The following is a 72,089-nucleotide window of genomic DNA, read 5'->3' as shown; positions in this document are numbered from 1 at the left end:
ACTGTATCTGATCCGCACTGTAACCAACTCACACTGCATCCAACACTATAGCTGACCTGCACTGCATCCAACCCACTATGTATACCGCACTGTTTCCGACCCGCACTATATTCAACCCACATTGTATCTGACCTGCACTATAAACTGCACTGTATATGACCCACACTGTAACCGACTTACACTGTACCCTGCACTGTATCTGACCTGCAGTGTATCCAATCCACACTGTGTCCCGCACTGTGTGCCTGATTCAGCAAGGACCGCAATTTGCAAAGCTGCATGCAGGCTATAGATATGATGTATGCACGCAGGCTATAGATATGATTTATGCACTCAGGCTATAGATAGGATGTATGCACTCAGGCTATAGATAGGATGTATGCACACAGGCAGCTTTGCAACTGTGATCCTTGCAATTATGGTAATGCAGCAGGAGGCATCATGCCTCCTGCTGCATTACGTATCCGAGCTGCGTGACCCATGGGCCGATGGAGATCCTGGCCTCTTCCCTCCCCCCCAATGGTAGCGTCACACCTCCATTTCGGGAAACGGATGGCATCGCCGCCCCATGCCCCCCCCCAAATGGCAGCACTGTATCCGACCTGCAGTGTATCCAATCCACACTGTGTCCCACACTGTATCCCGCACTGTAACTGACTCACACTGTATCCAACCCACTCTGTATCCTGCACTGTATCTAACCTGTACTGTATCCAACCCACACTGTATTTGTCCTACACTGTATCTGACCTGCATTGTATGCGACCTGCACTGTTTCTGACTCGCATGTAGGGACAAGGGTATAGCATGTGGCCATGGCGCCCGATGCATGTGTGTGCTAACGTGCCCCCACCACCCAAGTGTGCCAAGTAGGGGACGTATCCAGCATGTAGGGGCAAATTAAAGGGAAATAAAAAAAAACATTAGGGGCAGTATCAAACTGGGACATGGAGGGCTATATATATTCCAACCCACTAAAAAAATTCCACCAATTAAACATATACCACACAGTAGTGCCCCTTATTTACATTACGCCACACAGTAGTGTCTTTTATTCATGTTATGCCACTTTAGTGCCCCTTATTCACTTATGTTACAAAATAATGGCCACAGTGCATGCTATGCAACACATTAGTGTTCATTAATTCGCGTTATGCCACAGTATTAGCTGTTTTTTCACATTATGCTACACAGTAGTCCCCACAGTTCATATTATGCCACAGTAATGTCCATAGTTCACATTATGCCACAGTAGTGCCCCTTATTCACATTATGCCTAACAATAGTGCCCCATATTTAAGTTATGCCACAGTAGTGTCCCTTTTACACATTATGCCACAGTAGTGCCCCTTATACACATGCCATAGTAGTGGCGCTTATTGACAAATGGTGTCAGAGCAGACAGGTGTGACTTCATCAGAACCACTCAGGCTTCTCCCAGTCATGGGTGCCGTGACCCAGGCTCTCAGCAGAAGCACCCGGGTCGGGCCTCACCTCAGCAGTAGGGACACAGCCGCCATTCTCTCTTCCATGTAAACTGAACAGGCTGACATTAGGGAAAGGGTGGTAGGTGGGACCCACCTTAGAAGAGGAGAGAGAAGCCAGGTGTGATGATAGGAGGGGACAGCCTCCTCCTTCCTCTTTGATATTGCCAGTGACTTCACCCTTCCTCCCTTCTGTTTAGTCCCAGAGGCGGATTAAGATACCACAGGACCCTACGCAAAATACTGCCTCAGGTCTCCATATTAAGGTATATATATATACATAAAGTGTATACATTTCTCACACAGCTCTTCCCACTCACTCAGATCTTCTGCCTTCTTACACATATCTCCTCCCTTCAAACACACACAGCAATCCCCCCTCATTCAGACCCTGCCACAGCACTCCCCCTTACACGGCTCACCTCCCCTCACACATACAGTGCTCCCCCTCACTCAGATCCCCCCCTTCACACACGTGCCGGAGATCAGCCATTTGACTGGGGGGGGGGAGAAGGATCACCTGCTGATGAGCTGAGCCTGAAGCACATAAAGAGATCAGTGTGCCCATACTGGGGGCGTTGTGTGGGCCACAAGCAATGCTCTGTCCACTCCATGCCCCCTGTGTGGAGGCACTGATCTATGTATGTGTTTCATGCTCAGCGCAGCAGGGTCTCTGCCCTTCGTTGGATGGCTGATCTCCAGCACCCTGGCCGGAGCAGGCGCCTGGAGCCATCCGAGCTACACCCCTGAGTAGGGAGCACTGTTTTTATGGTCGGGGAGATTTTGGGGAACTGCTCAACGAAAAAGACTGATTAATCGGGGCTTTACATGGGCACAGAGTGAAAGTCATCGGTGGGTCTGTGCCCCCAGGAGAAAAATACAGACTGGGCAGTGAGAATAGGCAGGTGCTGTTGCTATTTACACATGGTGTAGGGGTTTTCTTGTTTGCTGCATGTTAACTAATTGTTTTGAGCAAGGATATTTCACGTAAGGTTTTTAGTAAATTTCTGTGTTGTATTGTTTTCTATTGAACAGAGTTATGGGTTAGTTTGATTGGTTATTGCTAATACATTACTAAAGTAATTTGGAAAACATTAGTAAACAGAAATAACTGCTGTGTGTTTGTGCCGCTGCTGTTGGTTGCTTAGTTTAGCCAGCCGGCCTTAGGCCTATGTTGGTGAACAATATTGTGTGAGGGGGTCAAAATTGAGTGGAAATGATGGAAATCATATGGGGTTAATAATACTGTAGGAACAAAATAAAACACAGAATTATGTGATTTCAGCTGTTTGTATGATTCTTTTTACAAAAAATACAGATCCAAAACCAAAACACAGATGAAAAACCTTGAAGAAGATACAGATCCAAAACCAAAATACAGATCCAAAACCAAAACACGGGGGTCCGGGGTTGACTCCCAAGAGACTGTGGGGCCTATTCATCATCGGAGGCCGTATGATTAAGTATTGATCTCGCTGCAAGGAATACTTAAGTATCCAACTGGCAACGGGGGATAGTTTACACTGGAGCAATTCATCATTGCTTCGGCGCGGGGACAGCTACTCCAAAAAGCAGCTGTCCCCTCGGTTAGTATAGCAGCTACAGAAGTAGCTGCGTTACTTACCTCCTCCCCGTCTGAAGATGACGCTTGCTCACATGAGCAAACTCCGAAAAAAACTTTCAGTTTTTGGAGTTTGCTGAATATCAGGGGGACCTGACGGACCTTTGATGAACTAAAATATGCTTAAACTAGTGTTTCCAGATGGTCACCGGGCCATTTATCAATGATGAATAGGTCCCTGAGTGCACTGATATGAGAATTTATGCCCAAAATGGATTCAGCAGTATCTTGTTTGTACGCATTGTATGATTTAGGGTGCAGGAACAGGGGACAAACACATTAGGGTGCAGGAACAGGGGACACATACAGTAGGGTGCAGGAACTGGACACACACGCACATTAAGGTGTGGAACTGCGGACACAGACATTAGGGTGCAGCAACTAGGGATGAGCAGATCCTGCTTGACTCAGATCTGAAAACGAGGCAAAACGTCATCATCCCGCTGTCGTATTCTCGCGGGTTTTGGATTCTATAAAAGGTCCCACGATTGCCGCCATTTTCAATTCCGGCTGTGGAGCATGAAGAGGGAGGGAGCTGGAAGCTGTTGCTGATGCTGACCATAAGGGCTGGCTGGCTACTGTTGTCCATATAGGGGCTGGCTACTGTTGTCCATATAGGGGCTGGCTACTGTTGTCCATATAGGGGCTGGCTACTGTTGTCCTTTCCATAAGGGCTGGCTGTTGTCTAGAGGGGCTGGCTGTCGTCCTGTCCATAGGGGCTGGCTGGCTGTAGTGCTGTGTTGTCCAGGGGGTGCTCTGAGTCTTCACCCACCCCCAGTGTCAATTTTTTTTTATGTGTACGTGTTAGCCACACCTGTCGTCGGCGTAGCTGCTCAGGGGTGCTGTGCTGCTGTCTGTCAAGGGCTGCTGTCCAAAAAAATAAAACCAACAATTTTTTATGTGTGCGTGCTAGCCAAACCTGACTGTCACTGTCATCTGCGTAGCTGCACAGGGGTGCTGTGCTGCTGTCTATCAAGGGCTGCTGCCCAAAAAATAAAACCAATAATTTTTTTTGTGTGCGTGTTAGCCACACCTGACTGTCACTGTCATCGGCATAGCTGCACAAGGATGCTGTGCTGCTGTCTGTCAAGGGCTGCAGCCCCCCCAAAAAAAAAAAATTTTTGTGGGCGTGTTAGCCACACCTGTCATCAGCGTAGGTGTGCAAGGGTGCTATGCTCCTGTCTGTCAAAGGGCTGCTGCCCAAAAAATAAATTAGCAATTTTTTTGTGTGCGTGTTAGCCACACCTGTCATTGGTGTAGCTGCGCAGGGGTGCTGTGCTGCTCCTGTCTGTCAAGGGGCTGCTGCCCAAAAAGTAACTAAACAATTTTTTTTGTGCATGGTTGTGTGCATAGTGAGTGTGGAGGACAGTCACATGACCGGAGAGCAGGATCCACGTACCAGTCTTGTAGCTGCTGGCAGCAGTCATGATGACAATGCAAGGCCGTCAACGTCATCTATGAAGGCCGATGTACCAGGGCTTAAGTCAGACCAAAAAGTCAGGCTAAAAAAAAAATCAACTTTTACACTGTTAAAGCAAAAAAAATTGAAAGCTAATGCAGCTTTAGAGAAACAAAAAATTGGCAATATGCCATTCACTACACGTAGTGGCAAGGAAAGGGTAAGGCATTGGCCTGTATTTATGATGACTGATGGTTCTATTGATAATTTAAGCCCCTTTGCTTGTAGGAGAGGTACTAAAAAATTTAAATTGTTAAGATGAGTAAGACACCGGAACCAACTGTGTGATCTGAAAAATCACAAATCCCAGAGGAGAGTCCAAGTGTGTCCGCTGTTGCAATGTGTGAGCCTGACCTTTCTTTTAATACTGTTCTTGAAGAGGATCCTCCTTCCACCATTTGTGTGCCTTATGACATAGAAATCGAGGATGCTTCTGTGGAATTGCAGGAGCAGGATGAGGAGGATATTTATCTAGTTGGCGATAACAACAAGGATGATGAGGATGTTATTGATGATGATGAGGATGTTGATGGCGAGGATGTTTGTGTAAAAACTGTAAATCAGGCAACAGTTGTTGCCCATGGTGGAAAAAATCCCTTTCTTGCCATGCCTGGGCAAAGGACCAAAAAATCCACTTCCATTGCGTGGAATTATTTTTACCCAAATCCGGACAACCTTTGCCAAGCCATTTGTAACCATTGCCAAGTAACAGTGAGTAGAGGTAAGGACCTTAACCATATTGGAACCTAGTCCTTATTACGTCACATGCAGTGCATTCTTCAAATTGGAAAGGGTACTTCAAATTCTAAAACTTTGGGGACAAAAAAACAAACAACAATCAGTCCAGTGTCACCTAGCTACTCCCTTTTATCTGGATCCAAGGGCCTGCAATCTCCAACACCGGCATCATCATCAACATCCTCATTCGTGATCGGAAGTAGTCCTGCATCCAATTTCATAAGCATGACTGACTCCTCTCCTATCCGTGATTCCTCAGAAGGATTATTGAGTGCTATGCCTGTTGCTGCTGCTGGGGGTGGATCTTCATCCCAGAAAGGGACCAAGAAGACTACTACTATAATTCAAAAACACAATTGACTATTAAACAGTCCTTTGATAGAGGAAGTAAGTATAACAGCTGTCACCCAGTTTCACAGCGGATCACTGACGCCATGATGGCTGTACTAGTATTAGATGGTGAAATAATAAAAATGAGGATGATAGTGTGGAGGAAATGCAAAAGGAGGATGAGGGCGAAGGGCTATTAATTACATAGTGTGTCTCTTCATTTTAAGGAGTCACATAATTGTAAGATCAGTAGTCTAAAAGGTTTCTGCGGTATTAAAATTTGCAAAGGGAACTGGAGAACGGAGAATAGAGATGAATCATTGGCTTTACTAGAAATGAAAACCATCTATCAGCTAAAAACTGTAACCCTACAAGGTCTAAACATGGATTTCGAAACCAAATGGTTTTAATAAACAACCTCCCCTCTAAAATCTTTTTAAAAGATATGTGTGTTTTTATTTATGTTGGCTTACATTATTGTCCATGAAATTATATATCATTCACAGCTTTTTTCCCTTTCTAGAATGTCTAAAATATTTCTCTAATACTATTTTTTACTCTCTTTCCACCCTTCCGGCTGGGTGAGCTATAACATTATTTCATTATATTATGATGTGACAATCCACTTTTATTCTATTTATTGATCTCCCTTTTTTTAAACATTGTATTTTTCGTCATTGCATATTGTATTTTTTATTATGTTTTGAATATATATTAAAATTTCTGTCATGCACTAGATTTTATGGTCAAGTAACACTCCACTGTGTGATATATGTATATGCTAGGTTTGCACACAAGTGTTTTTCGTTTATATATAATGAGCTTGAGCCGGCCAGGTAATACAGGTGTCAGTCGATTGGTTAAAGCCTAACAGATGACCTGAATCTATCCTGTATAAAGCCGCTCATCAAGAACTTCACGGCACTTCTTGAAAAAGGGGACATTGCTCCCTGAAATGCGTTGAAGCTGGTTGCCATTATTGGAGTCTCACCGGTGAGATCGGAGCACACGGACCAAGATCAGACGGGGCACCCGCCCAGTGAACTGCAGCACATCGGTGCACTCTGCCTTATTTACCCTTTTTGTGTCCATGCCTCCTGGTGAGACTCTGTATAATTAAAAGTCTATTCCCGGATACTTAGTCTACGGAGATCACATTCTTCAAACTGCTTCCAGCCAAAGAAACCTTTGTGGGAATGCGGGGCAGAATACAAATGTAAGTTCTTTTCCTTATTGGTATTTGCATCGATGCTTAGAAGTGTGATTGAGGAATTATAAAGAAAACTTTTTATGCACACGGGTGAGAATGTCAATGTAAATTATACAGCCACTCCTGAATTTAAATGAAAAGGATAAAGATGCCTTTTATGTGTATGTGGGTGAGAATCTCCATGTACGTTTTTTAAAGAAACACCTCACTAAGAACCCACCGCTGGAGGAACTGTCCCCTGCAGTGTATACAAATTACAACAGAGGAAGTGCTGGTTTAGTGAATCCTGTTTTATATTTCTGTGATTCATATATAGAGTGGAAGGTGCACTCTATTTCACTTGTACCGGCAGCTGCACCTCTCAATAGCGCGGCGGTCAAAGATCATTTTGCGCATATAGGATGCGGGGGAAATTTGTGTCCTATCTGACGCTAATGTGGATGTTGATGATGAGGATGTGGTTTGCGTAAATCAGCCACCTGTGGCAGCAGTTCTTGCTCATGATAAAAAGAAAGCCAGAAAAGCCACGTCTTGGGTGTGGAATTATTTAAATCTTAATTCTGACAACAGTTGTGAAGGCATCTGTTCCATTTGTAAAGCCAAAGTTAGCAGAGGAAGGGACGTTAACCATCGAGGCACCTCTTCCCTGTTACGTCATTTGCAGCGAGTTCATGCAATTTGTTTAACAAAATTATAATAATTTGTAATTAATAACAAGCAGTCCAGTATCAGCTACCAGCAGATTGGACCAGCACATGCAATCTCCACCACTAATTGAAGGTAGTCCTTCCAAAAAATATTTTGTGGGGGCCCATACAAACCAAGGAGTTTAGCCACGAAAGTGTCAGTCCTAGTGTCTAAAGTGCTTGGTTTGTTAAACTGTGCATGTCCTTTTTAATATCCCACATAAGAGTGGGTGGGAGGGACAATTCCATCTTGCACCTCTTTTCTTTACATTTTGCACAATTTGGGGCATTGCCAGCTGACATTATTATAGTTTATTAAACTGCCATCCTGTCTGCCACTGCTGTGTGGAATGTTCCGTGCGTTTGTGCCGCTGCTCTGTTGATTACTTTAGCCAGCCAGCTCGCTGCAGCCTTTGGCCTATATTGGTGAAAAATAGTGAAATCAATATTGTGAGCTGTGAGGTGGTTAAAAATGCATGGAAATGCTTGAATTTTTTTTTTTAAGGTTAATAACACTGTAGGAACAAAAACAGGCCCAAATTATGTGGTTTTAGCTGTTTATATAATTTTTGGGAAAAAATGCAGATCCAAAAACCGAAAAACAAAACACCAAGGAAAAAGATCCAAAACCAGATCCAGATCCAAAACCAGAGGAGATCCAAAACCAAAACACCGGGGTCGGCGCACATCTCTAACAGCAACTGCGGACACAGACATTAGGGTGCAGGAACTGCGGACACAGACATTAGGGTGCAGGAACTGGGGACACAGACATTAGGGTGCAGGAACTGGGGACACAGACATTAGGGTGCAGGAACTGGGGACAAAGACATGAGGGTGCTGGGGAGGGCTCAAAGGGGCAATTGTTGGTGTTTCAGTGTGTATAATATTGGGAGATGAGGTCTTCTGGGGTAATGTCTGTGGTTTCTATTTCAGCATGCATTACAGAGGAGTACTGCAAGGCCACGCTCCTCCTTGGAAGACCACACCCTTTAAAAAGGGGGGAACCGATTATCTTTCTGGCACAGGGCACCAAAATGTCTAGTTATGTCTCTGTTTGCTAATTTGTAAGGCGCTGTAGAATCTTTGGGCGCAATAACAATAAAGGATAATAATAATAATAAGAGATGTGCGCCAACCCCGTGTTTTGGTTTTGGTGATCTGTATCTTCTTGTCTTTTGGATCTGGATGTGGTCTTGTCAAAACCAATCTTTTGCGTGTTTTGGTTTTGGATCTGTATTTTTTTCTAAAAAATCATAAAACCAGATGAAATCACATAATTTGGGCCTGTTTTTGTTCCTACAGTATTATTAACCTCAATAACTTTTATTTCTAGTAATTTCGAGTCAATTTTGACCACCTCACAGCTCACAATACTGACTTATATACATTCCAAAACCGACAAGAATCCGTCGCTGGATTGAAGTTTTGGAAGTTTTGTCTCGTTTTTGGATCCAAGTCAGGCGGGAAAAGCAGAGCCGACTCTGAATAGCAATGTTTGGGCGGGTCTGGTTTTCTGAGAACCGGACCCGCTCATCTCTAATAATAATGAGCCCTAATATGTCCAAGTACTGAATAATGTGCTACAGCCAATTTGTGTAGCTATTAATGGATACAGCCTATTGGGATGGAGGTCACAGTCAGTCGGAATGTGGAAGTGACTGTTAGGCCACACAGAGAGTCTTTAGCCAGGATGCTGGGTTTATTAATACAGCAGGGTAACAGGTAACTACGGTAACACAGCAGTAACAGAGGTTAGCAGAATAGCGGTATTGCAGCTTATGTATTATATAGGTGTCTCACCTCAGGAGCTAATGACTGTGCATCCGCACAGTACTGTAACACTCTGCACCAGCTGCACAAGAACAATAGGCCAGGACAAAAGACATCATGTTGGAGGTTGATCCTCCCTGTGACTCTGGGTCCAGTAGGAGACAGTGCCAGAGTGCACTACTCTCTAACACAGTTATGTTAGTACTGTAGGTCTCAGTCCACTAACAGCAAACCCCTGATACAGTATGTTACCAGCTCCATTCGCTCATTGAGACGGTTCTATTATTTTACCTGAACTAGCTTTTGTGATCAACTACAGGTATTTGTGTTGCTTGCTATTATTTTTATATTATAACATTTATATATTAATCATTTAAGCCTCCTCCCCCTCGGGCTAGTATTTGTAGTAGGGGTGAGCGGGTTCGGATTTCTGAAATCCGAACCCCCCCGATCCCCCCGGATCCGAGGCAGATCCGAGTCAGGCTCGACTTTTCCCGCCTGACTCGGATCTGAAATCGAGGCAAAACGTCATCATCCCGCCTTCCGAGTCTCGCGGGTTTTGGATTCTATATAAGGTACCCGCATCGGCACCATTTTCTCACTCGGCTGTGGACAGTGAAGAGGGAGGGTGGGAGTTATGGCTGGCTGGGCTGTGTAGTGTAGTGTAGTGTAGTGCAGAGAAGTATTGTACTGTGCTGTGCTGCGCTGTGCTGCTGTTGTTAATAGGGGATGTGTCCACTACTTCAAAGTCCATAGGGGCGGGCTGGACTGTGTTGTGCAGTCAGTTCTCCATAGGGGCTGTGTCCACTCCAAAGTCCTGTGCAGTGTCCCAGTCCTAAAGGGGTGCTGTAGTGTTGTCCAGGGGGTGCTCTGTCCATCAGGGGTGCTCCCCCCAAGTGCTAAAAAAATAATATTTTTTCTGTGTTTGTGAATTGTGTGCGCAGTAGCCGCACTTGCATCAACAAAGTAGTGCCAAGCGTGCGCCTGTGTCATAAGTAAAGGGCCGGCTGGCTTGACCGTTAAAGGGTGCTGTAACCCCCAAAGTACACTCCAGTCCAAACCAAAAAAAAAAATATTTTCTGTGTTTGTGAATTGTGTGCGCAGTAGCCGCACGTGCATCAACAAAGTAGTGCCAAGTGTGCGCCTGTGTCATAAGTAAAGGGCCGGCTGGCTTGACCGTTAAAGGGTGCTGCAACCCCCAAACTACACTCCAGTCCAAACCAAAAAAAAAAATATTTTCTGTGTTTGTGAATTGTGTGCGCAGTAGCCGCACGTGCATCAACAAAGTAGTGCCAAGCGTGCGCCTGTGTCATAAGTAAAGGGCCGGCAGGCTTGACCGTTAAAGGGTACTGTAACCCCCAAAGTACACTCCAGTCCAAAACAAACAAAAATTTTTTTTCTGTGTTTGTGAATTGTGTGCGCAGTAGCCGCACGTGCTTCAACAAAGTAGTGCCAAGCGTGCGCCTGTGTCATAAGTAAAGGGCCGGCTGGCTTGACTGTTAAAGGGTGCTGTAACCCCCAAAGTACACTCCAAACCAAATAACAAAATATTTTCTGTGTTTGTGAATTGTGTGCGCAGTAGCCGCACGTGCATCAACAAAGTAGTGCCAAGCGTGCGCCTGTGTCATAAGTAAAGGGCCGGCTGGCTTGACCGTTAAAGGGTGCTGTAACCCCCAAAGTACACTCCAGTCCAAACCAAAAAAAAAATATTTTCTGTGTTTGTGAATTGTGTGCGCAGTAGCCGCACGTGCATCAACAAAGTAGTGCCAAGCGTGCGCCTGTGTCATAAGTAAAGGGCCGGCTGGCTTGACCGTTAAAGGGTGCTGTAACCCCCAAAGTACACTCCAAACCAAATAACAAAATATTTTTTCTGTATTTGTGAATTGTGTGCGCAGTAGCCGCACGTGCATCAACAAAGTAGTGCCAAGCGTGCGCCTGTGTCATAAGTAAAGGGCCGGCTGGCTTGACCGTTAAAGGGTGCTGTAACCCCCAAAGTACACTCCAGTCCAAACCAAAAAAAAAATAATTTCTGTGTTTGTGAATTGTGTGTGCAGTAGCCGCACGTCCATCAACAAAGTAGTGCCAAGCGTGCGCCTGTGTCATAAGTAAAGGGCCGGCTGGCTTGACCATTAAAGGGTGCTGTAACCCCCAAAGTACACTCCAGTCCAAACCAAAAAAAAAAATATTTTCTGTGTTTGTGAATTGTGTGCGCAGTAGCCGCACGTGCATCAACAAAGTAGTGCCAAGCGTGAGCCTGTGTCATAAGCAAAGGGCCGGCTGGCTTGACCGTTAAAGGGTGCTGTAACCCCCAAAGTACACTCCAAACCAAATAACAAAATATTTTTTCTGTGTTTGTGAATTGTGTGCGCAGTAGCCGCACGTACATCAACAAAGTAGTGCCAAGCGTGCGCCTGTGTCATAAGTAAAGGGCCGGCTGGCTTGACCGTTAAAGGGTGCTGGAACTCCCAAAGTACACTCCAGTCCAAACCAAGAAAAAAAATATTTTCTGTGTTTGTGAATTGTGTGCGCTGTAGCCGCACGTGCATCAACAAAGTAGTGCCAAGCGTGCGCCTGTGTCATAAGTAAAGGGCCAGCTGGCTTGACCGTTAAAGGGTGCTGTAACCCCCAAAGTACACTCCAAACCAAATAACAAAATATTTTTTCTGTATTTGTGAATTGTGTGCGCAGTAGCCGCACGTGCATCAACAAAGTAGTGCCAAGCGTGCGCCTGTGTCATAAGTAAAGGGCCAGCTGGCTTGACCGTTAAAGGGTGCTGTAACCCCCAAAGTACACTCCAAACCAAATAACAAAATATTTTTTCTGTGTTTGTGAATTGTGTGCGCAGTAGCAGCACGTGCATCAACAAAGTAGTGCCAAGCGTGAGCCTGTGTCATAAGTAAAGGGCCCGCTGCCTTGACCAATAAAGGGCGCTGTAACCCCCAAAGTACACTCCAGTCCAAAACAAAACAAAAAATATTTTCTGTGTTTGTGAATTGTGTGCGCAGTAGCAGCACGTGCATCAACAAAGTAGTGCCAAGCGTGAGCCTGTGTCATAAGTAAAGGGCCCGCTGCCTTGACCGTTAAAGGGTGCTGTAACCCCCAAAGTACACTACAAACCAAATAACAAAATATTTTTCTGTGTTTGTGAATTGTGTGCGCAGTAGCAGCACGTGCATCAACAAAGTAGTGCCAAGTGTGCGCCTGTGTCATAAGTAAAGGGCCGGCTGGCTTGACCGTTAAAGGGTGCTGTAACCCCCAAAGTACACTCCAAACCAAATAACAAAATATTTTTTCTGTGTTTGTGAATTGTGTGCGCAGTAGCCGCACGTGCATCAACAAAGTAGTGCCAAGCGTGCACCTGTGTCATAAGTAAAGGGCCAGCTGGCTTGACCGTTAAAGGGTGCTGTAACCCCCAAAGTACACTCCACTCCAAACCAAAAAAAAATATATTTTCTGTGTTTGTGAATTGTGTGCGCAGTAGCCGCACGTGCATCAACAAAGTAGTGCCAAGCGTGCGCCTGTGTCATAAGTAAAGGGCCGGCTGGCTTGACCATTAAAGGGTTCTGTAACCCCCAAAGTACACTCCAAACCAAATAACAAAATATTTTTTCTGTGTTTGTGAATTGTGTGCGCAGTAGCCGCACGTGCATCAACAAAGTAGTGCCAAGCGTGCGCCTGTGTCATAAGTAAAGGGCCGGCTGGCTTGACCGTTAAAGGGTGCTGTAACCCCCAAAGTACACTACAAACCAAATAACAAAATATTTTTTCAGTGTTTGTGAATTGTGTGCGCAGTAGCCGCACGTGCATCAACAAAGTAGTGGCAAGCGTGCGCCTGTGTCATAAGTAAAGGGCCGGCTGGCTTGACCGTTAAAGGGTGCTGTAACCCCCAAAGTACACTCCAAACCAAATAACAAAATATTTTTTCTGTGTTTGTGAATTGTGTGCGCAGTAGCCGCACGTGCATCAACAAAGTAGTGCCAAGCGTGCGCCTGTGTCATAAGTAAAGGGCCGGCTGGCTTGACCGTTAAAGGGTGCTGTAACCCCCAAAGTACACTACAAACCAAATAACAAAATATTTTTCTGTGTTTGTGAATTGTGTGCGCAGTAGCCGCACGTGCATCAACAAAGTAGTGCCAAGCGTGCGCCTGTGTCATAAGTAAAGGGCCGGCTGGCTTGACCGTTAAAGGGTGCTGTAACCCCCAAAGTACACTCCAAACCAAATAACAAAATATTTTTTCTGTGTTTGTGAATTGTGTGCGCAGTAGCCGCACGAGCATCAACAAAGTAGTGCCAAGCGTGCGCCTGTGTCATAAGTAAAGGGCCGGCTGGCTTGACCGTTAAAGGGTGCTGTAACCCCCAAAGTACACTACAAACCAAATAACAAAATATTTTTCTGTGTTTGTGAATTCTGTGCGCAGTAGCCGCACGTGCATCAACAAAGTAGTGCCAAGCGTGCGCCTGTGTCATAAGTAAAGGGCCGGCTGGCTTGACCATTAAAGGGTGCTGTAACCCCCAAAGTACACTCCAGTCCAAACCAAAAAAATATATATTTTCTGTGTTTGTGAATTGTGTGCGCAGTAGCCGCACGTCATCAACAAAGTAGTGCCAATCGTGCGCCTGTGTCATAAGTAAAGGGCCAGCTGGCTTGACCGTTAAAGGGTGCTGTAACCCCCAAAGTACACTCCAGTCCAAACCAAAAAAAAAAATATTTTCTGTGTTTGTGAATTCTGTGCGCAGTAGCCGCACGTGCATCAACAAAGTAGTGCCAAGCGTGCGCCTGTGTCATAAGTAAAGGGCCGGCAGGCTATACCGTTAAAGGGTGCTGTAACCCCCAAAGTACACTCCAGTCCAAACCAAAAAAAAAAATATTTTCTGTGTTTGTGAATTGTGTGCGCAGTAGCAGCACGTGCATCAACAAAGTAGTGCCAAGCGTGAGCCTGTGTCATAAGTAAAGGGCCCGCTGCCTTGACCGTTAAAGGGTGCTGTAACCCCCAAAGTACACTACAAACCAAATAACAAAATATTTTTCTGTGTTTGTGAATTGTGTGCGCAGTAGCAGCACGTGCATCAACAAAGTAGTGCCAAGTGTGCGCCTGTGTCATAAGTAAAGGGCCGGCTGGCTTGACCGTTAAAGGGTGCTGTAACCCCCAAAGTACACTCCAAACCAAATAACAAAATATTTTTTCTGTGTTTGTGAATTGTGTGCGCAGTAGCCGCACGTGCATCAACAAAGTAGTGCCAAGCGTGCACCTGTGTCATAAGTAAAGGGCCAGCTGGCTTGACCGTTAAAGGGTGCTGTAACCCCCAAAGTACACTCCACTCCAAACCAAAAAAAAATATATTTTCTGTGTTTGTGAATTGTGTGCGCAGTAGCCGCACGTGCATCAACAAAGTAGTGCCAAGCGTGCGCCTGTGTCATAAGTAAAGGGCCGGCTGGCTTGACCATTAAAGGGTTCTGTAACCCCCAAAGTACACTCCAAACCAAATAACAAAATATTTTTTCTGTGTTTGTGAATTGTGTGCGCAGTAGCCGCACGTGCATCAACAAAGTAGTGCCAAGCGTGCGCCTGTGTCATAAGTAAAGGGCCGGCTGGCTTGACCGTTAAAGGGTGCTGTAACCCCCAAAGTACACTACAAACCAAATAACAAAATATTTTTTCAGTGTTTGTGAATTGTGTGCGCAGTAGCCGCACGTGCATCAACAAAGTAGTGGCAAGCGTGCGCCTGTGTCATAAGTAAAGGGCCGGCTGGCTTGACCGTTAAAGGGTGCTGTAACCCCCAAAGTACACTCCAAACCAAATAACAAAATATTTTTTCTGTGTTTGTGAATTGTGTGCGCAGTAGCCGCACGTGCATCAACAAAGTAGTGCCAAGCGTGCGCCTGTGTCATAAGTAAAGGGCCGGCTGGCTTGACCGTTAAAGGGTGCTGTAACCCCCAAAGTACACTACAAACCAAATAACAAAATATTTTTCTGTGTTTGTGAATTGTGTGCGCAGTAGCCGCACGTGCATCAACAAAGTAGTGCCAAGCGTGCGCCTGTGTCATAAGTAAAGGGCCGGCTGGCTTGACCGTTAAAGGGTGCTGTAACCCCCAAAGTACACTCCAAACCAAATAACAAAATATTTTTTCTGTGTTTGTGAATTGTGTGCGCAGTAGCCGCACGTGCATCAACAAAGTAGTGCCAAGCGTGCGCCTGTGTCATAAGTAAAGGGCCGGCTGGCTTGACCGTTAAAGGGTGCTGTAACCCCCAAAGTACACTACAAACCAAATAACAAAATATTTTTCTGTGTTTGTGAATTCTGTGCGCAGTAGCCGCACGTGCATCAACAAAGTAGTGCCAAGCGTGCGCCTGTGTCATAAGTAAAGGGCCGGCTGGCTTGACCATTAAAGGGTGCTGTAACCCCCAAAGTACACTCCAGTCCAAACCAAAAAAATATATATTTTCTGTGTTTGTGAATTGTGTGCGCAGTAGCCGCACGTCATCAACAAAGTAGTGCCAATCGTGCGCCTGTGTCATAAGTAAAGGGCCAGCTGGCTTGACCGTTAAAGGGTGCTGTAACCCCCAAAGTACACTCCAGTCCAAACCAAAAAAAAAAATATTTTCTGTGTTTGTGAATTCTGTGCGCAGTAGCCGCACGTGCATCAACAAAGTAGTGCCAAGCGTGCGCCTGTGTCATAAGTAAAGGGCCGGCAGGCTTTACCGTTAAAGGGTGCTGTAACCCCCAAAGTACACTCCAGTCCAAACCAAAAAAAAAAATATTTTCTGTGTTTGTGAATTGTGTGCGCAGTAGCCGCACGTGCTTCAACAAAGTAGTGCCAAGCGTGCGCCTGTGTCATAAGTAAAGGGCCGGCTGGCTTGACCGTTAAAGGGTGCTGTAACCCCCAAAGTACACTCCAAACCAAATAACAAAATATTTTTTCTGTGTTTGTGAATTGTGTGCGCAGTAGCCCCACGTGCATCAACAAAGTAGTGCCAAGCGTGCGCCTGTGTCATAAGTAAAGGGCCGGCTGGCTTGACCGTTAAAGGGTGCTGTAACCCCCAAAGTACACTCCAGTCCAAACCAAAAAAAAAATATTTTCTGTTTTTGTGAATTGTGTGCGCAGTAGCCGCACGTGCATCAACAAAGTAGTGCCAAGCGTGAGCCTGTGTCATAAGCAAAGGGCCAGCTGGATTGACCGTTAAAGGGTGCTGTAACCCCCAAAGTACACTCCAAACCAAATAACAAAATATTTCTTCTGTGATTGTGAATTGTGTGCGCAGTAGCCGCACGTGCATCAACAAAGTAGTGCCAAGCGTGCGCCTGTGTCATAAGTAAAGGGCCGGCTGGCTTGACCGTTAAAGGGTGCTGTAACTCCCAAAGTACACTCCAGTCCAAACCAAGAAAAAAAATATTTTCTGTGTTTGTGAATTGTGTGCGCTGTAGCCGCACGTGCATCAACAAAGTAGTGCCAAGCGTGCGCCTGTGTCATAAGTAAAGGGCCAGCTGGCTTGACCGTTAAAGGGTGCTGTAACCCCCAAAGTACACTCCAAACCAAATAACAAAATATTTTTTCTGTGTTTGTGAATTGTGTGTGCAGTAGCCGCACGTGCATCAACAAAGTAGTGCCAAGCGTGCACCTGTGTCATAAGTAAAGGGCCAGCTGGCTTGACCGTTAAAGGGTGCTGTAACCCCCAAAGTACACTCCAGTCCAAAACAAAAAAAAAATATTTTCTGTGTTTGTGAATTGTGTGCGCAGTAGCTGCACGTGCATCAACAAAGTAGTGCCAAGCGTGCGCCTGTGTCATAAGTAAAGGGCCGGCTGGCTTGACCGCTAAAGGGTGTTGTAACCCCCAAAGTATACTCCAAACCAAATAACAAAATATTTTTTCTGTGTTTGTGAATTGTGTGTGCAGTAGCCGCACGTGCATCAACAAAGTAGTGCCAAGCGTGCGCCTGTGTCATAAGTAAAGGGCCGGCTGGCTTGACCGTTAAAGGGTGCTGTAACCCCCAAAGTACACTACAAACCAAATAACAAAATATTTTTTCTGTGTTTGTGAATTGTGTGCGCAGTAGCCGCACGTGCATTAACAAAGTGGTGCCAAGCGTGCGCCTGTGTCATAAGTAAAGGGCCGGCTGGCTTGACCATTAAAGGGCGCTGTAACCCCCAAAGTACACTCCAGTCCAAACCAAAAAAAAAAATATTTTCTGTGTTTGTGAATTGTGTGCGCAGTAGCAGCACGTGCATCAACAAAGTAGTGCCAAGCGTGAGCCTGTGTCATAAGTAAAGGACCGGCTGCCTTGACCTTTAAAGGGTGCTGTAACCCCCAAAGTACACTCCAAACCAAATAACAAAATATTTTTTCTGTGTTTGTGAATTGTGTGCGCAGTAGCAGCACGTGCATTAACAAAGTAGTGCCAAGCGTGCGCCTGTGTCATAAGTAAAGGGCCGGCTGGCTTGACCGTTAAAGGGTGCTGTAACCCCCAAAGTACACTCCAGTCCAAACCAAAAAAATATATATTTTCTGTGTTTGTGAATTGTGTGCGCAGTAGCCGCACGTGCATCAACAAAGTAGTGCCAAGCGTGCGCCTGTGTCATAAGTAAAGGGCCGGCTGGCTTGACCATTAAAGGGTTCTGTAACCCCCAAAGTACACTCCAAACCAAATAACAAAATATTTTTTCTGTGTTTGTGAATTGTGTGCGCAGTATCCGCACGTGCATCAACAAAGTAGTGCCAAGCGTGCGCCTGTGTCATAAGTAAAGGGCCGGCTGGCTTGACCGTTAAAGGGTGCTGTAACCCCCAAAGTACACTCCAAACCAAATAACAAAATATTTTTTCTGTGTTTGTGAATTGTGTGCGCAGTAGCCGCACGTGCATCAACAAAGTAGTGCCAAGCGTGCGCCTGTGTCATAAGTAAAGGGCCGGCTGGCTTGACCGTTAAAGGGTGCTGTAACCCCCAAAGTACACTACAAACCAAATAACAAAATATTTTTCTGTGTTTGTGAATTGTGTGCGCAGTAGCCGCACGTGCATCAACAAAGTAGTGCCAAGTGTGCGCCTGTGTCATAAGTAAAGGGCCGGCTGGCTTGACCGTTAAAGGGTGCTGTAACCCCCAAAGTACACTACAAACCAAATAACAAAATATTTTTCTGTGTTTGTGAATTCTGTGCGCAGTAGCCGCACGTGCATCAACAAAGTAGTGCCAAGCGTGCGCCTGTGTCATAAGTAAAGGGCCGGCTGGCTTGACCATTAAAGGGTGCTGTAACCCCCAAAGTACACTCCAGTCCAAACCAAAAAAATATATATTTTCTGTGTTTGTGAATTGTGTGCGCAGTAGCCGCACGTCATCAACAAAGTAGTGCCAATCGTGCGCCTGTGTCATAAGTAAAGGGCCGGCTGGCTTGACCGTTAAAGGGTGCTGTAACCCCCAAAGTACACTCCAGTCCAAACCAAAAAAAAATATATTTTCTGTGTTTGTGAATTGTGTGCGCAGTAGCCGCACGTGCATCAACAAAGTAGTGCCAAGCGTGTGCCTGTGTCATAAGTAAAGGGCCAGCTGGCTTGACCGTTAAAGGGTGCTGCAACCCCCAAACTACACTCCAGTCCAAACCAAAAAAAAAAATATTTTCTGTGTGTGTGAATTGTGTGCGCAGTAGCCACACGTGCATCAACAAAGTAGTGCCAAGCGTGCGCCTGTTTCATAAGTAAAGGGCCGGCTGGCTTGACCGTTAAAGGGTGCTGTAACCCCCAAAGTACACTCCAGTCCAAACCAAAAATATATATATTTTCTGTGTTTGTGAATTGTGTGCGCAGTAGCCGCACGTGCATCAACAAAGTAGTGCCAAGCGTGCGCCTGTGTCATAAGTAAAGGGCCGGCTGGCTTGACCGTTAAAGGGTGCTGTAACCCCCAAAGTACACTCCAGTCCAAACCAAAAAAAAAAATATTTTCTGTGTTTGTGAATTGTGTGCGCAGTAGCCGCACGTGCATCAACAAAGTAGTGCCAAGCGTGCGCCTGTGTCATAAGTAAAGGGCCGGCTGGCTTGACCGTTAAAGGGTGCTGTAACCCCCAAAGTACACTCCAGTCCAAACCAAAAAAAAAAATATTTTCTGTGTTTGTGAATTGTGTGCGCAGTAGCCGCACGTGCATCAACAAAGTAGTGCCAAGCGTGCGCCTGTGTCATAAGTAAAGGGCCGGCTGGCTTGACCGTTAAAGGGTGCTGTAACCCCCAAAGTACACTCCAGTCCAAACCAAAAAAAAATATATTTTCTGTGTTTGTGAATTGTGTGCGCAGTAGCCGCACGTGCATCAACAAAGTAGTGCCAAGCGTGCGCCTGTGTCATAAGTAAAGGGCCGGCTGGCTTGACCATTAAAGGGTTCTGTAACCCCCAAAGTACACTCCAAACCAAATAACAAAATATTTTTTCTGTGTTTGTGAATTGTGTGCGCAGTAGCCGCACGTGCATCAACAAAGTAGTGCCAAGCGTGCGCCTGTGTCATAAGTAAAGGGCCAGCTGGCTTGACCGTTAAAGGGTGCTGTAACCCCCAAAGTACACTCCAGTCCAAACCAAAAAAAAAAATATTTTCCGTGTTTGTGAATTGTGTGCGCAGTAGCCGCACGTGCATCAACAAAGTAGTGCCAAGCGTGCGCCTGTGTCATAAGTAAAGGGCCGGCTGGCTTGACCGTTAAAGGGTGCTGTAACCCCCAAAGTACACTCCAAACCAAATAACAAAATATTTTTTCAGTGTTTGTGAATTGTGTGCGCAGTAGCCGCACGTGCATCAACAAAGTAGTGGCAAGCGTGCACCTGTGTCATAAGTAAAGGGCCGGCTGGCTTGACCGTTAAAGGGTGCTGTAACCCCCAAAGTACACTCCAAACCAAATAACAAAATATTTTTTCTGTGTTTGTGAATTGTGTGCGCAGTAGCCGCACGTGCATCAACAAAGTAGTGCCAAGCGTGCGCCTGTGTCATAAGTAAAGGGCCGGCTGGCTTGACCGTTAAAGGGTGCTGTAACCCCCAAAGTACACTACAAACCAAATAACAAAATATTTTTCTGTGTTTGTGAATTGTGTGCGCAGTAGCCGCACGTGCATCAACAAAGTAGTGCCAAGTGTGCGCCTGTGTCATAAGTAAAGGGCCGGCTGGCTTGACCGTTAAAGGGTGCTGTAACCCCCAAAGTACACTCCAAACCAAATAACAAAATATTTTTTCTGTGTTTGTGAATTGTGTGCGCAGTAGCCGCACGTGCATCAACAAAGTAGTGCCAAGCGTGCGCCTGTGTCATAAGTAAAGGGCCGGCTGGCTTGACCGTTAAAGGGTGCTGTAACCCCCAAAGTACACTACAAACCAAATAACAAAATATTTTTCTGTGTTTGTGAATTCTGTGCGCAGTAGCCGCACGTGCATCAACAAAGTAGTGCCAAGCGTGCGCCTGTGTCATAAGTAAAGGGCCGGCTGGCTTGACCATTAAAGGGTGCTGTAACCCCCAAAGTACACTCCAGTCCAAACCAAAAAAATATATATTTTCTGTGTTTGTGAATTGTGTGCGCAGTAGCCGCACGTCATCAACAAAGTAGTGCCAATCGTGCGCCTGTGTCATAAGTAAAGGGCCGGCTGGCTTGACCGTTAAAGGGTGCTGTAACCCCCAAAGTACACTCCAGTCCAAACCAAAAAAAAAAATATTTTCTGTGTTTGTGAATTGTGTGCGCAGTAGCCGCACGTGCATCAACAAAGTAGTGCCAAGCGTGTGCCTGTGTCATAAGTAAAGGGCCAGCTGGCTTGACCGTTAAAGGGTGCTGCAACCCCCAAACTACACTCCAGTCCAAACCAAAAAAAAAAATATTTTCTGTGTGTGTGAATTGTGTGCGCAGTAGCCACACGTGCATCAACAAAGTAGTGCCAAGCGTGCGCCTGTTTCATAAGTAAAGGGCCGGCTGGCTTGACCGTTAAAGGGTGCTGTAACCCCCAAAGTACACTCCAGTCCAAACCAAAAATATATATATTTTCTGTGTTTGTGAATTGTGTGCGCAGTAGCCGCACGTGCATCAACAAAGTAGTGCCAAGCGTGCGCCTGTGTCATAAGTAAAGGGCCGGCTGGCTTGACCGTTAAAGGGTGCTGTAACCCCCAAAGTACACTCCAGTCCAAACCAAAAAAAAAAATATTTTCTGTGTTTGTGAATTGTGTGCGCAGTAGCCGCACGTGCATCAACAAAGTAGTGCCAAGCGTGCGCCTGTGTCATAAGTAAAGGGCCGGCTGGCTTGACCGTTAAAGGGTGCTGTAACCCCCAAAGTACACTCCAGTCCAAACCAAAAAAAAAAATATTTTCTGTGTTTGTGAATTGTGTGCGCAGTAGCCGCACGTGCATCAACAAAGTAGTGCCAAGCGTGCGCCTGTGTCATAAGTAAAGGGCCGGCTGGCTTGACCGTTAAAGGGTGCTGTAACCCCCAAAGTACACTCCAGTCCAAACCAAAAAAAAAAATATTTTCTGTGTTTGTGAATTGTGTGCGCAGTAGCCGCACGTGCATCAACAAAGGAGCAGCGCCAAGCGTGCGCCTGTGTCATAAGTAAAGGGCCAGCTGGCTTGACCGTTAAAGGGTGCTGTAACCCCCAAAGTACACTCCAAACCAAATAAAAAAATATTTTCTGTGTTTGTGAATTGTGTGCGCAGTAGCCGCATGTGCATCAACAAAGGAGCAGCGCCAAGCGTGCGTCTGTGTCCCATAAGTAAAGGGCCGGCAGGCTCATTTCTTAAAGGGTAGTGTAACCCACAAAGTGCACTACTCTCCAGCAAAAATAAAAAAATATTTTCTGTGTTTGTGTGCGCCTTAGCCGCACGTATATATCAAATCGATATAACATAAATGGAGGACCAAACTTTCTCCGATAAAAATAAAATAGAGAAAGATCAAGAACCACTTCCTCCTAGTGCTGAAGCTGCTCCCACTAGTCATGACATAGACGATAACATGCCATCAACGTCGTCTGCCAAGGCCGATGCCCAATGTCATAGTAGAAGCCACATACAATCCCAAATGACAAAGTTCAGGAAAATGAACTTAAAAAAAACATTTAAATCATCTGAAGAGAAACGTAAACTTGCCAATATGCCATTTATGACACGGAGTGGCAAGGAACGGCTAAGATCTTTCCCTATGACTAGTGTGTGTCATACTAGTATGACTAGTATGTTCATGACTAGTGGTTCAGCTTCACATGACGATGGAAGCCCTCCTCCTGCTAAAAAAATCGAACGAGTTAAGCTGGCAAAAGCACAGCAAAGAACTGTGCGTTCTAAGAAGATATCACAAATCCCCAAGGAGAGTCCAAGTGTGGTGGTGGTTGCGATGCCTGACCTTCCCAGCACTGGACGGGAAGAGGTGGCTCTTTCCACCATTTGCACGCCCCCTGCAAGTGCTGAAAGGAGCACCCACAGTCCACTTGCTGATATGCAAATTGAAGATGTCACTGTTGAAGTACAACAGGATGAGGATACTGGTGTAGCTGGCGCTGAGGAGGAAGTTGGCGAGGAGGATTCTGATGGTGATGTGGTTTGTTTAAATCAGGCTCCGGGGGAGACAGTTGTTGTCTGTGGGATGAAAAAGCCCATCACGGTCATGCCTGGGCAGAAGACCAAACATTCCACCTCTTTGGTCTGGCAATATTTCTATCCAAATCCGGACAACAACTGTCTTGCCATATGTACCATATGTAAAGGTGAAATAAGTAGGGGTAGGGACGTTAACCACCTAGGAACATCCTCCCTTATACGGCACCTGCAGCGCGTTCATAATAAGTTACTGTCAAGTTCAGAAACTTTGGCTAAGACCGTAAGCAGTCCAGGGACACCTAAATCCCGTTGTCCTGTTGTATCCAAGCGCCTGCAAACCACACCGTCAACTCCCTCCTCGTCAATTTCCTCCTTAGTCAGGATCGGAAGTAGTCCTGCAGGCCATGTCACTGGCATGACTGACTCTCCTATCCGGGATTCCTCCGGAGGATCCTGCATTGCTACGCCTCCTGCTGCCGCTGCTGCTGTTGCTGCTGCTGGGAGTCGTTCATCATCCCAGAGAGGAAGTAGGAACACCACTACTTTTACTAAACAATTGACCCTCCAACAGTCCTTTAAGTACGACAGCAGTCATCCTGAAGCAAAATGTATAACTGAGGCCTTGACTGCTATGTTGGTGTTAGACGTGCGTCCGGTATCCGCCATTAGTGCAGTGGGATTTAGACAATTGATGGAGGTAGTGTGTCCCCGGTTCCAAATCCCGTCTAGATTCCACTTCACTAGGCAGGCGATACCGAGACTGTACAGAAACGTCAACAAAAGTGTCCTCAGTGTCCTGAAAAATGCGGTTGTACCCAATGTCCACTTAACCACGGACATGTGGACAGGTGGAACAGAGCAGACTAAGGACTATATGACTGTGACAGCCCACTGGGTAGATGTATCACCTTACGCAGCAACAGCAGCAGCGTCACCAGTAGCAGCATCTCAGAAACGCCAGCTCGTTCCAAGGCAGGCTACGCTGTGTATCACCGGTTTCAGTAAGAGGCACACCGCCGACAACCTCTTAGAGAAACTGAGGGAAATCATCGCCCAGTGGCTTACCCCACTTAGACTCTCATGGGGATTTGTGATATCTGACAACGCCACCAATATTGTGCGGGCATTACATCTGGGCAAATTCCAGCATGTCCCATGTTTTGCTCACACAATAAACTTGGTGGTGCAGAATTTTCTGAAAAGCGACAGGGACGTGCAGGAGACGCTTTGGGTGGCCCGAAAAATTTCTGCCCACTTTCGCCATTCAGCGACTGCGTGCCGAAGACTGGAGCGCCAGCAAACACTCTTGAACCTGCCCCGCCATCATCTGAAGCAAGAGGTTGTGACGCGGTGGAACTCAACCCTCTATATGCTTCAGAGGATGGAGGAGCAGCAAAAGGCCATTCAAGCCTATACATCCACCTATGACATAGGCAAAGGAGGGGGTATGCACCTGACTCAAGCACAGTGGAGAATGATTTCCGTATTGTGCAAGGTTCTCCGGCCCTTCGAACTTGCCACACGTGAAGTCAGTTCAGACACTGCCAGCTTGAGTCAGGTCATTCCCCTCATCAGGCTTTTGCAGAAGCAGCTGGAGAAAGTGAAGGAGGAGCTAAGACAGAGCGATTCCGCTCGGCATGTGGGACTTGTGGATGAAGCCCTTCTTTCGCTTTGCCAGGATTCCAGGGTGGTCAATCTGTTGAAATCAGACCACTACATTTTGGCCACCGTGCTCGATCCTAGGTTTAAAGCCTATGTTGTGTCTCTCTTTCCGGCCGACACAAGCCTGCAGAGGTGCAAAGACCTGCTGGTGAAAACACTGTCAGCTGAAGCGGAACGTGACACGTCAACAGCTCCTTCTTCATTTTCTTCCGCAACTGGGGCTGCCAGGAAAAAACTTAGGTATCCTAAGCAACCCGCTGGCGGTGATGCAGGGCAGGCAGGACCAAGTTTGGACATCTGGTCCGGACTGAAGGACCTGGCAACAATTTCTGACATGTCTACTGTCACTGCATATGATACTGTCACCATTGACAGAATGGTGGAGGATTACATCGGTGACAGCATCCAAGTAGGCATGTCAGACAGTCCGTACCTGTACTGGCAGGAAAAAGAGGCAATTTGGAGGCCCCTGTACAAACTGGCTCTATTTTACCTGAGTTGCCCCCCCTCCAGTGTGTACTCCGAAAGAGTGTTTAGTGCAGCCGGGAACCTTGTCAGCGAAAGGCGTAGGAGGTTGCTTCCACAAAATGTGGAGAAGATGATGTTCATAAAAATGAATTATCAACTCTTCCAGGGAGACCAGCCTCCAGAACGTACAGAGGGACCTGTGGTGGTGGATTCCAGTGGGGACGAGTTAATACTCTGTGAGGATGAGGATGTACACAACACTGAAGAGGGTGAGGAATCGGTGGATGAGGATGAGGACGACATCTTGCCTCCATAGAGCCAGTTTGTGCAGATTAATTGCCAGCTTGTTTTGTGGGGGCCCAAACGAACCAATCATTTCAGCCACAGTCATGTGGCAGACCCTGGCGCTGAAATGATTGGTTTGTTAAAGTGTGCATGTCCTGTTTATACAACATAAGGGTGGGTGGGAGGGCCCAAGGACAATTCCATCTTGCACCTCTTTTTTTTTTGAATTATGTACTGTTTGGGGCCTAGTTTTTCAAACTGCCATCCTGTCTGCCACTGCAGTGTCACTCCTAGATGGGCCACGTGTTTGTGCCGCCCACTCGTGTCGCTTAGCATAGTCATCCATCTACCTCGGTGCAACCTTTTGGACATAAAAACACTATTGTGAGGTGTGAGGTGTTCAGAATAGACTGGAAATGAGTGGAAATTAAGGTTTTTGAGGTTAGTAATAGCATAGGAGCAGAAAAATCAACACATTCTGTGATTTTAGCTGTTTTTATGCTTTTTTAAAAAAAAATACAGATCCAAAACACAAAACCCAGAACCCAAAACACCGAAGGGTGGTTTTGGCAAAACCAATCCAGATCCAAAACACGAAGAAAGATCCAGATCCAAAACCAAAACACGAAAAGTGACCAGTGCACACCCCTAATTTGTAGTGCTACAGTGATGAGAAATAGTATTAGCCATTTATTTCCATGTAACTATGCTTGTTTAAAATAAAGACAAGATAAACACCAAGTTACATGGACTTCTTCACATTTTTGTGATACCTGTTAATATGGAAGATGCTGCTTCTTTACAGGTGGGAAAAGATAAACAAGAATAATAAATACAGGAAACACTAATTATACACTTCAATCTTTTACAGAAATAGGCAACCTGTGGCTGCCCAAAACAGCTGTAAAGTCATAGGGTATCCAAGCCTGTTCGACTCAATAAACTAAATGACACAAAATACTTTGTCATTGCAGCCACTCTGAGGAGACCTGACAGACATCTGAACTTTTTTGTTTGAACTTGGCCAAGTTTACAATCTATATACATGTGCAAACAATCACATTTAAAAGTCGCACATCAGAGTAGCACAATAGGTAAACCCAGGGACAGACTGGGGCTGCTGAGCAGCCCTGGCAGTCCCCCTGCATGCGTGCCCGCAAAAGGGGCATGGTTATGTCTCACGGGGGCATGCCGCGAGTCACATGGAGGCGGAGCTGCTCGGCCAGCGTTTGTCACCGGACCAGCCCATTTGGCCATTGGCCCCTCTGGCATCTAAAATCATGTAACTTGGACCTGTTTTTGTTCCTATAATATTATTAACATCAATAACATTCATTCAATTATGACCAGTTTTGGCTACTGAAATCATGAAGATGGGGCTTACATGCTATCAATACCATGTAAAATCTTGCGGGAAGACCCGAGCCGGGACTCAGTTCGACTCTAGTTTCATACCATATAGTTGAGCCGCATAAGTACTTCCAGATGTGTCCCTGCACCAACGCAGACAGCAATAATACTTTCACTAGTTTTAAAGAAGCGTTTGGTGTTTTTTTTTTTTAGAGAGACAGTAATGTGACAAGAATTACAGCTGGTCCATCCTCATTATGTGAAACAGTCTTTCTTTTAAATAAGTTTAATTATGAAGATATTGAATGGATCTACGTGTGTAGGACACTACTTCTAAAAGCTGTTGGAATTGCCATGGCTATTTTCCTACCATCCATCAAAAATTAACTTTAAAAGAGCGTTACTCTAAAGATGTCAACACACTTATACAATCTGCATTCAATCCGACCACCAACCTGCCAGTTGGTGCGACATTGGAAGTGTGTGTACACCTGACCTTTACTTTCACCTAAACCTTATCATCTGGACAGGTCAAAAGGTTTTTAAAAAAATCAGGAGACTCTAACCTGTAGTCCATCTGTGAAGAAAAATTAAAATGAGACAGGACATTTATTGAAAAAACACGCCCCACACAGCACTTGCTCAATTTAATACTCACAAAATCCTTGGTACAAGTCTTCTTAGATCCATGTAGGGATCCATGAGTTCTTGGCAAAATAATAATAATACTAAGGACTGACTACTTGCACAGCCACAACAAAAATGACAGGTCACTTGAGGACTGTCCATGGAAATGAATGGTGAAGCACTGATTGGCAGAAGGCAGTGCTCTTATGCTGTCAGCCAATCAGAACTTTCCTATTCAAAAGGTGATGGTTGGTTACAGGTCTGAATCAGGGGCAGGAGGCTAAAGAAATCATCATAATACAAACCTGAGGTTAGGGCAAGTGGCTATCAGAATCGTAATAAACAATGGAGAGGTCAGGACAGGCATTGGACAAAAGTCAAGGCAAACAAGAATAGCCACATCATAGCATTTCATTAAGAAAGGATGGCAGGTAAAATAGTCAAATAAGCAATGATAATAGACAATGTCAGAGTAAACCAGATATATAAGTACTGTTACCGGCAATGACAGTGCGGTTGAGAGACTTTTAAACTCATCTGAGATCAATCCTAATGAGTCAGTCAGCTCAACTCTTGCTGCATTCAGGAAATGAATGTTAGCACTTGGAACATCTGGATGTAATCAAATGCATCAATGTAACCAATACAATCTATAGAGAACTGAGATGCAGTGAATTGAGCAAGGCTGTCATTGTTTTTTGTTTTGGAATTTGGCACTACTCCTGACAGCGAGGGGAATTTCTGTCACTGTCGACATGGTCATATTGTCAACATTGACCATGTCGACAGTCATCATATTGAGCAGACAGTAATGAAATGTTCGTCATATTAGAATGACGGCATTTTGTCCCGGTGGCCCAGTGGTGACTTACCTGGTCCTGGCGGCTACTGTATCTTCAGCGGCATCTTCCTTGGTCCCAGTGCTCGAGTGACTGTCACTTCCAGGTCAGAGCTCCAATCCTCCCACGTTCCTGTAGGTATGTCTCTGCTTTCCCTTACCCTAATCCATAACCATAACCATCCTTTTAGTGCCTAACTTTAACCTTCCCCCTTTGCAGCTTATCCCTAACCTCCCCCACAGCCTAACCCTAACCTTCCCCCCACAGCCTTACCCTAACCCTCCCATCCTGCCCGCAGCCTATCCCTTATGTTGACATTCTGAGATTGCTCGAATATGTAATAATGCCGACATCTCAACAGTTGGCACATTATGATGGTCGACCTGTCACTGTCGATCCCATAATAAGCCTTCCAATTGATTGATAGATTTAGAACTCAGGTAATTATTGTTTCTTACACTTTATATCCAGTACAATGCAGAGGAGGGAAATCAAAGCTACTGTGCCATCTGTAAAACTGCATGTGATGCTCCCAGCTGAGGAAGTTTAATATGAAAAACACAAAGAGTTATTGCAATGAATGGGGAACATTTTACTTTGTTTCACGGACGCGTTTCCTGAAGACAATAGAGAAATTATAAATGAGAGATTTTCCAAAGCCGTAACTCACACTCTCATTCTGGGAGAGGGGGAGAATGCAGATGAATGTTTTTTAAAAATACATAAATTATGTTAAAAATTGATAAGGCTGAGAAAGAAAGAGAAAACATAATAAGAGCTGTGTAAAATTACATTTATGCTGGCGATAGATACGAGAGTAGTTTCTAATAGAACAGCAATCACCATTACATTTACAGACGTCAACTGGGAAAGAAATAAAATTCATTTGATTAATAATTTAGAGACTGGTTAAACAGCTGAAGAATCCATAGCAATGCTGAATTGTATATAGGCTCAAACACTGCAGGAGCCGACTTGAAAAAGAGAAAGTTTTAAGATCAAATACTTCTTAATCCTATAGAGTGCAATTTTATTTTCTGCTCTAAGAGATAAAGTAAAGGAAAATCTAAAAGAAAAAAATAATCTTTATTATAGCAGCTATATGACAGTCGTACAGTGGTCTAGTTTGTGTTACTTGGGTTAGCAGTTCTCTTTTAGGTTAATTGACTTGTACTGTATATCCACTCACTAAATGAAAAAACTTGTTTTACTAAGATATAAACTTTGTGACATGTACTTTAAAAACCGACAGTCAGAATCCTGGTGGGGTTAGGGGAAGGGTTAGTGGTTATGGTTAGGCAATAGGGGGAGGGTTAGGCATCGGGGGGGAGGGTTAGGGTTAGGCACTGGAGGGGCTAGACTTTAGGGGGGAGCGTTAGGTTTAGGCACTAGGGGAGAGGGTTAGGGTTAGTGGTTATGGTTAGGCAATAGGGGGAGGGTTAGGCACTGAGGGGGAGGGTTAGGCACTGGAGGGGCTAGGCACTAGGGGGGAGCGTTAGGTTTAGGCACTAGGGGGAGGGTTAGGGTTAGGCACTAGGGGGAGGGTTAGGTTTAGGCACTAGGGGGTGGGTTAGGGTTAGGCAATGGGTGGAGGGTTACTCACTAAGGGGGGTTAGGTTTAGGCACTAGGGAGTTAGGTTTAGAATGGAGGGTTACTCACTAGGGGGGGTTAGGTTTAGGCACTAGGGAGTTAGGTTTAGAATGCAGGGAGAGAGGGCTAGGTGTACAGGTAGGTCCGCAGAGGTCCTGACGTGCAAATCGGTATAGGGGCGAAAGACTAATCGAGCCATCTAGTAGCTGGTTCCCTCCGAAGTTCCCCTCAGGATAGCTGAGACAGGTGTCAGTACCATAACATTGTCGGGATACTGGCATCAGGATTTTGACCGCCGGGATCCCAAGTGCCGGCCTCCCGTACACAACCCAAACTATTTATTTAATTTGTTGGCCTCTTGATTTTTTTTTGTTATGTCAAAGAGTTTTTATTAATGTCTTTTACAATGCAAGGAAATTCAAGGCGTTTTGAACATGATCGATGTAAAAAATAAAAGAACAGCGCTAGTGGGTTCCAGCGGAATTAATATATGCGACTTGGTATTCAACAAATACATGTATTATACATTAAACAAATTAAAATAAAATGAATTGGTATATAATACCCATAAAACCAAATTTCATGCACCCATTAAGCTTACTGTAGACCAGCTGATCAATATCAACATGAACATTTGATAGCTAATAGATATATAGCTGATCAATGGAAATCCAGTTAAAATGGGACAAAGTCCTTAAATAATAGTAAGACCATCAGCACCAATGTGTGGTATTGAGGTGCATGAATAGTTTTAAGGTTCAAGTTAATATCCAGTGTAGGTGGGTAAATTACCCTGCTGGTGTAGGGCTGATCCGTGTAGACCTTGTTAGCAAGTAGTCCTTGCAATTAGAAGTCTGGTCAGCATAGGGATAAAGTGCACACATCCACCTTAGAACACTGATGCCACACCATTGCCAGATTGGATGTGTGGGCAATGGTGTCCCGATTAAACTGCTCAACGCATTTCTGTGTGGAAAGGGCCCGCAAAAATCCTCAGGAGCATGTCGATGTAAGACAGCATATAAATGAAGAAACTGGGAACAACATAAAACAAAGGCGAGAAGGGAAGGCAAATCAAAGTTGATCTACTAGACATGCCTACTGAAAGTTTTCTTAAGTTAGGGGAAGCCAGCCTACATTTAGACTGGAACATGCGTTCCCTGGCGAGTCTACGACACTTTCTATTCCAAATAAAAGATTTTAAAAAATAGCCTTCGTAAACTAGTTTTATAGAGGCAATGTACAGTAGAGAATGCAGCTATAAAAGATAAAAGCTTTTGGGGATAAGCATCATTATTATGGTAGCAAATTAATCCATTTTAAAGTGATTCTTTAAAAAAAATTGTAAAAGAAGGTAAAGGGATAAGCCAGTTTTGAATCGCTGAAATTTGGAGTATTTTAAATGTTGCCAAAAAGATTCTTGGAAATGTAACCAGTCATATTTTTGTAAAGAAAAAGTGCCAAAATACAGCTCTGCATGTAGTTTCAAATCAACCTTCAATCGGATGTGGTTTTAAAATGCTAACCGCTCTATTTAATAGTTGCAGGTCTGCGTAAAGTTGCATCCAATGTGCGGCAGTCTTCAGAGATGCTCATCGGATGCAGATTATTGTAAACTGCTCTTCAGGAAACCGAACCCCATGCAGAGTCTGCTACTGCCTCTTGTCAGTTTTTTCCCATCATTTGAGCTGACCGTATGGTGTCCTTGCTGGGCCTTTCGCTTAGAGGCATTGATGTGTGAGAGCAGTGCGGTAAGGTCATGCAGACACAAGTTGGGCACACTTTTTTGAGATGCCTCAGATTTTGTCTTAGACTTGTGTACAGGTGTATTTTTGTTGCTAATCTAGGGCCTGATTCAAAGGTGGATGCAAGAAGGATTGGTGCAGTATCTTCGGTCACAGTGGTTCTGAGAACATTAACTAATGCTGCAGGAGCCATCTTTTGTAAAAAAGCGCCTACTGCCAGCTTCTCAGATCTACAGACTGCATCCAAGAGCATTGTGCAAACCATTGGACATGTCCTCCACAACTAAGCTGATGAGGTCAAAGAATCATCATAAGACACAGTTACTGGCTTCAGCACGCCCTCCAAATTGTAACAACCTCAGTTTTTTTCGACACTCCCCGTCATCAGCCCCAAACACCGACAGGCTGTTAATCAAGCTGCATCTAGAGCTGCTCATGGTTCTCCTACTACAGTAACTCTCCACCACCCCTTCATTTCCTGTCCCTGCAGGTGTCCTCCCTTAGAAATATCATCAGCTTATTTTGCCTCCAATACTGCTAATGACACTGAAATCTACCTCTCCCCCCCCTGTCCTCGCTTGCATCTCTGAATGCTTTCCTGCCATCTTCTCCTGAGACTTAACATAACTAAGACCAACTCAATGTCCCTCCCATCCGGACTCCCTCCCATTCTCTCATGGTTGACAACATCATGCTCTCTTTCGCCATTTTTGTCCACTGCCTCTGTGTCGTTCTTGAGTCAGGCCATCTCTCAATCCTGATACTTCCATTGTGTAACATCTCCAGGTCATCTCTCAATCATGATAATTGCATTGTGTAACATCTCCAGGCCATCTCTCAATCATGATATTTCCATTGTGTTACATCTCCAGGCCATCTCTCAATCCTGATAAATCGATTGTATAACATCTCCAGGCCATCTCTCAATCATGATAATTGCCACATCTCCAGGCCATCTCTCAGTCCTGATACTTCCATTGTGTAACATCTCCAGGCCATCTCTCAATCATGATAATTGCATTGTGTAACATCTCCAGGTCAACTCTCAATCCTGATAATTCCATTGTGTAACATCTCCAGGCCATCTCTCAATCCTGATAAATCGATTGTATAACATCTCCAGGCCATCTCTCAATCATGATAATTGCCACATCTCCAGGCCATCTCTCAGTCCTGATACTTCCATTGTGTAACATCTCCAGGCCATCTCTCAATCATGATAATTGCATTGTGTAACATCTCTAGGTCAACTCTCAATCCTGATAATTCCATTGTGTAACATCTCCAGGCCATCTCTCAATCCTGATAAATCGATTGTATAACATCTCCAGGCCATCTCTCAATCATGATAATTGCCACATCTCCAGGCCATCTCTCAGTCCTGATACTTCCATTGTGTAACATCTTCAGGCCATATCTCAGTCCTGATGCTTCCATTGTGTAACAACTCCAGGTTCTAGTCCTTCGTGATCCCCTGCCTTGATTTCTGTTATATACTCCTTTCTGGCATCCCCCTCCCTCACCTCCTCCCACTTAAATCTATTTTCAATGCTGCTGCTTTCCTCTCTCATAGTACAGCTGGTTTTCCCAAACTTTATCCTAAAGGTACCCAGACAGTCCAGGTTTTAAGGATATCCATGCTTGTGCATAGATGGCATAATCAAACTGACTGAGCTGCTACAGTAATTAAGTCACCAATGTTTAAACATGGATATTCTTAGGGTGCCTTGAGGACCAAGCTTGCTAACCACTGCCGTATGATGTCTGTCACCCCCCTCTGGAACCTCATGTCAGTGGTAATAAATGTAATAATACAATTCAGCAAACTGTCAAATTATCAATTCAAGAAAGGTGTTTTAAAGGTTATGATGTTTTTCCAAAAAGATGTTGAAGAGCCAGTATCAAAAATTGCATACAATAAGTAGTGGTCGCAACAGAATTGTCTTATAGTATTGGATTTCCATATAAAACATTGAGATAACTTGGTAGAGGAAAGATGTGTCCACAATTAAACGCTTTTTTGCCCATATTGTTAAAAGTGTTTTGCTGCTGGCAAGATTCACATGAACAATAAATTAACTATGGGGCTAATCTAGCATTGCACCTATGTGCAATGCTGAACGCAGATTCATGATTATTGGGAATTTGTGCGCGCGCAACACCCGTTCTGTGAATGTGCAGGACAGGTTCTGCACGATCGCATGCAGCCCCTGCTATGCCTCCTCCTGACAGGCAGAGGCATTTATGGGGCGGTGCAGGGGTGGTGACGTACAGTATTCCGAGAAACGTGATGTGTCAGCCCAATTTTCCGGGAGTGGCAAGGCCAGCTGCTATGGACGCAGTTTCCTGGCCTCGCAAGCCGGCCAGCCTAAGAAAGCTGAGGCTTACTCAGCTGGATGGTGGCCCGTTGCAGTGCTGGGATCATAAATGCAGCAGGGGGTGTTAAACACCTCCTGCTGCATTTGCATATTAGCAAGGACAGATTTGCAAAGCTGCTGCATGCAGCTTTGCAATAACGTCCTAAGGTTGCGGCTTAGGACTGGCCGTTACTCACCTCAGCACCGGCATTCTCTGACCTCTCCAGCGTTCAAAGGCCAGGTGTGGCGGCGAGTGACACGCCTGGGGTCCACTAGGACATCAATGTGTTGCTCCGTGACTTGGTTTATGCGGATGCCATCGTAGACGCAGCCATGACAGTCTACATCTCCTGATTAGCCCTTCACACAATGGTAGCATTGGTTGCTGTCAGCTGACACTGTCCTCCAATGGACCGCTACCTTAGGGTATTTAGCCAGGCTCTGGATAACAGGAAGTTGTCTGTACAACGTTGCTACTTCCAGTGAATACTTGCTGTTGCAGCATTCCAGGTTCCATGCTCCTATCTTCTAACGATTCATTCCTAGGGTTATCGTCAGTGAGTGTACTCAGTACGTCATCCGAGTACAATCTCCTAAGTGTCATCTTCCTGTGCCAGTTCTGCATCTGGAGCCACAGTGTGTGTACTCAGTACTTCAACCGAGTACAATCTCCTAAGTGTCATCTTCCTGTGCCAGTTCTGCATCTGGAGCCACAATGTGTGTACTCAGTACATCATCCGAGTACAATCTCCTAAGTGTCATCTTCCTGTGCCAGTTCTGCATCTGGAGCCACAGTGTGTGTACTCAGTACTCTATCCGAGTACAATCTCCTAAGTGTCATCTTCCTGTGCCAGTTCTGCATCTGGAGCCACAGTGAGTGTACTCAGTACGTCATCCAAGTACAATGTCCTAAGTGTCATCTTCCTGTACCAGTTCTGCATCTGGAGCCACAGTGTGTGTACTCAGTACGTCATCCGAGTACAATTCCTAAGTGACATTCTCCTGTACCAGCTCTGCGTCTTGATCAACAGATCATCATCCAAGTACTGACTCCTAGTGCCTTTCTCCAGTGCTTTACCTGAACTGTTTTCCTCTGTTTTCCACTTGTGCTGGATACCTGACAAAAGAGCTGTGACCTGCTTACCGGGTGCAGCTTAAACCCAAATCCCGCTTGGAGGGGTCACTGGTGAACACCACCCAGTAGGTTAGACTCTGTGCCTTTGGTCAGGTCTCGCCAACATCCGGTACTTGTGGATGAGGAGGACATACATCCAGGCCCCTTTTCTCCAGTTCCTTTCCCAACCTGGGACCTCGACTTCTAATCTCTCAGCACAAGAACTCCATAGCCCAAACATGACACCCCCTATTTCCTTCTACAGACTTGTGCAAAATGCAATTTTATCAGATACAGGCACGGGTAGGGTGGACTTTTCATAATAATCCTTGGATCACAGAATATGTAAGTTTCACGTGGAACAGTGCTAATATAATTTCCTTGTTTGTGGACATGTCAATTCCAATAATATCTGACAGCCTAATTCGGAGTCGCCTGAATGCAATGCGGTGAATAGAATACAATTGGAATGCTAATACGACTACAGGCCCATATTCTGAGACTAACTGTTGCCCATGTGCCCAGTTGTCAGACGATTGCCACTCAATAATGCCCATTCAGTCATCACAAGAGAAAAGGCTGAAACGCTTGCAGGTTTGCAAAGTTGCGTATAACCCTGCAATGCATGCGGTTTGATACAAATAACTAGCCGCTTTCAGACTTGCATGCGATTCAGAATGAGCCCCCCAGTCTCCAAGGAGGGCCTCAGGCGGCTGCAGGATAAGCACATTACGTTACACATGCTGCAGTTGCAATAAGTCACAAAAATGAGTTAAAACCGAGTGTACTCTGAATGTTTGTATAATGGTGCGCAGGTCATTAAATCCCACACAAATAGCACAATTTGCATAATTAGCATTCAGATTATGTTAAGCTTATTAAAAAGTGAGAGGAACAGAACCATTAAAATCACCTTGACTACAGCAAAGGTCTTAAAATTGAAGAGCAAGAAAACAAATTTGTTTTTAGTCATTTGAACTGATTAATTTTATTTAAGCGGATATTCAGGTATTAACTGTTGACCTTATATAGACACAGCCATACGCAGAGGTTTATGCAAAGATGCATGTTACAGGGCATCTATATATGCAATATGACATTGCTTCTATAGTCCACACTTAGGGCCTGATTCAGAGGCGCTCGCTATTTGCGAGCGCTCGCTCTGAATCAGGGTGTGATTTTTTTTTCTTTTTTCGGCCTTCAGGCCGCTCTCTAAGCTGTTGGTGACCACCCACAGATTTTGCGGGCGGCCTGGTGATGGTCGCAATTATCGCGACCATCGAGCTTGCGACGAGACCCTTGTGCTAGGGTTTCAGCTCTCGCAAGCCCGAGTGGACTTCCTGCTCTAATAGAGCAGGAAGTCCACTACTGACATCACGAGTGATGTCAGTAGGGCCGCCCACAAATGCCAGGTGTTCCTAAGGGAACACCTGCGTTTGTGAAGCCTCCCCCCCTCCCCGCCTACAAAACGGGGCGAGCTGTCAATCAACATCGACAGCCGCCCCGTCTAGTAGCGAGACCCGTTGCGACGGAGCTGCCCTAGCAGTACGGGTCTCGCACATTCGCACGCCGGAGGCGGCGCATGCGCAGTCGGGGACCATCGACCCGCTTGCGAGCGCTGTGCGCTCGCGTGCGTGGTCTGAATCAGGCCCTTAGGTATGATTACACCCACACTGTGCATCCGATGGGTGTGATATATAGTTTTAAAAATGTGGAATTCAACTGAGGCATCCCATATGCAACATAGTATGCCATCCCTCTGCTCTACATTTGCCCGATGCGTCTGACACCATTCATCAATGTTTCATAGCACCTCTGTCAGTAAGGTGGGATATTATTTAGCGTGAGAAAAAACAGCTATTTTATTTTCTTCTATACACTGTATTACACCACATATATATGAGGAGATGTGCATGGGCCCCTGTGTTTTCGTTTTGGCAATACTAGGGATCTGATTTTTAGCAGAGATGAGTGGTTTGGAATTTGCTGAAAACTAAAAACACCTGAACTTTGGCGTTCCGAGTCGAACCAAGCCCAAGGCTCGCTGCCGCAGGCAGCTCGCAGGGTCTGTGGGCATTTATTTTTTTGTCTCCAGGCTGCTCGCAAAGCTGTGGGCATCTGGTGGTGGTGCTAGTGCCTGGCGGGGAGCATTGGCTGTGCGTGGTCCTGTATGGGCATATTGTCACTCTGTGCTGGGTAGGCCTGGCAGTGTTTCCGTTCCACTCCGGCATGAGCGCCGCCATCTTGCTTTCGGCCATGTGACCTAGTTCCCCAATCCTGGCGAGTCACATGTTCACTCTCTGACCACTCACGGCTGGGCGCTGGGTATAAAAGGGAGTTCAGAACTCCCTTGCGTTGCCAGTGCAACATGTTTCTTAGTGCAAGCTGAGAGAGAGTTCCTGAGCTTGTCCGCCTGCCTGTTTTATCTCTGCCTAAGCCTGCTTCACCTAACCTGCTCCTTACCGTTCTGATCTTCCACTGCCTCCTCCCACTGCCTTCTCTTTTGCCTTCCCCATTGCCTGAGTACCTGCGTCAGCTGTTACCCTGCACCTTGCCTCCACTTGCACCTTCCACTGGACATTATTTCTTCAGCCACAATTCATTTCAGCCTCACAAGACCTGGAATACTGGACTGCCTTCTGTTTTCACTACCTGGACTTTTTCCCATTGCCTCACTACAGTTCCCAAGTGCACTTTAGTGCTATACCCGGATTTTCTGTTTTACTACATTCATGTCTGTTAAGCCACTCATTAAAAACTCCACGTTTATTTTTAAATCTGCTTCAGTGTCTGCTCCTGTTACCACCCCGGGCCCACAACAAAACCAGAACCTCACAGTTTGCACTGGCCCAATGGACTTGGCCACTGGACAGGAGTCTGTAGTGGATTTATTCCAGTGCATTGCAGGCCGTTTGGAAAACCTGGAAGCTATGCAGCACCAAATGGCCCAGTTCCTGCAAAAAAATGACTAAACGACAGGATAACATGCAAACCTCTCTGCCCTCCCCTAATGTAACTGTAGTTATACCCGTTTCTGTGTCTGAAAATATGGGGTACAGGACATCCCCTCGGTTACATCTTCCTATGCCAAGTAAATTTGATGGCAACACCAAGATTTGTTGGGGGTTCCTGAATCAGTGTGATATACATTTTACCCTACAGCCTGATAATTTTCCTACTGCAAGAACTAAAGTGGCCTACATCGTGTCTCTGTTGTCTGGCTCAGCCTTGGATTGGGCTTCCCCACTCTGGGAGCGTTCAGATTCTTTGCTGGACAACTATATCAACTTTGTGTCATCATTCAGGAGGATTTTCGATGAGCTTGGGCGTACCGTATTGGCTTCATCCATTATCATGACACTGAAACAAGGAACCCATCTTGTCAGCCAGTATGCCGTACAGTTTCAGATTTTAGCATCAGAGCTCAAGTGGAATGTGGAAGCCCTCACCTCAGCTTTTTGGCATGGGCTTTCTGATGCTAATGAAAGATGATCTAGTCACCCAAGAACTACCCACTAATCTGGACAATATGATTTCTCTCTGTAACAAGATCGATCTACGCTTTAGAGAACATCAAGCTGAAAAGCATAGAACTGATCAGCAAAGGTCATTTACCCCTCCCGCTACTACCTGTCCATCCCCTCCTTCTACAGATGAAGAGCCTATGCAGGTGAATCATACCCATCTCTCCAAAGAGGAATGCCAGAGAAGAATATTAAAAAACCTCTGCCTATACTGTGGAGACGCGGGTCACCTGGTGGCCTCCTGTTCCTGTAAATCAGGTAACGCCCATTCCTAGCTGACCCTGGGGACATCAAGTTAGGAGTAATGAGTCCGTTTTCATATTAAACCTAGCCTTAGATTTCAAGTTGAAACCTGTCTTTATTGCTGCATTATTAGAATCTGGAGCAGCCAGAAATTTCATGACTTCCAGTTTGGTTGACAAACTACAGATTCCTTGTACTCTCCTCGACCACTCAATTTCCTTGACTGCTGTAGATGGACATCCTCTGAATAATGGTATCGTTACCAAGGAAACTCAGCCAGTATTGGTCCGCATAGGAGCACTGCATTCTGAGTCTCTGAGATTCCTAGTGATTCCTGAAGCCTCCCAAGACATCATTTTAGGGCTACCCTGGTTACGCCAGCGCACAATCCCAGGATAGATTGGTGCTCAATGCAAATCCTTTCATGGGGAGCTGACTGTCAGAAATCCTGTCTTCCTAAGATACGACATGTAAGGAAAACAGTCTCATTAAAACCATCAGCAATTCCCAAAGAGTATCAAATGTTTAATGGTACAAAAAGATATCACCACAACAGCCTGCACTCCTGGACTGCAGCCCTAGTCCACTCTAAGGCGCACTACACCTTGGCACATACAAACAACAAAAATGAATGGTCCAATGAGCTCTGTCCTTATCTTTAGGTCCAAGATGTAATATGGAGTCTTCCTCTCAACAAAGAGAAAGGAAACAAAAACAAAGTCTGTATATTAATCCAATGTATTGTAAATGTGGTTGGAATAAACTGGTGATTAGCTCACCTATCCTAGGTGAGATGCATTCATCAAAAGGTATCTTTAACTTTTCCTCCTTAATCTAAATGCACAGGTGTCATATACAGTCTTCCGTTCTGGAGCTCTTAATCAAAAAGCAGAAGCTTTATCAAGGTCCCTCTTCTGTAATAATAATTCTGAAATTCTACGCAGCACTTCTGTGCAACCACCTACTGGGAAAACCTTTGTGGCCCCGGAGTTAAGAAGCAGCTTCTCACCTGGGCACACTCCTCACACTTTGCAGGCCATTCTGGTACTCGGAAGACTCTGGAGCTTTTGAAGAGAGCCTATTGGAGGCCATCGATGAAAACTGATGTATTGGAGTTCATCTCATCATGTACCTCATGTGCCCAGCACAAATCCTCGCATCAAGCCCTAGCTGGTGAGTTGTTACCCCTGCCTATCCCATTGCGTCCATGGATGCATCTCTCCATGGACTTTGTGACTGATTTGCCAAGTTCCCAGGAATATACTACCATCTGGGTCGTGGTAGACCGATTTTCAAAAATGGTCCATTATGTCCCCTTAAAGAAACTTCCTACTGCCTCGAATTTGGCTCATCTGTTCGTCCAAAATATATTCCGTCTCCACGGTCTTCCTACAGAAATAGTCTCTGATCATGGAGCTCAATTCGTGGCAAGGTTCTGGAGAGCTCTGTGTTCCGTTCTACAAGTTAAATTGAATTTCTCCACAGCTTACCACCTGAAAAGTAATGGATCTACAGAAAGGGTTAATCAAGACCTTGAGACCTTCCTAAGGATCTTCATGTCATCCTCTCAAGAAAATTGGTCGGAATTATTGCCCTGGGCTGAATTTGCACACAATGCCTCATATCATTCTTCCACAAATCAAACCCCATTCCAGATTGTATACGGTCTCCATCCCCGAGTCCCTGAGTTCCAAAGCCTACCTGTCTTTGATGTTCCAGCCGTGGATGATACTGTACGGAGGTTTGCATCAAATTGGGCTCAGGTACATGCTGATTTGGAGAAGGCGTCCTCTCGTTACAAACTTCAGGCAGACAAGAAACGGAGAAAGGTGCCCTGTATGCAAGTTGGAGATCAGGTATGGTTGTCTACTCAGAACCTATGGCTCAGAGTACCCTCAATGAAATTTGCTCCACGTTTCATCGGACCCTTCTCTATTATTGAAATAATCAATCCTGTGGCGTTTCGCCTTCAGCTGCCTTCATATTTGAAAGTCCCAAATTCTTTCCATATTTCCCTACTTAAACTTCAGATCCTGAACAAGTTCTGTAAGATTCTCCCTGTTCCTCCTCATGTCCAAACTGAAAGAGGCGTGGAATTTGAGGTCTCCCTGGTCCTGGATTCCCATGTCAATAGGGGTTCGTTTGCAATACCTCCTGGATTATAGGGGTTACGGCCTAGAAGAACGCTGCTGGACGATGCCTGGGACATCAATGCTCCCACACTCATCAGGAAATTCCATGCTGCTCATCCTTAAAAGCCTGGTGAGTGTCCTGGGGCCACCCATAAAGGGGGGGGGTACTGTCACGACCAGGGTTTCTCAGCATGGTGGTTGGGCTGTGTTACCTGTGTGGATGTTATGGCGGGGGGCGTCTGGTGGTGGTGCTGGTGCCTGGCAGGGAGCATTGGATGTGTGCAGTCCTGTATGGGCATATTGTCACTCTGTGCTGGGTAGGCCTGGCGGTGTTTCCATTCCGATCCGGCATGGGCGCCGCCGTCTTGCTTTCGGCCATGTGACCTAGTTCCCCAATCCTGGCGTGTCACATGCTCACTCTCTGACCACTCACTGCTGGGCGCTGGGTATAAAAGGGAGTTCAGAGCTCCCTTGCATTGCCAGTGCAACGTGTTTCTCAGCGCAAGTTGAGAGAGAGGTCCTGAGCTTGTCCTCCTACCTGTTGGATCTCTGCCTAAGCCTGCTTCGCCTAACCTGCTCCTTACCCTGCTGGACTTCCACTGCCTCCTCCCACTGCCTCCTCCTTTTGCCTTCCCCATTGCCTGAATACCTGAGCCAGCTGTTACCCTGGACCTTGCCTCCACTTGCACCTTCCTCTGGACATTATTTCTTCAGCCACAATTCATTTCAGCCTCACAAGACCTGGAATACTGGACTGCCTTCTGTTTTCACGACCTGGACTTTTTCCCATTGCCTCACTACAGTTCCCAAGTGCATTTTACTGCTATACCCGGATTTTCTGTTTTACCACATTCATGTCTATTAAGCCACTCATTAAAAACTCCACGTTTATTTTTAAATCTGCTTCAGTGTCTGCCTCTGTTAACACCCCGGGCCCACAACAAAACCAGAACCTCACAGGGGCCCGTACACATCTCTAGTGTTTAGAACTGAGTTCCGAACTTACAGGAAGATCTAAGCCAGGATTCTGTTCTACTCAGAACCCCTAAAGTGATCTAAGCTAGGACACGGTTCTACTCAGAACCCCTAAAGTGATCTAAGTTGGGACTCAGGTCGACCAAATGGTATTACTTTTACCTTATTTACTCAAATTTAGTTTGATTTGTTTTGTTGACTGACTGAATGTCGTTAATGAGGCTTATGCTGCAAAGGGCCATAAGCAAATAAATTAGGTTTGTATTTTTGCCTTCCGATTCCCACAGTAGTGACATTGTATTCGATTCTGACCTATGTGCTATCTATGCAGAGTTTGTATCTTCTTCCCATGATTCCTTGGGGTGCTCTGGTTTCTCTCTACAGTCCAAACAGACTGGTGATCAAGATATAGATCTTCTGTTCCACCAGTGATATGTCATTGGCTCACCATGGTACAGTGTTAGAAAACTCCTGTCCAACACCAGGAGCACCTACAAATTAAATCTGTTTCCATCAGTTTGAGAGCTTATATTTGAAGCCCAAAAAGTTGTTTCTAAAATTGTGTCAGATAAGGAACAGGCAAAGTACAACCCAAAAGCTAGCGCAGTGGCATGGCTGGACAAGAAGGTTCAGAATTAAGGTTCTGGCCAAGGTAAGGGCAACCTGCAGATAGAAATTACCAGAGACAAAGAGGCAGATTTGGAGATACACCTTTGGGTATATAGAAGTAGCTGGGCCTCCACAAAGGATGGCGTTATTTGGATTAGACTGTAGCATATACATATGTCAAGCCAACTTCCCATCTCCATTTTGTTTCATGTCCTAGAACCATTGGTTACAGCTGGGACTTGGTTCATGGTGCACCCATTTGTAACAACCTCTATTTAGGATTTCAGTCCGTATAGTTGCTACTCTTATAGCTACTTCTGATTAGACCCTTCTCATGACCTGTGAGCACGAGTTTGGAATCTCACCCACTATGTCACTTGACTGCTTGACTGGTGACAAATCAGATGTCCATTAGACTCCACAAGCCAGGTTAGCCAGCGCAAGTCACTAGCTGCACACAGGAGCCCTGATTCAGAGCCGGAGGCTCTGACAGAACGCTCGCTCTGAATCAGGGCCAGCTTTCTTGTTTTTTAGAGCGGCCTCCTGGCTGCTCGCATAGCTGTGGGTGACCACCCACAGCTATAACGAGCGGCCAGGAAGATGGTCGCGATGGTTAAGACCATCACGGCCATCGGTCTTGTGATGAGACCCTTGTGGTAGGGTCTCGTTTCCGCAAGCCCCAGAGAGATTTCGGCTCTATCAGAGCCGAAATCTCTACCACTGACATCACTCATGATGTCAGTGGGGCTGGCCCCAAATGGAGGTATTCACATGGGAACGCCTCCATTTGAGCAGCCACTCCCCTGGCCCACCCACCAAAGGGGGCGTGCTGTCACTCAACATCGACAGCACGCCCCCTTTGGTGCCCATTGCTATCAGGGTCTCATGCATGCGCACGATGGAGCCAGCTCCGCCGTGCGCATCCGCACTGGGCCACCATCGACCTGCTTGCGAGCGCATAGCGCTCACGAGCGGGTCTTAATCAGGCCCTGGGTCACTGTCTGTGTCACACGGTACAGCATGTATGAAGGGATACCTGGGAGCAGAAGGATATAGCAGTAAGTATAAATTACTTGTGTCACAATTGGTGTCTGTGAGTTACCTGTCTCAGGTGGTGATCGGGTACAAGACTTGAGACCCCCTCCTGGGGTATGAGACTTGAGGCCCCTTGCTGGGGTGCCAGACTTAAAATCCCCTTGCTGGGGTACGAGACTTGAGACCCCTCCTGGGGCTGCTGCCTGGAGTCCCCTGCTGGGACAAGCAGAATCCGGGCTGGGACCGGAACGGGCAGAATCTGGGCTGGGACCAGAACGGGCAGAATCCGGGCTGGGACCGGAACGGGCAGAATTCGGGCTGGAGTTGGAACGGGCAGAATCCGGGCTGGGGCAGGAACGGGCAGAATCCGGGCTGGGGCCGGAACGGGCAGAATTCGGGCTGGAGCCGGAACGGGCAGAATCCGGGCTGGGGCAGGAACGGGCAGAATCCGGGCTGGGGCCGGAACAGGCAGAATCCGGGCTGGGGCCGGAACAGGCAGAATCTGGGCTGGGGCCGGAATGGGCAGAATCTGGGCTGGGGCCGGAACGGGCAGAATCCGGGCTGGGGCCGGAACGGGCAGAATCCGGGCTGGAGCCGGAACGGGCACTGAGACATTGACACTTGGAACCACTGCTGGAGTTGCAAAGGGGACAGTCTTTAATGAAGTGGTCAGAACTCCCACAATAGAGACAGAGCTGTAAATCTTTGCGCCGCTGGCGTTCGGCCACAGAGAGCTTGGGGCGTGGGTAACTACGATGTCTGACATTACTTGGTTCGGAAGAATCCTTGGGCCTGATTCAGACCCACTCACGAGCGGCTGTCCGCTCGCAAGTGGGTCGATGTTCTGGACTGAGCATGCGCACGACGGAGGGAGCTCCGTCGTGCGCATGCGCCAGACGCGATGAGCGAAGGAAAGTCCTTCGCTCGTTGTGTCTGATCAAAGGGGGTGTGCTGTCGATGTTGATTGACAGCACGCCCCCTTTGGTAGGCGTGCCGGGGGCGTGCCTCCCTGGCGGGGGCGTTCCCACGGGAATGCCTCCCGTCAGAAGCCGGCCCACTGACATCACTAGTGATGTCAGTGGGAGTGATTTTGGCTCTGATAGAGCCAAAATCACTCCGGAGCTTGCGGTTGAAAACCTCAACCGCAGGCTCCGGCTCGCAGTTTCGATGGTCGCGATGGTCACGACCATCGCGGCCATCAAAATGCACGCTCGTATAGCCTGTGGGTGGTGACCCACAGCTATACGAGCGTCCAGGAGGACGCTCCATTTTCATGGAGGCCGGCCCTCATTCAGAGCATACGGCTCTGAATGAGGGCCCTTGTTTCTTAAGGATTCCAAGGCTGAGGTTTTAGTCAAGACAGAGGCAGCTCTAAGAAATTCAGGGATGATCTGAAAAATTTTGCTGAGTAGAGCCTGAAGCTGTTCCAGCAGTCGATGGAAGGTAGTTAGGGGTTCAGGTAAGGTTTGGGTAACATCTAGCCGGTTATTCAGGATTTTCAAAAGCTGTAGCACTTGATGCTGTACGGCCTCCTGTGAATCCAAGCGGGTGACCAGGTTACGGAAAGCATCTAGTCCCTTAATAGGTGCTTGATCCGCCACCATCGTTGGGCCTGAACATTCTGTCACAATTGGTGTCTGCGAGTTACCTGTCTCAGGTGGTGATCGGGTTTCAACGGAGGCCGGCATGACTGGAACCACAGATGATGTAGATGAATAGCTCTTTTATTATAAGAAGTGGGTAGCAGTGAGAACTGCCTTTGGTGATGAGTGACTGGAACTGGAAACTTGAGATGTTGGAATGTAACCAGAAGGAACTTGGAGGGACCGGACTGGGACCGGCAGGTAGGCTGACTGAGCTGGTCAGGTTACTAGTAGATGGGCTTGCAGATGGATGGTAGCGTGGAAGCTACGTGGAGTGGCTGGATAGCCATGGGTAAACGCTGGTATCTGGGTAGCTACGTGGAGTGGCCGGATAGCCGTGGGTAGACGCTGGTAGCTGGGTGGCTACGTGGATAGAACTGATGAGCTTGGAACTTGACTCTGGACTGGAATAACGTGACAATGGCTGAAGGGAAATCAGGTAATGCTGAGACGAGAGTTAAACAGGGTGATCCGGAAATGCTGTGACAAGGTTGGAACTCAGGTGCAGGCTGGATTGGATAATTGGGAATTTTAGGTTCAGGGAGGGAGTAGGTAGGTAAAAGGAGCAGGAGTTGATCCACAGCAGGAAGCAAGGCAGGGTGACACGATGCAGGTTTACAGAGTGGCAGGGACCAACCAGGATAGGACTAGCAGCAGAGCACAGGCCAGGTATTGCTGTAACAGGACGACTGGATGCCAGGTATTACTGTATCAGGTTTACGGGATGCACCAGGGGTTGCTGCCAGCAGGTTAACTGGATTGCCAGGTATAGCTGTAACAGGTTTCAGGGATACACTTGAAATGCAGAAACAGCATGAACCATACACCACGGGAAGATGAGATGTTCAGGCCCAGAATGCTATCAGGGGAGGAAACATATACCCTGGGTCTGGCAGCAATTGGTGGATATGGACAGGTGGTCTGGCAGTAGCATTCTGAGTGGTGGAAGGCACAACATGCAGAGGGAGTATTCATCTCTGCAGCACTGAGAATCAGAACCACACCTGCGACTCCAATCAGGGCTAGCAGTGCTCACAGACAGGAGAGACCAGGTGCAGTAATTACTGTGACAGGAATGCATAGAGAAGTCAGAGCAGATCCCCCAGGAGAACTACAAACACAGATCCATGGGACAGCTGACAGGGGTAAGTCTCAAGGCAAAAGGTGACAACTAGACAGGGTCGTGACAGTACCCTCCTCTTTATGGGTGGACTACGGACACAAACAAAAAAAACCTCAAAGCTCTTCCCAATTCTCAATTTGTTGGAGTACTTAGAGTGCAAAGTCTACAAGGGAGATAGTTCAAGGCCTTCGCCGATTCTTCTTTTTGCTGCGAGAACGTTTTGTGCCAACCAACGGACAAGGAATCTCTGGTAACTCCTGTGGAAATATGTGGCTGGGAAGGACAGGATCAGAATTTTGGGAGGAACAGTAGCAGAAAGGGGACAAGGAGGTGTGTGCACAAGTCATGTTCTGGGTTACAGATTCAAAAGTGCTGCTCTCTTGGGATGCCTGGAATTCGGCACGCTGGCCCTTGAAAACTTGACCTTGTTCGGATTTCAGAGGAGTGGAGGACGAATTCTTGGTAGCACAAACAGACTGCTCGGACAATATTTTGGAACTGAGAACTTCGCTAGAATTTTGGTTTACAGGGTAAGGACCAAATTCTTTGACAACAACTTCACTGAAAGTCTTTATATTTTGAAGCATTGGATCATTGTAGTTGTAAATAGGGGCAACCCAGTCCCAAGCTTTACCCTGAAAAGATGAGATAATAAACTCTACCATATTAGTAGACTTGACTCCACATGACAAAGAAGAATTCATCATACCGAAGAATTGTTTCAATAAAGCATAGTATTGAGTTAAGTCCCCATCAAAATAAATGCATGTTGGAGTATCTGACGAATCCTGTGTGTTCAAGGACTGTGGAGCACATTCAGGTGCAGGGCTGGAAGAGACTTGAGGATGCTCCGATTTATGAGGAGTCAAAACAACAGAAGCTGACAGATGTTCGGTATTCGGACCAACTGATGGGACTGGAAGGGGTCCAGAGGAGCTAGAGACAGTAGCATCAACAATCAAAGCTGAGAACAGACTACAGAGATTGTCATCTTCTGCAACAATATATGCAGGAGACGGTGAACAGGAACCATAATCAGATTTTGTAGTACAAGACACTTCTCCCTGATAACAGGAACTTGAAACCCCCTCCTGAGGCATGAGACTTGAGACCCCCTCCTGGAGCACGAGACTTGAGACCCCCTCCTGGGGCGCGAGACTTGAGACCCCCTCCTGGGGTGCGAGACTTGAGACCCCCTCCTGGGGCACGAGACTTGAGACCCCCTCCTGGGGCGCGAGACTTGAGACCCCCTCCTGGGGCGCGAGACTTGAGACCCCCCTCCTGGGGCATGAGACTTGAGACCCCCTCCTGGGGCATGAGACTTGAAACCCCTTCCAGGGGTACGAGACTTGAGACCACCTCCTGGGGTACCAGACTTGAGATCCCCTTCTGGGGAATGGGAGTTGAAACCCCTTGCTGGGGTGCAAGACTTGAAACCCCCTCCTGGGGTACGAGACTTGAAAACCCCTCCTGGGGTACGAGACTTGAGACCCCCTCCTGGGGTACGAGACTTGAGGCCCCTTGCTGGGGTGCCAGACTTGAGATCCTCTTCTGGTGTACAAGACTAGAAACCCCTTCCTGGGGTACGAGACTTGAGACCCCTCCTGGGGCTGCTGACTGGAGTCCCGTGCTGGGACAAGCAGAATCTGGGCTGGGACCGGAACGGGCAGAATCCGGGCTGGAGCCGGAACGGGCAGAATCCGGGCTGGAGCCGGAACGGGCAGAATCCGGGCTGGAGCCGGAACGGGCACTGAGACGTTGACACTTGGAACCACTGCTGGAGTTGCAAAGGGGACAGTCTTTAATGAAGTGGTCAGAACTCCCACAATAGAGACAGAGCTGTAAATCTTTGCGCCGCTGGCGTTCGGCCACAGAGAGCTTGGGGCGTGGGTAACTACGATGTCTGACATTACTTGGTTCGGAAGAATCCTTGTTTCTTAAGGATTCCAAGGCAGAGGTTTTAGTCGAGACAGACGCAGCTCTAAGAAATTCAGGAATGATCTGAAAAATTTTGCTGAGTAGAGCCTGAAGCTGTTCCAGCAGTCGATGGAAGGTAGTTAGGGGTTCAGGTAAGGTTTGGGTAACATCTAGCCGGTTATTCAGGTTTTTCAAAAGCTGTAGCACTTGATGCTGTACGGCCTCCTGTAAATCCAAGTGGGTGACCAGGTTACAGAAAGCATCTAGTCCCTTAATAGGTGCTTGATCCGCCACCATCGTTGGGCCTGAACATTCTGTCACAATTGGTGTCTGCGAGTTACCTGTCTCAGGTGGTGATCGGGTTTCAACGGAGGCCGGCATGACTGGAACCACAGATGATGTAGATGAATAGCTCTTTTATTATAAGAAGTGGGTAGCAGTGAGAACTGCCTTTGGTGATGAGTGACTGGAACTGGAAACTTGAGATGTTGGAATGTAACCAGAAGGAACTTGGAGGGACCAGACTGGGACCGGCAGGTAGGCTGACTGAGCTGGTCGGGTTACTAGTAGATGGGCTTGCAGACGGATGGTAGCGTGGAAGCTACGTGGAGCGGCTGGATAGCCGTGGGTAAACGCTGGTATCTGGGTAGCTACGTGGAGCGGCCAGATAGCCGTGGGTAGATGCTGGTAGCTGGGTGGCTACGTGGATAGAACTGATGAGCTTGGAACTTGACTCTGGACTGGAATAACGTGACAATGGCTGAAGGGAAATCAGGTAATGCTGAGACGAGAGTTAAACAGGGTGATCCGGAAATGCTGTGACAAGGTTGGAACTCAGGTGCAGGCTGGATTGGATAATTGGGAATTTTAGGTTCAGGGAGGGAGTAGGTAGGTAAAAGGAGCAGGAGTTGATCCACAGCAGGAAGCAAGGCTGGGTGACACGATACAGGTTTACAGAGTGCCAGGGACCAACCAAGCCTAGGACTAGCAGCAGAGCACAGGCCAGGTATTGCTGTAACAGGACGACTGGATGCCAGGTATTACTGTATCAGGTTTACGGGATGCACCAGGGGTTGCTGCCAGCAGGTTAACTGGATTGCCAGGTATAGCTGTAACAGGTTTCAGGGATACACTTGAAATGCAGAAACAGCATGAACCATACACCACAGGAAGACGAGATGTTCAGGCCCAGAATGCTATCAGGGGAGGAAACATATACCCTGGGTCTGGCAGCAATTGGTGGATATGGACAGGTGGTCTGGCAATAGCATTCTGAGTGGTGGAAGGCACAACATGCAGAGGGAGTATTCATCTCTGCAGCTCTGAGAATCAGAACCACACCTGCGACTCCAATCAGGGCTAGCAGTGCTCACAGACAGGAGAGACCAGGTGCAGTAATTACTGTGACAGGAATGCATAGAGAAGCCAGAGCAGATCCCCCAGGAGAACTACAAACATAGATCCATGGGACAGCTGACAGGGGTAAGTCTCAAGGCAAAAGGTGACAACTAGACTGGGTCGTGACAACTTGGGTATAATTAGGGATGTGGCCGACCCCCGTGTTTTAGTTTTGGTTCTGTATCGCCTTGTGTTTTGGATCTGGATTTGGTTTTACCAAAACTGCCACTTGTGTGTTTTGGTTTTGGATTTGGATTTTCTCTGCTAAAATCACATAATAATGGACTATTTTTGTTCCTACAGTATTATAAACCTCAATAACATTAATTTCCACTCTTTGCCAGTCAATTTTGATCACCTCACAGCTCACTATATTGTTTTCATCCAGTTTAGGCCCAAAATTGCACTAAGCTATCTGACTGACTAAGCTAAGCGGCAGCAGTGGGTGGCACAAACACGTGGCAGTTCAACTTCCAAAATGGCACATAAGGAAACATATGTTTTCATTAATCAAGAGGCCTGAAGAAGATGGAGTATGTATGTAGTTGATGGCAGGGACAGGAAGGGTTGATTGGTAGTAAATTGAATTACATTTTTTGATTCTGAAGCAAATTTATGAGGGAAGAGGGGAGAGCATGGGTAAAGTTACAATATGTCCCATGTTTTACCCACAAAGTCAACTGGGTGGTTCAGAATATTTTTTTTAAATTAAAGGGGCATGCAGGAAATGCTGTCTGTGGCCATAAACATTTCTGGACAATTTTGTCATTCAGCAACCACATGCCAAAGATTGCAGCAGCTGTGGCAGTTCAACTTCCAACATGGCACATCAGGAAACAAATGTTTTTATTATTCAAGAGGCCTGAGGGAGTTAGAGTATGTATATAGTTGAAGGCAGGGAAAAGAAGATTTGATTAGTAGTAAATGTAATTACATTTTTTGATTCCAAAGCAAATTTATAAGGGAAAATGGGAGGGGAGGAGGGGAGGCATTTACAAAAAATATTTAAATCATTCACATCAGTCCTTACCCCAGAAGAATCCTTGAGTGCTATGTCTGCTGCAGGGAGTGGATTTTCATCCCTGAAGACCAGGAAAACTACTAGTAGTAGTTTAAAAAACAATTGACTGTTAAACAATAATTTGCAAGGGGGAGCAAATATGACAGCAGCCACCCACTTGCACAGCGGATCACTTACGCCATAACATCTATGTTGGTATTAGATGTGCATCCAATATCTGCCAATAATGCAGTGTTTTATAGACAGTTTATTGAGGTCCTGTGTCCCCGCTAACAAATCCAATCAAGTTTCCACTTCACTAGAAAAGCAATTCCCAACCTGTACAGGGACATTAAAAAAAAACTTAACTAGTGGCCTCCAAAATGCCATTGTTCCCACTGTCCACTTAACCACAGATACAGTATGGGGACAAGCTGAACAGAGCAAATACAAGATTTAAGGTTTAAGTCATACGTTGTGTCTTTCTTCCCAATGAACACAGATCTGAAGAGATGCAAAAGCTGTTGGTAAGCAAATTGTCAGCTCAAGTGGCATGTGATGCAGCAATGGTTTCTTCTTCAGTTTCTCCAGCAAGTGCATCTTCCGAGAAAAAACTAAACTTTCCCAAAAGACCCACTGGTGATGCAGATGAGTCAACACAACCAAATTTTGACATCTGCTCGAGTCTAAAGGAATTGCCTACAATTAATGAGACCTCTACCATGACTCCATCTGATACGGTCACCATTCAAAGAATGGTTGAGGACTGTTTACATTTTGTTAATGATAGCATCCAATGGCAAATAGGCATAACAGACAGTTCATTTGACTACTGGCAGGAAAAAAAAGGCAATTTAAGGGCACTTGCACAAACTGGCTTTGCTTTACTTGAGCTGCCAACCCTCCAGTGTGTACTAAGAAAGAGTTTTCAGCACAGTCAGGAAACTTGTCAGCAACCAGCATAGGAGGCTACTTCCTCAAAGTGTGGAAAAGATGATGTTCATCAAAATGGACTACAAATTCTATGCCAATTACATCCAAAACTTACAGAGGCACCTATAATGGTGGATTCCAGCTGGGACAAATTAATATTGTGTGAAGATGATGTACACATTGACGAGGGTGAGGAATTGGATGATGATGGCGACAACATCTTGCCTTTATAAAGCCAGTTTGTGTATGAAGAGTTCATTGCCAGCAATGTCAGCTGCCCATTGGTAGCTTGTTTTGTGGGGGACCAAACAAACCAATCGCTTCATGATTGATATTGTTGATGAAGATGTTGGTGGTGAAGATGGCTGGTGCTTGGATCTAGCAGAGAGAAGGGAGCTAGCTGATGCTGGACTGCTTGTTGGTACTTTTTTAGCCAAAGTTTCTGAATTTTGAAAAAACTTTTTGGATGGATGCGCTGCAGATGTTGTAACAGGGAGAAGATTCCTAGGTGCTTAAGGTTCCTACCTCTACTTACTCTGGCTTTACAAAGGGTACAGATGGCTTGACAATTGTCCAGAATTGGGTAGCATGGCAACAGGAGCATGGCATAGCACCCAGCAGCTGGGATTAAAGTAGTCACTACTATATTAGGATGGTGGGACAGTCCTATAATATATGCATTTTTTATCAGTATGTATTTAGATGCTAAAATACAACACACAATAATTAAAGTACTACAACCTTATTTTGTACATTTCTCATGTAAATAACACATAATCAAAATCTATTTTCTGTCAAAGAGATAGATGAATGAAGGACTTAATTTTGACATAACATCAGGTCATCTTAAACACACACATTCCACGGCACATATCCTAACTGTACAGCACATAACAGCACATATCCTAAGACATATCCACTGTTCCATGCTCCTTCTTCACTATCTACCCCATCTGTGTCGCCCCTGTCTGTCTGCCCCTCCCCTTTAGCATGTAAGCTCTCAAGAGCAGGGCCCTCGTCCCTCACATGCTTTTCCTCCACATACTTATTGTATCATTTACTCCTAACTCCCCACAATGGCACCTAACACCTGGTTGCTCATGTCCTGCTGCTTGTGTTATGCAGCTATGTTTATAAACCATGTCCTTGTCCGACATTGTTTTGTATTACTATTAACTGTTTTTATTGTGTTTTATACTGTTTTATATTATTTTATTTATGTACTGTGTAAGGTGCTGCGGAACCTTTGTGGTGCCATATAAATAAAGGATAATATTAATAATAATTCCACACATAAGAAGTGAATTTCTTTGTCTTGTGCCCAGACATGACAATGGGGTTTTTCCTTATCATGGGCAACAGCTGTTCCTTCCACTGGTGCTTGATTTACACAAACAACATCCTTATTAGCGTCAGCTGCACAAATATCCTGCTCATCCTGGTGCACTTCCATAGAAGCATCCTCGATTTCTATGTTAGCATGTTCACTTGTGCTTACATCATCATAAGAGGCAGAACCACCAGTCATAAATAAAGGCCAAGGCCTTAGCCTTTCCTTGCCATTTCGTTTGGTGAAAGGCATATTGTCAATTTTATGTCTTTCTGCAGCTAACCTTGATGGGTTTTTTTTACCACTGTAAAATATTTGTTCTTGATTTTAGATGCCCTGACTTAAGCCGTGTTTGCCCTTGGGCATCGGTTTCAGTAAATTATGTAGATGGACTAGTATCGTCAAGACTGGTGGCACTGGCAGCAGCTCCAGCACTAGTAGTATGTGGTTCCTGCTTTTCTCTCAACTGATCGTTCTCCATATCAACAAACACGAATGAAGTGGGGTACAGCACAAAAGTCAATTTGTACTAATTTTAAATATTACACTGCGGTATCAATGACCTACAGTGTCACAATATTTTTTATGAATAAGAAAAGAATAACACACTGCGCTGCCACTTACAGTGTCACAATATTTTTTATGAATACACTGTGTTTTCCACTTACAGTATCACAATATTTTTTACGCATAAACTGCATTTTCCACTAACAGTATGACAATATTTTTTACGAATACACTGCATTTTACACTTACAGTGTCACAAGATTTTTTACAAACACACTGCGTTTTCAACTTAGTGTCACAAGATTTTTTACGAATACACTGCATTTCCACTAACAGTGTCAATATTTTTTACGAATACACTGCGTTTTCCATTTACAGTGTCACAATATTTTTTACGAATACACTGCATTTTCAACTTAGTGTCACAATATATTTTACGAATACACTGCGTTTTCCACTTACAGTGTCACAATATTTTTTACAAATACACTGCGTTTCCACTACGTTTTCCCTGCCCCTGGATAGACACAGAAACCCCTGGATGGACACATCAGCCCCTGGATGGACACAGCAACCCCTGGATGGGCACAGCAGCCCCTGGATGGACACAGCAACCCCACCCCTGGATGGACACAGAAACCCCAGCCCTGGACATATACAGCAGCTCTTGGATGGACACAGCACATCCGATCACTACACTCTCCACAACCACAGTGAAAATGGCGCCGATCATGGAGACTTTTATATAATCCAAAACCGCGTGAGAATCTGTCAGCAGGAGGATTAAGTTTTTCCTCGCTTTGAGATCCAAGTTAGGCGGGAAACCCGAGCCGGACTCGGTTCTCACCTCGGATCTGCAAGTTCGAGTGGGTCTGGTTCTCTGAGAACCGGACCCGCTCATCTCTAGTTAAAACGTGTGTGTGCAGAGAGATGGTATTACTGCAATGGCTATTAGTGTAATATGTGTTAATAATGTAGTGTGGGGGCTGGTGGAGATTAATAATTTGATGTGGACGTTGGAGGGAGCTATTACTGTTATTTAGTGGGGATATTAATATGGGAGGTATTAATACAATGTATCACATATGCTCTTTATGTAATGTTAGGGCTTGTGAGGGATATTTCTGTAATGTGAGGGCTTTTCATGTAGTATGTCAGCAGATGGGGAGTATTGATTTAATGGGCCTTACTTTATTAACTGTGGCTGCTATTAATGTAATGTGATGATGATGGGGCTATTTACAGCATATTCTTTAGGGGCTAATAATGCAATGTGGCCCAGTACAGGCAACAGAAGCCCATTACATGTACATCTATACTACACCATACATGCCTACTCTCCCGGGAATCGCGGGAGGCTCCCGATTTTTCGGGTAACCCCCCGCCATCCCGGAAGATAGTGAAGTGGGCAGGATGGAGAGATTTTACCTAAAATTATCGGGTCCGTCGGGAAGGGGCGGGGCTAAATTAGGCAAATCGCGTCATTTAGCCCCGCCCCCTCCTCACGGACCCGCGAATCACGGGGGTTTTCTGTAAAGGGGGCGGGGCCTAATGTCGTCTATCGTCTGGCCCCGCCCCCCGAAGAGGAGAGCAGCAGGTCCCCTCCTGCTGCTCCCGGAAAGCTGCCCAGCAAAGTAGGTAAGTATGTACTACACCCAGTCACAGACATGCCATAAAGTCACCAAGGACTTGAGTACAAATACATTTACTGTAGCCTTATTACTGTAATTCACATGAATAAATGAATTGCTGCATTATAACTACATAAGTATAGTTTCTAACCATTAACTATTTACCAAAAAGCGTGAAATGCTGAACATTTTAATTTTCCTAAAATAATTTGTTGAACAGTAGAGAGATCCCTTTACTATTCTTAAGAAAATCTATATATTAGAAGTAGTTGAGGTATCGATGCATTGTATTATTTAGAATAAACCTGCATTCAACAAAACTGCCCGTAACGCTAAAGTCAGGCACAAAAGGTCGTTAGGTACAAAAAGGTCGACATGCAATATGTCGACAGAAACAAAAGGTTGACTGAGAAATGGTCGACACAAAAATTGTAGACACATGTTTTTCAACATTTTTAAGGCTAGCGTGAGGGTTAGGAACTTGTCGGAGGGTTAGGGTTGGGGTTAGGCTGTGTAAGGGGACAGTTAAGGTTAGGCACTAGGAGATGGGCTAGGTTTAGGCAGTTGGGGGAGGGTTAAACTTAGGCACCAGGGGAAGGCTTAGGGTTAGGCACTAGGGGGGAGGGTTAGGGTAAAGATTAGGCTTAAGTAAAAAAAACATGTGTTGACCATTTTTGTGTCAACCATATGCGTGTCGACCATTTGTCCATGTCAACCTTTTGTCCCTGTCGACTTATTGTAAGTCTACCATCTGTTGTCGATTTATTGACTGTCTATCTAGACGCTATCATCTTATACACTACACCCATTCCAACTGGGGCTCTCATTTCTGTATTGTAGTTGGTGGATCTTACTTAGCGAAGAGGAGTGGAGTGAGCGCCCCCTTATGCACATGTTAGAGTGCTACAATAAAAGTGAACTGTAAGACCTCCACCATAAATTCAATTTATTTTTTAGCAAGTTCATCACTGAATCACTGAGTTTACATGGGAAAATAGGGACCACCTTATAACATTGTGCACAGGGCTAGAGCCCCTAAGGCTTCGTTCACCTTGGCATACAGTAAGTCCTAACTGACATTACTGTTTGATCCCCATATTTTATTCAATTTTCCTTTAATACACATAATAAATGACATCAGTAATGACTTGCACAAAAATGAAATAGAAGACTGTATTGTCGATAGATCAGTGACATTTTTACTAATGTCCTTTTCTCGTTCAGGGGAATAATATTCTCATTGAAATGGATACATTACGCACATTCCTATCATAAAAGTAATTTCTTCAATTTGGTAAAAGAAAAAAAAGTTTTATAATGTTTCACTGAATCACTTTCTTATTCTACAGGATAATATCCTTGTGATAGCATAATCTCAACAGTTCCAACCAATAATATCAGATAATGCTGATAAATTGCTGAGTTTGGGTAATTGCTTCCTAAAGTTATAACTATTAAGGCTGCAAGAAACTATTCATTTTACATTACTTCTGAATAGATGAAGCACAGAATCCTGAGAGCTAAAAGTGCTTTATTTCAGGAGACATTGTACTATAAGGGAACAGGAAAATCTGCAGAGGTGCAGGCACACTGTCTAAGGATACAAAACATCTTCTATATCTTATATGTAATGTGTTCTGTAGAGTTGGGTACCTGATCCCGGTGCTGATAATGCCGGCGATAAGAATCCTGCCAGCGTAATCCTGATGGTGGAAATCCCGACGCATGCAGGTAAGTATTCTAACCCTAACCCCCTAACCATACCCCACCTTTCCCACAGCCTCATCCTAACCCTCTCATTTTGCAGCCTAACTCTAATGGTCCCGTCCCCCCCCGGCAGCCTGACCCTAACCCACCCCTCGCGCAACCTAACCCTTACCCTAATGCCTAACCCTAACCACTAACCTTAAACCTAGCCCTAACCCTAATACTCACCATCGGCATTGCAGCCTTCAGGATTCTGGAGCTGGGAATTTGAGTGCTGTCGGGATTCCGGCAAATCATAGATCCAGACAGTGTTAATACACAGATAAAATTGGTATATGACAGTTGTCTCAGATCAGTATTTGATCCAGATCAGTGATTTATATTATTTACTTGCAAATTGACTGCTGACGAAAGAGATTTGTTTTTTGTGTTAGGTGCTGTATAAAGTCTGTGTCATAAGTCACTGTATAAGTGTAGGAAGGAATACTAATCTGAGACAACTAGCATATACCAATTTCATCTGTGGATTAACACTGTCTGGATTTATGATTTGTTCTTTTCCTTCCTCTAATGTATATGGTCTGGAGCCGTAGCCTCTGGTAGATCACCAGCTACGAATTTGAGCTCGAGTGGTGAAATGGAGATTTTATAACTACTACACAATTAGAATGAGTGTATTTAACGAGCTGCTGTTTATTTGTGGTTGGATTGTGTCTATTTAACATATGCATGGATGTTTTTGATGAAACATATTAATTAAATTGACCAAAAAAATTTCAACTTGGCTTTTGTTACATTAGGATAAATTGAGGGTGGTCTATCTTCATTCAAATGTATTGGTACCCCTTACTGTATTATTCACATAGATTGGGACCACTTCCTGATATATTTTTGTGGCACATATTATTATTTTTATTATTTATTTATATGGCGCCACAAGTGTTCCACACTACTTCATCAAAGCCTTCCAGCTCTCATCCTAACTTGCTGCCAGGGGCGTAGGGAGGGCGGTTCCATCAGAGCACAAGCTCCAGGAGCCAAAGTCACCAGATGGCACCATGCTGGCTTAAGTCAGACTCTGGTAGAAGCTGTCAAACAGCTGACAGCCTGCCAGGTCCATGTTCTGCTGTGTTGTTTAGCCTGCCAGGTGCCGTGTTCGTGCTTGTGACATCATGACATCACACGCACTAGCGTATGATGTCAGTGTTACACGCAGGGAGAGAGGAGCTGGGTCACACTGGGTGTACGGCTGCCAGCTTTTAAGATATATATATATAGTGCTATGTACAACAATTATACTACAAGGAGCAGAAAGAGGAGCATGCAGGTTGAAGAGAAGTCGGAGGGGGCAGGAGGAGGGGTTGGCTGGAGTGACAGGGGGCTGAAGGGCTGAAGAGAAAGGGGGCTAGTGTGACAGGGGGCTGGTGTGACGATTGGGGATAGAACCCCTTCAGTAAATGTACCTTGATGTCATCAGTTACTATCCATGTGGACATCGATCAGGAATAGTAACCGGTGGCGAGCGAAGCGGAATGAGCCGCCATGCCCGAATGCATGGTGAATGACACGAGCCTGCAAGAGTACAAGTTTCTAAAGTGACAGCGCTTTAACGGCATGAAACCACACTTCCGCCCTCACTCCACATCACGTCCAGGTACATTAACTGAAGGGGATCTATGCACAACCCTGGTGTGAGAGGGGGCTGCAGTGACAGGGACTGGTGTGACATGGGGAGGAGGCTGGAGAGACACAGGGGGCAGGAGGCTGGAGAGACACAGGGGGCAGGAGGCTGTAGGGAACACAGGGCAGGAGGTGACACAGGGGGCACGAGTCTGGTTGAACCTCTGTTGTACGATGATGACATTGGTTACACAAACAGGCATCTTCCGGACCATAAAAATGGGTGTGGCCCAGTCGCACAAGAGTTGTAGAGTGTAATATATGTTTTTTTCTCTTTTTCAGAGTTCCCCACAATATTTATTTTCATAATCAAAGAGAGGAGTGTGCTACCACGGACATATTGATAAAGATATCAAACAAGCAAAGACGAAAAACTGAGATGTCCAAAGGGTGGTGCCAGATCAATGCGGTATTTTGCTAAAAGCTTTTTCAAGGCAAAAAAAAGCTTTTAGCAAAACGCCGCGTTGGTCTGGCGACGTACCCTGCTTTCCCCTACTATGTCCAACTGTATTACACATGTTTAAATGAAATAACAGCCAGTTTAAAACTCGAGAGGGCTTAACTCCCTACCTGCACTGACAGCGCGACTCATGTCAGATTTCCACTTGTTGCAGATAACATACAGGTGTTTATGAGCTCCTGTCTGATCTAACACATAAAGGACTTATAATGAGAATACTCCTTTACTCTGTATGCAAACAGGAGATAAGAACTTAGCCACATATGATGGTAGACTCCAGTGAGTGAAATAAAGATATATGTAAATGAAATACATGATATTAATTTACATACTCATCTCCCAGAAGGCACCCTGGTTACAACTATACAACATATATTTTTCTAAACCAGTAATAGCATAACTTTGGGTGATGCCACATATTATTATCTTTCCCTATTTATGAGCACAGATATGTGTCAACATTTATTACACCTGCATGAACACTCACTATTATTATTATTATTATTATTATTATTGTTTATTTATATGGTGCCACAAGTGTTCCGCAGCGCCTTACAAGGTACATAACCAAAAAGTGACTTACAGTAAAATACAATACAATGAAGGACAAGGACATGGATAATATACATTGGTACATAGGTGGCCATAACACCCACATAAGCAACAAAGCATAGGCACCAAGTGTTAGGTGTCCTAGTTGTGAGTAAGAAGAAGATGAACATAAAGTAAGGAGAAGCACAAGAGGGTAGAGGGCCCTGCTCGCAAGAGCTTACATTCTGAAGGGGAGGGGCAGACAGATGGGCATGATACAGATGGGGAAGACAGGGAGGAGGGGGCATGTAGTAGCAAGTTAGGATGAGAGCTGGAAAGCATTGATGAAGTATTGGGTCTTGAGAGCCCGTTTGAAGGATTGTAGAGAGGTGGATAGTCTGATGGGGAGAGGGAGAGAGTTCCAGAGGTGGGGAGCAGCACGGGCAAAGTCTTGGAGGCAGGAGTGGGAGGAAATAATCAGTTGGCATGAGAGGCAGAGTGCATTTGTTGAACGAAGAGGGCGGACAGTAAAGTGAAGCGAGATGAGGTCAGAGATGTAAATGGGAGAGGAGTGTGTGAGGGCTTTGTAAGCGAGTGTGAATTGGGTTCTGAAGGGGAAGGGGAGCCAGTGGAGGGCTTGTAGGAGAGGGGAGGCAGATGTAGAGCATTTGGAGAGGAAGATAAGCCGTGCAGCAGCATTAAGGATAGACTGGAGAGGAGAGAGATGGGATTTGGGGAGGCCAGATAGGAGAAGGTTACAGTAATCCAATCTTGAGATGACCAGTGAGTGTATTAAGGTCTTGGTAGCATCCTGGGTGAGAAAGGGTCTGATCCTGGAAATATTTTTAAGATGGAAATGACAGGACTGTGAGAGGTTCTGGATATGCGGTTTAAAAGAGAGGGAGTAGTCCAGGATAACTCCAAGACAGACAGTTGTGCCATCAATTGATAAAGAAATAGTGGGAGGTGAGGTTATGTGGGAGGGTGGGAAGATGATCATCTCAGTCTTAGACATATTAAGTTTAAGAAATCGCAGGGACATCCAGGAGGATATAGCAGAAAGACAGTTGGAGATACGAGTGAGGAGAGAGGGAGAGATGTCAGGGGAGGAAAGGTAGATCTGAGTGTCATCAGCATAGAGATGATAATGGAGGTCAAAAGAGCTGATGAGTTCACCTAGAGAGGATGTATAGATGGAGAAAAGGAGTGGTCCAAGAACAGAACCTTGGGGAACACCTACTGTGAGAGGAAGTGTGGGGGGGGAAGATAGGCCATGAGAGGAGACAGGGAAGGATCGATCGGAGAGGTAGGAGCATAGCCAGGAGAGGGCAGTGTCACGTAGAGCAAGGGAGTGAAGGATTTGCAGCAGGAGAGGGTGGTCCACAGTGTCAAAAGCAGCAGAAAGGTCAAGGAGAATGAGTAGAGAGTAGTGACCTTTGGATTTGGCAGCAAGGAGGTCGTTGCTGACTTTAGTGAGGGCAGTTTCTGTGGAGTGGAGAGAACGGAAGCCAGACTGAAAAGGGTCAAGGAGGGAGTGGGAGGAAAGAAAGCTGATAAGGCGGTTGTAAACAATATGCTCAAGGAGTTTGGATGCAAAAGGGAGGAGAGAGATGGGTCGGTAGTTGGCGAGAGTGTTAGGATCAAGAGTAGGATTTTTAAGAATGGGGGAGACAAGGGCATGTTTGAATGCAGAAGGGACAGTGCCAGATGAGAGGGATAGATTGAGGAGGTGGGCAAGATGGGAACAGGCACAGGGAGAGAGCTAGCGGAGGAGACGTGAAGAGATAGGGTCAAGGGGGGAGGTGGAAGGGGGGGAGAACTGGATAAGGGCCATGACTTCATCTCCAGATACAGGGGAGAAGGATGTTAGTGTAGGTAAAATGGAAGGGGAGGGATGACACAGGAAAGGAGGAGGTGTAGTTATGGGGGACTGGTGGGATATGATATCCTGACGTATGGAGTCAATTTTAGATGTGAAGTAGGAACCAAAGTCAAGGGCAGAGAGCAAGGAGGGAAGGCGAGGAGGGGGTGGGCAGAGGAGGGAGTTCAGGGTGGTGAAGAGACGCTGCGGATTTGAGGACTGGGAGGAGATGAGGTGCTTAAAGTATGACTATTTAGAGAGGGAAAGGGCAGCACTGTAGGATGAGAGCATAAATTTGAAATGGAGAAAATCTGCCTTAGAGCGTGACCTTCTCCACTGTCGCTCGGCGGTTCGGGAACACTTTTGCAGATATCTGGTGCATTTGGAATGCCAGGGTTGAAGTGTGGAACTGCGAGGGTGAGTAGTGATCGCCGGAGCAACAGAGTCCAGAGCAGAAGTAAGGGAGGTATTGTATAGGGAAGCAGCTTGTTCAGGGCAGGAGAGAGAGAGCAAAGGAGATAGAAGCAAGTCAAGTAGGGAAGAAAAGGATACGGCGTTGATAGCCTCAATGTTACGCCTAGTGATAGTGGCCTTGGGAGGTAGCGGGGGGGGGGAGGGGAGAGGGATAAGTTAAAAGAGAGAAGGTGATGGTCAGAGAGGGGGAATTGGAATAATCAGAAATATCACAACGGTGAGTGAAGACCAGGTCAAGCGAATGCCCACTCACATGGGAGGGTGAGGAGGTCCATTGGGAGAGACCAAATGAGGATGTGAGGGTAAGGAGTTTGGAAGCAAAGAGTTCAGTGGGGATATCAATTGGAATATTGAAGTCACCTAAGATAATGGAGGGAAGGTCTGAGGAGAGAAAGTGAGGGAGCCAGGAAGCAAAGTAGTCAAAGAATTTGGAGGGAGGGCCAGGGGGGACGGTAAATGACAGCTACTTGCAGGTGTACTGGTTGGAAAAGACGTATAGTATGAACCTCAAATGTAGAGGTTACCACTATAATGGTAATAGTGCCTTGGGATAATTACTATCAATACCCCACTGATAACAGTAGGTACAAATAACAGATAGACTCCCGATACAGCGAATAGTGGGATATGTGTAAGCACCAATTGCACTTGAATAAATACTTACCACTAGGATAATAACGTTTGGGGAGGATGACTTATTTAGCCCTCCATTAATTACAGTATGTATAAATCACAGACATACCTCTGATGCAACAAATGGTCGACTCCTATATAATGTGTATTAAATTAATGGATTTCTGTTACCTATTATAAGGGATAAATACCAATCAGGTGCTTCCCTGTAAATTATCCTGACTTAACTGATATGTTTGGGTATAATTCTTTGGATACTGGCTCATTCATCATGTGGCACTAACCTTCTAATTTATATGATTTACCACCCCAAAATATGATGAATGTTTTTTTGACTCATCATAGGTTTAATCTATCTGAACTGCACAGAATACAGATAGAAAATATAAAGATTTAATAATGCCATATAATTGATGGTAATGAGACTTTTGGGAGAATAGCAGGGATGCTGCATCAATTTTATTACACATATTTCACTCTTTATTACACTCTTTATATAATTTAAACCTATTTCGCTATTTTTGATATTATCTGAATATTAATAAAAGTTATGTTTTAACTTATTATAAGTACTCCATAGTGCACCACCCTTTGGACATTTCAGTTTTTATTCTTTGCTTGTTTGATATCTTCCGGACCATGTGATTTCTTACATGAAGAGTGAGTACCGACTGGGGGGTGTGGATGGGGGGGGGTCGGGCAGCTTCCAGCACTACACAGCAGTCCGGTGGTAGTGGGGGTGCCTGCCGCGCGGGGAGGGGGAGGAGGAGGTGCCTGCCACAGGGGGGTTTCTGTGTACCTACAAACCTCCCTCTGATGGACCGATGCCCTGCACACTGCCCATCGTGGGGGCGGAGCCAATATGACAAGCCCCGCCCCCATCTCCTCCCGCGAATCGCGGCATTACATTGTGAGGGGGCAGGGCCTAATAGTGCAAGGTGTCCGACCCCATTAGCATCCTACAGGAGCGTCAAAAATGTATGTACAGTATGTGTATCTCTATTAGTGTAGCTATGTGCTACTGCGTATGTGTTAGTAAGTGTGTAGTATGTGTTAGTAAGTGTATACTATGTATGTATTAATATGTGTATGTGTTAGTGTACTTATATATGTACATGTGATAGTGTGTATGTATGTGTATCCTTTGTATGTGTTAGCATTTTAATATACAGTGTATATATATATATATATATATATATATATATACACACACACATATTTATTTCATGGTCCGGCACTCTCACTGATATAATAGCTTGACCAGCAGGAACACCGAGATGGGGAGGGGGCAGTGGGCTTGCTGAAGGGGCCGGCGGGGGCCCTGGTCCAGCGCTACCCCCCCTCTCTCTTCACAGCAGCCCAGCCAGCATGCTCTGTTGTGTGCTAGGCTGAAGTGGGAGACTGCCCACGGCTGCTGAGCAGCAGCCGTAGCAGTCTCCTATGTCTATGGGGGGGGTGAGTGATCACTCAGAACGCCCCCTCCCCTACACCTCCCGCAGTTAGACCACGTCTCCCTTCCCCCAGGCCCGGCGCTGCTCTCTGAGCCCCTTTTGACCAGGTGCCCTCAAAATAACATACAGATCCCCCAAAGGTGCGGCACCCTCTGATTACATCGCCATTATTTGGTGAGTTATTATTATTCCCTACCCCTAGCACTGCCTTTCCCAACCCCTTCCTTTCCCCCAGTACTGCCCCAGCTGTAATCTACCATTACCCCCTCCATCCCTCACTATCCCCAGGGGTAGCTACTCCAGGGCCGGATTGAGGGCTACATGGGCCTGGAGCTGAAAATGACCAAGGGCCTAGTATGAGAAGCAGAGGAGGTGTGACCAGTGCTGAGTGGGTGTGGCCAGTGCCATGTGGGCGTGTACATCCCTATACTCTCAGCCCCAATGTCTCCCTAAATATGTAAAGGAAAAAAAAATGCTTCATTTTGTGAGGTAAATAGAAATATCATTTCACTACTTATGATTTATGGCTGACCATGTGGAGAGCAGATGGCCAGTCATCATCATGTTGTCATGACAATTGGCCTATTTTTATGTGGAGGCCTGGAGCTGTAGCCCCATCCGCCCCATTGTTAATCTGGCCCTGAGCTACTCCCATTACTGCCTTCCCCTGACCCCCTCCTTACCCCCCAGTACTGCGCCAGCTGATATCTACCTTTGCCCCCCTCACTACCCCGAGCACTGCCTACCCCTAGCCCCCTCCTTGCTTCCCTGCACTGTGGCAACTGCTGACTGCCCTTACTGTCCTCTATCCCCAGCTCTAACCCAACTTCTCCCTGCCTTTACACCAGTCCAGGCTGCAATTAGTAGAGAGTCGCTTCTAGTGCCTTTTGGGCAGCCTACACGGCTTCTAGGGGCTGCAGTCGATGCAGTTCCATTGTGCAGGCGCCAGGACCTGGCCGATTGGACTAGCAACAGTAGCAGCCACCCTCATGCAAGAGGGTAGGAGCCATTGCTGCTCCCAACTGTACTGATTTTGGCAGAATAGTCGTGAACTGATAAAGTTTTAAAAAGTTGAATATAAGGGAAAAAAATGACATATAATGTCAGGAAAATAAGTTAGGAAACAGTTATGGATTGTCTGAGGAAGGGTGGGCCCCAAATCGGTGTCTTTCTTAGGGCCCCATAAGGTCTAAATCCGCCTCTGTGTCTACCCCATCTGTTTCACACCTGTTTGTCTGCCCCTCCCCTTTAGAATGTAAGCTCTAACGAGCAGGACCCTCTACCCTCTTGTGCTTCTCCTCACTTTACTTTCACCTACTTCTTACCCCCCACTAGGGCACCTAACACTTGGTTGCTTATGCTCTGCTGCATATCTGGGTGTTATGGTCATAACATGTAATGTAGCTAGTAATGTATATTATCCATGTCCATGTCCTAGATTGTATTGTACTGTAAGTTGTTGGTCAACCTATTTGTTTATGTACTTTGTAAGGCGCTGCGGAACACTTGTGGCACCATATAAAGTATAATAATAATACATATAGGTAAATGTTAAGCACTTATATGTAGGCCACTCCAGAAACCCTATATTTTATTCTGCAGTTCCATTGCATCAGAAGTCGCATGTAATTTCAGTTCAGGCATTGGGGCCCCCGTCCAATGCAGAATGCAGAGCACCAGGCCCCGATAGAAGCGAGTACAGAGATTAGCTGCACTTCAGTAAGGGACTGTAGTATACCAATCTGAGGATCAGGGAACAGACTAGAACAGTTAGCATTCCTTTTGTGGGGTTATTTATATGGTTTAGGGACTAAGGGGGGGATTTAATAAAGCTTGGAGAGAGATAAAATTGGAGATAAATAGCACCAACCAATCAGCTCCTAACTGTCACGTTACAGGCTCTGTTTGAAAAATGAGTTAGGAGCTGATTGGTTGGTGCGATTTATCTCCACTTTTATCTCTCTCCAAGCTTTATTAAATCTCTCCCTAAGCCTCCTGATTTAGGGGTGTAGTTTAGCCGTCTATGGCCGAGGACTGTGTAGATCGGCACATGGTATGTTCCCAGCTGAAGATGGTGGCATGCAATTGTATCAGAGTCAGACAGCATCACCTGCTCCACCATCTCTGCCTACATACTGCAGGCTTGGAACTTCCATTTTTGGTTTTCTGACAATGAATCATCCCCAGGGGTAGCTCCACCCCCTTTAATCCAAAGGAAACCAACTATGTAGTAATATTATTGATGCCATTTTCATAAAGTAAATCTGCTTCCTCTGTCTATAAATATATAATTTTCCGCCTGGAGGAGGTGAATGAAGCTTGTCGTTTTGGAACCACTGGGCACATTACTGCATTAAGCTCATGGAGAGAGATGACATTTTCCTTAGATGAAGATTGATACATATCTCACAGACAGCTGTGTCCTACCGCGCATTATCCCCACTTTTGCTGATGCAGATGTAACAAATAAAATATAATAAATTGTATTGAGTTATGGATTTGTCAGATGTACTGTATGGTGATGGACCATAGGAGCACAGAGTTATTCTGTCTATAGATTATCATTGAGTGATTCAAGAGTTGGACGAATCTATCAGCTAACATGAGATCCGTTCTCGTAGCTTCATGTTTCAATGATTATCCGATAAGATTCCATCTTGGCATGTAGAGGGAGAATAAGCCTCAGTCCTAAATTTAGATTGACGTCACATTGATATGTATTTTGTTAGTGTACCCAATTACAGCACTTTCATTTCCTTCCAATAGCAAGCTGGGTGGCTTTGGCTAAGCAGATTTATTAAAATATATTTGTAAATGGGATATTTTATAATTAATAAGTTATTGTGCTAATTTATATATATGTGTATAGTAGGTAATGATAAGTAATATTGGTTCTGTTCCTCTTTGCCTGATGGAGAGTCCAAAAATGTAGGTACCCAGAGCTGGCCCTAGCCAAATTAGTGCCCTAGGCAGGATTTTGGGAGGTTCCCTTGAGTAGGATCATGAAAAGGGGTGTGGCCTTATGGAAGGGTCATAGTCTCACTGTTTTGTGGCCTTCCCCTATTGTGATGTGCCCCCAACACCCCTCTCGAAAGCACAGATCACAACACAGCACCACTATCCAAGCAGAGCACCCCTCTCCCAGCAGTGAGCACCAAAGAAACCCGTCCCTATCCCTGTTCAAGACTTACTTTACTTGAGTGCAGACTGCAGAGCCGCCTGACTCAAGGTACAGCAAGCCACGGGGCGGCGGACCTGCTTTTCCCGGCTCAGGCTGGCAGTCCACATCCCAGTGCATGCCACCCCAGTGCTAAGCAATAGCCGCCAACCAGGTGCCCTGCCCCCGGAATAACTACTGCCGGTTTTTCTGCCGCTGCGAATCACTATTGGCTGCTGCCATGCCGTAACTGTCAGCTGAGCTCCAATTGTGGTCACTGCACAGCAGTTGTAGCAGCTGCCAGAGTCTCTGCCCAACTGGCAGCAGGTGCCCCGGTAGTGCTCGCCCCAAACCTCAGCCGGCCCTATGCTGGCTTGGATGCCCCTAGTTTAATTTAATTGCTTAGTTTGCCTATGCCTCAGGTCAGCTTTGATGGTACCAATCTGGGATTTGAAGATATTTTATGATAATATGACCATTAGGGTGCTCTGTACTGCAGCAGTGTATGGATGATATAAAATTGATGATGATGTCAGCATTCCGCAGGGGCTAGAGCTGCAGAGCCGCATGGGAAGCTGGAAGACATCACAACGTCACTGCCAGACCTGCCGTACTAGGTAAGTCACCACTTGACCCCCAGGAATGTTTTGTCAGCATTCTAATCATGTCGACATTTCATCAGTAATAACATAATAAATGTTGACGTGGTCAATGTGGAAATACGGCATGTCGACATTATGGCCATGTCGACATTCTCATTATGAATGTCGGCAAGATGAAGGTCGGCAAAATATACCACCCCCAATGTTATCAAAACAAATAAAATTGCTACAAATCAGTAGGTGTGTGTCGGCAATTCCCAGTCCTTATTGTCAGATGTGTTCATTCCTTTTGCGTGATTTAAAAAAATATATATATAAAATGTAAAGTTTTCCTATTACTTTTATTCTCTTTGGTTTAGACGTTTAGATGGATAAATTGCACTATTATAACGTTCTATCCCGTACTAAAGAGCTTCAGGGTCCAATGAGGCTGTATAGCCCTTCACCTACTGTATGCCGGGGTCATCGCCAAAGTGTCCTTGGGAAATATTTGACAATGGCAGCAATTACGCTATCCAGTAAGGAAGCCTGGATTGGAGAAGCCTCTCTCTCCACTTCCTCTTATCCTAGGACGACAAGAGACCACTTATTTCAATTAAACCAAAGAAAGGTCGCTAAGGAAAAATAACTAAGAAATGACTCTTATAGGTGCTGATTCTGAGTCGGCCCCATCTGCGGATGTGTAGATCGGCACATGGCATAAAACATTGTGTCCCCAGCTGAAGATGGTGGCATGTAATTGTTTGAGGTTCAGAGAGCATCACTTGCTCTGCCAAATCTGCCCACTAAGGCTTGGAACTTCCATTTTTGGTTTTCTGGTTTTCCCAGGGGGAGATCCACCCCCTTTAATCCAAAGGAAACCAACCATATGTAGTAATATTATTGATGCCATTGTTTTAAAGTAAATCTGCTTCCTCTGTCTATAAATATATAATTTTCCGCCTGGAGGAGGTGAATGAAGCTTGTCGTTTTGGAACCACTGGGCACATTACTGCATTAAGCTCATGGAGGGAGATGACATTTTCCTTAGATGAAGATTGATACATATCTCACAGACAGCTGTGTCCTACTGCGCATTATCCTCCCTTTTGCTGATGCAGATGTAACAAATAAAATATAATAAATTGTATTGAGTTATGGATTTGTCATATGTACTGTATGGTGATGGACCATAGGAGCACAGAGTTATTCTGTCTATAGATTATCATTGAGTGATTCAAGAGTTGGACGAATCTATCAGCCATCATGAGATCCGTTCTCGTAGCTTCATGTTTCAATGATTATCCGATAAAATTCCATCTTGGCATGTAGAGGGAGAATAAGCCTCAGTCCTAAATTTAGATTGACATCACATTGATATGTATTTTGTTAGTGTACCCAATTACAGCACTTTCATTTCCTTCCAATAGCAAGCTGGGTGGCTTTGGCTAAGCAGATTTATTAAAATATATTTGTAAATGGGATATTTTATAATTAATTAGTTATTGTGCTATTTTATATATATGTGTATAGAAGGAAATTATAGCAGGATTTTGGGAGGTTCCCTCGAGTAGGATCCTGAAAGGGGTGTGGCCTTATGGAAGGGTCGTAGTCTCATTGTTTTGTGGCCTTCCCCCATTGTGCTGTGCCCCCAACGCCCCTCTCCCAGCACAGATCACAGCACAGCACCCCTATCCAAGCAAAGCACCCCTCTCTCAGCACAGATCACAACACAGCACCCCTATACCAGCAGAGCACCCCTCTCCCAGCAGTGAGCACCACAGCAACCCGTCCCTTTCCCTGTTCTAGACTTACTTTACTTGAGTGCAGACTGCAGAGCCGTACAGCAAGCCACGGGGCGGCGGACTTGCTTTTCCCGGCTCAGGCTGGCAGTCCACATCCCAGTGCATGCCACTCCAGGGCTAAGCACTAGCCGGCGTCCAGGTGCCCTGCTCCCGCAAACTACTGCCGGCATTTCTGCCGCTGCGACTCACTGCCATGCTGGAGCCGTCAGCTGCACTCCAATTGTGGACACTGCACAGCGGTAGTAGCAGCTGCCAGAGTCTCTGCCCAGCCGGCAGCAGGTGCCCCGGCAGTGCTTGCCCCAAACCTCAGCCGGCCCTATGCGGGCTTGGATGCTCCTAGTTTAGTTTAGTTGCTTAGTTTGCCCATGCCTCGGACCAGCTTTGATTTTACCAATCTAGGATTCGAAGATATTTTATGATAATATGACCATTAGGGCGCTCTTTTTAGCAGCAGTGTATGGATGATATAAAATTGATGATGATGTCAGCATTCCGCAGGGGCTAGGGCTGCAGAGCCGCATGGGAAGCTGGAAGACATCACAACGTCACCGCCGGACCTGGAAGACAAGGCTGGAGCAGCCAGACCTGCAGTACCAGGTAAGTCACCACTTGACCCCCAGGAATGTTTTGTCAGCATTCTAATCATGTCGACATTTCATCAGTAATAACATAATAAATGTTGACGTGGTCAAGGTGGAAATACGGCATGTCGACATTATGGCCATGTTCGACATTCTCATTATGAATGTCGGTAAGATGAAGGTCGGCAAAATATACCACCCCCAATGTTATCAAAACAAATAAAATTGCTACAAATCAGTAGGTGTGTGTCGGCAATTCCCAGTCCTTACTGTCAGATGTGTTCATTCCTTTTGTGTGATTTAAAAAAAATATATATATATAAAATGTAAAGTTTTCCTATTACTTTTATTCTCTTTGGTTTAGACGTTTAGATGGATAAATTGCACTATTATAACATTCTATCCCGTGCTAAAGTGCTCCGGGGTCCAATGAGGCTGTATAGCCCTTCACCTACTGTATGCCGGGGTCATCGCCAAAGTGTCCTTGGGAAATATTTGACAATGGTAGCAATTACGCTACCTAGTAAGGAAGCCTGGATTGGAGAAGCCTCCGTCTCCACTTCCTCTTATCCTAGGACAACAAGAGACCACTTATCTCAATCAAACAAAAAGATAGGTCGCTAAGGAAAAATAACTAAGAAATGACTCTTATAGGTGCTGATTCTGAGTCGGCCCCATCTGCGGATGTGTAGATCGGCACATGGCATAAAACATTGTGTCCCCAGCTGAAGATGGTGGCATGTAATTGTTTGAGGTTCAGAGAGCATCACCTGCTCCGCCATCTCTGCCCACTAAGGCTTGGAACTTCCAATTTTTGGTTTTCTGGTTTTCCCAGGGGGAGATCCACCCCCTTTAATCCAAAGGAAACCAACCATATGTAGTAATATTATTGATGCCATTGTTTTAAAGTAAATCTGCTTCCTCTGTCTATAAATATATAATTTTCTGCCTGGAGGAGGTGAATGAAGCTTGTCATTTTGGAACCACTGGGCACATTACTGCATTAAGCTCATGGAGGGAGATGACATTTTCCTTAGATGAAGATTGATACATATCTCACAGACAGCTGTGTCCTACTGCGCATTATCCTCCCTTTTGCTGATGCAGATGTAACAAATAAAGAATAATAAATTGTATCGAGTTATGGATTTGTCATATGTACTGTATGGTCAGTCCCAGATTAAGGTCCACATGGGCCTGGAGCTGAAATTTATAAAGGGCATATTGTGTGCCGCCGGCCCCTGTATCAAAAGACCAACGCCGGCATTGCATCCATCGGTATATCATACCGATTTCCTCCATGGGCAGCATATCTGACGCCTACCTTCAACCACTTTATAGTGGATCTATAAAAAGAAAAAGTTTTGTGTTTTATTGTGGAAGGGTGAGAAATGTATGGACCAGGGCCGTAACTAGGGCAGTGCGATCAGTGCCATGGCACAGGGCACCGCAGGCAGGGGGGCGCTATTTGGGCTTGTCAATTTTCCTGTTTATTATGATTCTCACTTGTAGCTTCCTCTTTTTTTATCCCCAGCATCTCCTGGTCTCCCCTATCTCTTCCCTGGCCCTTCCCCATGAGGTCATGGCCCTTTTTGAGGTGCACTATCTTATGTCCCTATTTAAAAAATGGGGGGGAGGGGGCACCAATGCTCTCTCTGGCACAGGGCACCAAAAAGTCCACTTACGGCTCTGGTATGGACTGCCTTTCCTTGACTGCTAGAATAGTTTAGATTAATAAGAAAAGAAAAACAAAATCCAAAAATTTTTTGTGATTGACATATTTCTATACGTTTTTTTCTCCACATCCCTAACCACTGCTGTAAATTAATAAATGAACTGCCCTCTTACTGTAGGTGTTGCCTTTAAAAAAAAAAAAAAAAATAATAATAATAATAATAATAATGGCAGGGTGGTAAGGGTTAACTTTTAACGAATAAGGGGCATTACTGTGGCTTAATGTATAAGGGGCATTACAGTGGTATAATGTGTTATGAGGGGCATTACAGTGGCAGAATGTGTTATAAGGGACATTGCTGTGTTGCATAATGTGTTGAAAGGGACATTACTGTGTGGCATAATGTGTTATAAGAGGCATTACCATGTCACAAATCCACACACCCTTTTCGTCCTCTATGTTGCAAATTTTTTGGGGGGGCGCCAAATTAAGGCCTTGCCCCGGGTGACAAAACTCCTAGTTTTGGCCATGATCCACATATACATATCTACACACACACACATACACTGTAAATAGGTGCCAACATTACACTGGCCTGTGGAATGGTACTTTGGTTATGCCTGC

The sequence above is a fragment of the Taudactylus pleione genome, unplaced genomic scaffold, assembly GCF_031769625.1.
Source record: "Taudactylus pleione unplaced genomic scaffold, aTauple2 ptg000478l, whole genome shotgun sequence".
Classification (NCBI taxonomy): Eukaryota; Metazoa; Chordata; class Amphibia; order Anura; family Myobatrachidae; genus Taudactylus; species Taudactylus pleione.
The sequence above is the reverse complement of the archived record's forward strand: the minus strand, read 5'-3'. Positions refer to the sequence as shown.